Source organism: Triticum urartu, chromosome 7A, assembly GCF_056163025.1.
Source record: "Triticum urartu cultivar PI428250 chromosome 7A, HENAU_Tu73, whole genome shotgun sequence".
In the NCBI taxonomy this organism is placed as follows: domain Eukaryota; kingdom Viridiplantae; phylum Streptophyta; class Magnoliopsida; order Poales; family Poaceae; genus Triticum; species Triticum urartu.
Window position 1 is genome coordinate 489175939 of NC_141879.1, and position 70246 is coordinate 489246184.

Sequence of the window (70246 nt, forward strand, 5' to 3'; positions counted from 1 at the left end):
AACTCTGACAGATTTGCAGACAAGATGATCATACCCTCGAAATCACTACTATCTTTGCTATGCTAGTTTGCTCGCTCTTTGCTATGCCAATGCTACGATGTCTACCTTTTGCTTGTCAGCCTCCCAATTGCCATGTTGAACCTCTAACCCACCATGTCCTAGCAAACCGTTGATTGGCTATGTTACCGCTTTGCTCAGCCCCTCTTATAGCGTTGCTAGTTGCAGGTGAAGATTGGAGTCGTTCCTTGTTGGAACATTTATTTACTTGTTGGGATATCATTATATTGCTATGTTATCTTAATGCATCTATATACTTGGTAAAGGGTGGAAGGCTCGGCCTCTCGCCTAGTGTTTTGTTCCACTCTTGCCGCCCTAGTTTCCGTCATATCGGTGTTATGTTCCCGGATTTTTGCGTCCCTTACGCGGTTGGGTTATAATGGGAACCCCTTGATAGTTCGCCTTGATTAAAGCTTTTCCAGCAATGCCCAACCTTGGTTTTACCATTTGCCACCTAGCCTCTTTTTCCCTTGGGTTTCCGGAGCCCGAGGGTCATCTTATTTCAGCCCCCCACGGGCCAGTGCTCCTCTGAGTGTTGGTCCGAACCAGGCAGCCTGCGGGGCCACCTCGGGGAAACTCGAGGGTTGGTTTTACTCGTAGCTTGACCTATCTGAGTGTGCCCTGAGAAAGAGATATGTGCAGCTCCTATCGGGATTTGTCGGCACATTCGGGCGGTGTTGCTGGTCTTATTTTAACCTGTCGAAATGTCTTGTTGTACCGGGATACCGAGTCTGATCGGAACGTCTCGGGTGGAGGTCTATTCCTTCATTGACCGTGAGAGCTTGTCATGGGCTAAGTTGGGACTCCCCTGCAGGGATTGAACTTTCGAAAGCCGTGCCCGCGGTTATGGGCAGATGGGAATTTGTTAATGTCCGGTTGTAGATAACTTGAACCTTAACTTAATTAAAATGAATCAACCGTGTGTGTTACCGTGATGGCCCCTTCTCGGCGGAGTCCGGGAAGTGGACACGGTGTTGGAGTAATGCTTGCGCAGGTTGTTCCTCTAGATTCTTGCTCGTGCTTTGCCTTCCTCTTCTCGCTCTCTTTTGCGTATAAGTTAGCCACCATATATGCTAGTCGCTTGCTGCAGCTCCACACATATTTGCCTTACCCCTTCCTATAAGCTTAAATAGTCTTGATCGCGAGGGTGTGAGATTGCTGAGTCCCTGTGGCTCACAGATTACTATAACTCCAGATGCAGGTCCAGGTGTTTCCGCTTCAGGTGACGAGTACGAGCTCAAGTGGGAGTTCGACGAGGATTCTCAGCGTTACTATGTGTCTTTTCCTGATGATCAGTAGTGGTGCCCAGTTGGGGTTCGATCGGGACCGTGTCGCATGTTGGGTTATTTTCCATTTTGGCGCCGTAGTCGGGCCATGAGTGTTTGTATGATGCATGTTATTTATGTACTTTGATGTGACGTGGCGAGTGTAAGCCAACTATGTATCTCCCCTTTTACTATATATATTACATGGGATGTTGTGATGATTGCCTAACTTGCGACATTGCTTTCAATGCGGTTATGTCTCTAAGTCGTGCCTCAACACGTGGGAGCTATAGCCGCATCGAGGGCGTTACAGGCGTGGCCTGAGACGACGGCGCCATGGGGATTGGTCCCCTGGACGCATCCTGCGATGCTGGAAGAAGCAACAGCAGGGTTTGTGGAGAGGCGAGGTGGAGGAGGAGCTGGCGGCGCTAGGAGAACCAGAGGGAGAGGGTCGAGGGAATCGGTTGGAGCACGGGGATCGAGCGGATGGGGCGCTGCGAGGGAGATGGGTCTCGGGCTCCTAGCGGCGCTGGTGGGAGCGAGAGGGAGGAGGGGATCGGGTTAGGTTAGCAGTGGGACTGGTGGGCCGGCGCGAGAGGCCCAGGTGGGCTGGCTGATGGGCTTAGAGGTAAATGGCCGGCCTGGCTCCCTCTTCTCACTCCTCTTCTCACCCTTTTCAAAACAGAAAAATAAAGAGAAAGAAAAAGGGGAGAAAATAAAGGTTAGAGAAAGAGTTTGGGCACGGGGATAATTTTCACGGACTCGTAAAAATGTGCACTGTCCATGAAAATTAGGGGAGACATGATTGAAAGATGTCATTCAAACACATCTGAATTTAATTCAAATGGGTTTGAACTAGGGCTTGGTTATAGAAGTGTCCAAAAATGTTGAGGTTTTAGGAGGAGCCTCGATAAAAGAGATGAGAGATATTGGCAAGGTTTGAAGGTCAAACTCGAAGAGGAATAGACATGGGGAATTATTGCACGTGTGTTCATGGGTGATTCCGAAAATGGAATATTTAATATAGCTCCCTATGCATATTGGGAGATATGTTATAAAGAGAATTTCACCATGTGAATATCCCTCGATTTAAATGGATCGAAGACCCATAGGTTTATTTAGTTGAGTTAAGAAAAAGAAATGACATGATGGCATGATGACATGATGCAATGCACACAATGCAAAGATGAATGCAATGAACCAAACAAATCACACGACGGAACCCGGAAACCCTGGAAGGCATCTGAAGCTCCGGCCTTGGGGCGTCACAAATAGACAAGGTTTTGGCCCAAGTTTTAAGCTTTTCTTGAGAACCTCCATTTTTTCGCATTAATCCTCTTAGTAACATCTACATAGCGAATGCTCTTAGTCCAAATAGACTTCAGTGAAGGCACAAATTGTCATGATCTATCCACCAATTTTCAAACCTTAAAATGTTGCTCTTGGGCATAGATGTTTTAATGTGAATAACACGAGGCACATGGTGAGAAGTTATCACAGCTAAAGGAAAGGGTAAAGTAACGGGGTAAGATAATGTCCAGGATGTGACGTGAAGAACCAGTCCAATCACTCTGAAAGAGGGCTAGCTTGCATATTAGTCCACATGAATTTTCTACCTTTAAGTGGGATATCAACGAGACCAAGTTGACTGATTGCTGCATTAAAATGCAACAAGTCATTCGAACTACCATAATATCTAGAAATGTAGATGTTAAACTAGAAAGGCTTTCTTGAATGGAAAAACTCTGACTTCCTACAATTTCCCCTTCCAAGTTTGCTTCTATTGTCAAAGCTTTCAATGAGGTCGAAATCTCCTAAAAGCAGCCAATCTGGATCATCAGGGATATGAAGATACCATCCAGCCAACCAAGGAATCATGTTTTTTTATCATCCTGTCATGGAGCATAGATATTTATGTGAGTCTAGCAATTCCCACATTTGTTTGACTGAAGCACTACATAAGTTGCAGATTCATTCTGAAAAGGAGCTCTCCTTTGAAGTGAAACAACGAGAATTCCATCAGATCTAACTACAAATGGTAGAAAACGCGAAGGCATCAAATCTTGGAGGACAAAATTTCCTAATGAAGAGTATGTTAATATGCTCTTTTTTAGTTCCCTCGAAACACACCACGGTGCAACCACTCTCTTCAATGTTGTTCTGAATATGCAACCATTTATCTGGGGAGTTTAAGTCTCTGATATTTCAGTTAAGAACCTTTCTAGGATTGTGTAGTCATTGAAGAAAGTCTGGATATGATCGGGCATAAGCAAGTAAACATCCAAACAATGTACAACAAACACAGAGGTCGTAACCAAACTTGACATAGAATTGGTATATGATATCAGAAAAGAGCAGTACACATAGATTCTGAAAGAGAAAAGCGCCTAACAAAAATCGACCCAAAGGAACATCAGGATGCAACCTAGACATGCGTTCACAAATGCTTCCGATTCATATATATGCTAAATGTGCCTGGTTTATCATACATGATATGCTTTGTTAGCACATTTATTATGTTGCCAAACTGAATTTAGCTTAATAAAAATTGCCTAATAACCTAAGAAACACAACATCATTTTTTTTCCTTTTTATAAGCATCATTGGAATTCAAAGATGCAAAGCACGTCGGAGTGGAGCCTGACTCTCAACGAGTAAAATAAGAACGTAGCTGAACACAACAAATAATATCGCGATGCCAAACAAGAATGTAGCTAGTCACTTGACATTGCAAAGTTACCATGATGTTTCACCCATGGGATTAGTTTATAGCCACTAATTAACCGAAGCATGGCAGTATCAATTAACTATGCCAAGCCCGCACATGACCTGTTCCATTATGCATGCATGCGATGTTAATCCACGATCGGAAATCACATGGTGAAGTTTATGCGAAGGAGCCCAGAAAAGCAGAGGGAATTACCACGCGAGTCCACGCCGCCACCTCCGCACGCAGTGAAGGTGAGGTCGAGAGGAGGACTTAGTTTGATTGAACACCAGTCTGATACCAATCAGATCGGCAGCAGCGGCAGCGGCAGCGGCTGCATCTGCATCTCCGCCCCGGCTCCGGAGCCCCACCCCACCCCGCCGCGCCGGCCATGTCTCCCTCCGGGGAGGTGGTCGCCTCCGTCTCCTCCGCGCTCGCCGTCCTGCTCGTCCTCCTCGCCTGCGTCGAGCTCGGTGACGCGGCCGCCGCCGTCGGCGTCTACCGCCTCATCCAGTACGACCTCGCCGGCGCCCCGCTCGGCTCCCGCGCCGCCGCGCTCAACCACCACGCCGCCGCCTTCCCGCTCCCCGCGGGGGCCGACCTCTCCCGCTCCGCGCTCGTCGCGCCGCTGCTCGACCTCCCGCTCTCCTTCCTCCGAGGTACTCCCGCCCTCCCTCTTACGCCCCATCCTCCTAGTACCAGCACGCTGTAGTAGATGAGACGAGCTCTTCGCCGGCTCTAGCTAGAATTGAGCTCGATCTGTGTGCCACTTCGCGTTGCCGATCGAGATGTGTAGTGTTTGCGATATACTTTCCGATCTCGTAAGATTCCGGTGTCGGGGTGTATCTGTTACTTTCGTGTTTCTAAATGGCACATGCTGCTCGTTTAGTTACAGCAACCGGGTCGCAGCCAGGATAAGCTCTATTTATGGGCTTTAGTATGCCTTCAGTTATATCATCTGACTTGTTTGGTACTTACTCCTACCAAAATGTATGCACTCACTCATGTGGCATTACGAACTGTCAAGTCATGGCATCTAAACTACAACAATCATGACTCAACGATGATGTTCCATCATGCATGAGCCATCCGAAAAAGATCATGTTTCTTCAATGAACCACAGTATTAATTATTTATTTTGCACATGAAATTTGATTGAAATAATAGTGTTGACAAACTTCTGTTTCATTACGTACTACTCAGAGTACCTGGCAGAGAAAAAACATCTTGGAGGGTTGCTCATTCTGCTCCCGAGAAACATCAGCGCTAAGAATGTTGAGGGAAACAACGATGACAAGGGGGAACCAAAGAATGTGCTGGCTGAGCTAGAAAAGTTGCTCATGCATGAAGAAGTGCCGGTAAGTTATAAATCTCTTAGGCAATTATTTCTATCTTTGCTTGTGATTTATATGTTCCATTACTTATACAGTATCTAGTTAGTTATATCACATAGCTCCACAGATATAACATTTAGAAGTACAAATTATAACACTGTAAATATGCATTGAGCTTCTGCAATCTATTTTGTAAATTTGTATTTGGCAATGTAGCTCAACAAAACTAATACAATTATAGTTGCATTTGAAATGCTGATTGGTGCTTTTAGCTGTTAACCAAACTTCTCTTTGTTTTGAAGGATGCACGCTTTAAATTGCTATTGGTAGAGCACCAACAGTTTCTGTGACCCTCTTTACAGTATAACATTGTTTTTATAAATAGTGATCTTTCCTTCAGATTTGCTAATGTTTTTTTTTGCAGTCTAAATGTCCTGCTTCCTCTTTGTTCAGTGATCAACTTTTTAAATATGATATAATATTTTGGCTAACTCATGTGCATTACTCAATGCAGTTTCCAGTGTACTTCGCTTTCCATGACGACAATTTGGATAACCTATTGGCAGATATTCGTAAAATTGCCTCTTCAGGCCAGCCAGCCTCTGCATCAACAGGAGGGTAATACTTGAAGACGAAACTCAGCATACTCTCGAGTGTCCAGCATTTTGCACTATAATTAGTGTAGCACTTGACTATAAATTGTCAGCCTCCTGCATGGTCTTGATTATCTTTTGGACTTGTAGATACAAGCTTGTAGTGCCTTCTGCGGAACCTAAAAAGGTGTCATCTCCAACCATTTCAAATATCCAGGTAGCTGCTCTGACATGAATTTACTGTCTACTTTCGCATTCATCAGGTTGATCTTATTTACTTTATAATTCACTGCAACATCTTATAGATCTGTTTTCTTTCGAAACAAACAATTAAATAGACCATGATGAATGGCTGGCTATATGCCAGAAGTGATTGCTACACCTGATATCTGACTCTTATAAATATAATAGTGTTTCCCATCTTTCATGAGATGTCAACAGGACTAAGTTTAATATCTTTGAGTTGCAGGGATGGTTACCTGGATCGAAAGGAGAGGGCGATGCTGAACAGCTTCCAACCATTGCCATAGTTGCAAACTATGACACTTTTGGTGCTGCACCTGTATGTAACCCAGAAAAAATGTTTCAAGAATCTTTGATATTATTTTCAATATTTTCATAATACATATGTTTTTAGGCGCTTTCCGTGGGAAGTGACAGCAATGGAAGTGGAGCTGTGGCTCTTCTAGAAATTGCAAGGATCTTTTCACGCCTCTATTCAAGTCCTAAGACCAGAGGCAAGTTTAATCTTCTCTTTGGATTAACATCTGGCGGACCCTACAATTACAATGGAACTAGCAAGGTTAGTGATCATCTTGCGCCATTATGAAAGCCTTCTGGTGCATATTCATGGTCAACTCACAGCTGTATGGTTTTCAAATTTTGTTACAGTGGCTTAGAAGTTTCGATCAGCGTGTACGCGAGAGTATTGACTATGCAATTTGCTTGAATAGCGTTGGTTCCTGGAGCAATGATCTCTGGATGCATGTATCAAAGCCTCCAGAGAACCCTTACATCAAGCAAATCTTTGAAGTACAGAGCCATTTCAAGTTTTTGGTCCATAACCTCAATTGTCTGCAATGATAGGTCATTCACAACTCGAAGTTTCTTTGCTTCAGGATTTTTCAGATGTCTCCAAGGAAATGGGCATTTCAGTCGGCATCAAGCACAAGAAGATTAATGTGTCAAATTCTAGAGTATGTTCTTGCCTTTTGAAGCATTGTAAACCTTCATTAGGTTTGGATCCCATCAGGATTTCAGATAATCCATCTTACATGTACTTACTGTCAGTACAAGCATGATAGCATTTGAAATATTTATTGGTGAATCAATTCTTCTGGCATGGTAGCCTGACATAGTATTTCGAGTGCAGGATCAAGAATTAGCTTAGTATTAGCATCAGGGCTGGTTTAGAAACGAGTTCAGAACTATCCCTCCGTTTCTAAATATAAGACCTTTTAGAGATTTCAATACGGACTAACATACGGATGTATATAGACATATTTTAGAGTGTAGATTCACTCATTTTTCTCTGTATGTAGTCTGCATTGAAATCTCTAAAAAGCCTTATATTTAGGAACGGAGGGAGTATATGCTATTTGTAGAAGTTAATATGCTTTTTTAGTATTTACATTTTGGAATCTAGAAGCCTTTTACTGCTTTAGCATTGCTGATTAACTATTCTATTTCGTTAAACTTTCAAGCTTGCCAAGTGACATGCTTGCAATCTTGCAGGTAGCATGGGAACATGAGCAATTCTCGAGGTTTAGGGTGACTGCGCTAACTCTTTCGGAATTGTCTACACCTCCTGAATTTTTGGAAAGCACTGGTGGTCTGTATGACACTAGGTGAAGTCACTTCTAATACACCCTAATCCTTTTTTCACTGTCTTAGTTTTTAATATTTTACTTGTATATTCCTTCTTTCAGAGAATCAGCAGATGTTGAGTCAGTAATGAGAACTGTCAAATTAGTTTCTGAGAGTCTTGCGGTAAGCTAAATCATTTGCTCTGAATTTTTTCATTTTACTTTGCACTTTGGTTAGAAATTTAGATTTAAATATCCACAGCAGTAGCATGTATGTAGGATAATATACCTGTTCAACTGGTTTTAACTTAGCATGAAGTTTCTCCTGAAATATGTCAACACAAAGTTGATCGAGTTATTTTAGTGCTTCAGTTACACTCAAATGTCTAGCTGCATAGAAATACCAGTTTAGGAGATTCTGCCGTTCATCCATGTTACAATGGTTTTGTGTTATAAGCATGTTTGAGTGATGCAAAAAATCATTAGAAATGCAAATTACTGCTATGATGAGTGTTTGGAAGAACTAAAGTTACTGATTACCTCTTGCTTTCTTCTGAACCAGGATTCTTATAGTTAGACAAAGGTTTAGGAGATTCTGCCATTCATCCATGTTACAATGGTTTCATGTTATAAGCATGTGTGATGCTAAAAATCATTAGAAATGTAAATTGCTGCTATGATAATTGTTTGGAAGAACTAAAGTCACTGGTTACCTCTTGCTCTTTTCTGAACCAGGATTCTTATAGTTAGACGAAGGTTTAGGAGATTCAGCTGTTCATCCATACTACAATTGTTTCATGTGATACTGTTATTTAGGTAGCATGTCTGTTTGAATGTGATGCAAGAATTTATTAGGTAAGCAAAATGCCGCTATGATGATTGATTGGAAGAACTAAAGTTACTGGCTGCCGCTTGCTCTTTTCTAAATCAGGATTCTTATAATTAGACGAAGGTTTAGGAGGTTCTGCCGTCCATCCATGTTTCAGTGGTTTCTTGTTATTTAGGTGGCATGTTTGAATGTTAAAATGATTAGATGTGCAAAATGCTGCTATAATAAGTGATTGGAAGAACTAAAGTTACCGTCCGCCTCTTGCTCTTCTGAACCAAGATTCTTATAGTTAGATGAAGTCTGATATTATACTAATAATGCCTCTTCACAGAGACAAATCTACGGGTTGAGAGGAAGGAACATTGATGTTTTTGCTGATAACAGCAGTTTAGCCATCAGTCCTCACTACATCCGGTCCTGGTTGGATCTTTTTTCACGGACACCACGGGTTGCGCCTTTTCTTCAGAAGAATGACCCCTTCATCGTAGCACTTAAAAAGGTTGCGTACCTGCTATCAGTGATCTCATCTAGTTCACCTTGTTCATAGTTTCCTCGCAAGCCATGACACTATCTATATATTGGTGCAGGAACTGTCCGAGCATACTACGGATGTGCATGTTCAAAATGACGTCCTTGATGGCATGTTCACTTTCTATGATGCAACAAAATCAACTTTAAACGTATACCAGGTAAGTGTGTAAGCTTCATGCCACACTTTCTCCATGTTTGGATATCGCCATTTAATTTCAGAATGACATAAAAGTGTACTGAGCATATATAGAGCCTCTAGCTTGGTAGTGCCTTGTGATGTGTCATCCACAGATGAATTCCTATCCACCTTTTATGTTGCTTTTCTTAGATATCACCATTACCACATTGAAAGAACCTCAACTGGCCTTTGATTGTCCATTTCACAGGTTGCAAGTGTTACTTTCGACCTGTTATTCCTTCTGGTGCTCGGTTCCTATCTAATTGTTCTCTTCAGTTTCCTAGTAATCACAACACGGGTATGGACCGATTCATTTCTGTAAACATAACTAGAAGCTTTCTTTCCCTGCAACTGAGATGATACGTTTTCTCTTGAACAGGGCCTTGATGATCTCATTAACATATTCCGGCGGCCTCCATCACGTAAAGTCAAGGGAGCATAGGCTAGATCATCATGTTTTGTGTATTAGTAACGAGAAGTGCATGCCTAGTTAGAAGAGCGCTAGACACCAGGATTTACGAAAAGCTAAGCTTTCCACAGCAGATAGACCTGTAATTTTCAGAATTACCCTTTGTTCTCTAGCCAATGTGAGCGGCATCAGATTCTCCAGGGCGAAAACATTTTCTTCTGCACACAAGGAGTTTTGACTGTAATTTGTTGTCTGTTATTTATTTTTTTCATTTCTGGCTACTGTGAAGTAGAAGGCCTATCTGCATAATCATCGTGGCAGTGTGTTACTGTGTTATGTATGGATAGAGAGCACCACTCTGTACTCCCAAATCTGTACTTGGGTACAGTGAGATACATCTTCTGAATACACTCAAAGCAGAACTGCATCCTGCTTCATACCTTGTTTTAATGTACTTGTAATGGATTGGGATGCATGATTCCCTTAGGCCTTGTTTGGATGTGGGGGTAGCTATTTACAGGGAAAAGACGACCTGGGCGGAATATTCTTGACAAAACAAAAACCGCGCTGAAAATTCAGGTGACCCATTCGGAGAGACAGGGCACTCGATGCATCCTTCCGATGTTCTGGTGCAGCCACCCCTGGTGGAGAGGTGAACAAGCACCCAGATCGAGCTGCGGGTCTGCAGTTGTACAGACACCAGGCCCCGGTTCCACCATATCTGCTTCTCGTCGAGATCACATGGCAGATCTGGAGCTCGTTTCAGCACCAGGCCTCGATTCCACTGTATCTGGGAGACTGGGACTCCATCACAGATCAGAGGAACGTGTGCGCTACTTCTATATGCAGCAAGGCTTGCCGACGGACTCCCGCTCTCACCTGGACGACCATGGGACTCGTGTTTAACTTCCAAAGTCGTATCCGACCACTTGGACGTAAGGAGGATTCCAGCTTACCTGCGGACGTTGGGATATATATGGCCGTTCAGAATACATATGCATGCATGATCCTATTTTTATTTTTTCAGATTTATTATATGCATGCATGATGCTTTTCAAACTTCTGTTAATGGTACATCCAAAACTGTAGCATACGCTTCAAACTTCTGTTGATCATCACCTGCCCCTGTGTGGAATGGTGATAGCACACGCTTGCATGCCTTGTTCAGTGTTGAGGGTATTGTGCACAATAGTTGGGGATGAGCTCTGATGGTGGGCGCAGCCATGGAAAGCGCAAGCGTCTTGTTCTCTCTTGCTGCTTGACACCATGTGAGTAGTGGCGTATCAGCTTGTTGCCAAAGGCCAAGATAAGGTGTTCTGAAAGCTGATACCAGCCAGTCTTCATTGGGTGGGGCGACTCTCCCCTGGATACTTGCAGATTACATGTACGTATGAAATGTCGTCAACAAAAACCACATTGTCGGCGTTTTGGAAACGGGGGTCCCTAGACTTGCCTGCCTGCGGCCTGTGGCGTGGCTCAAAAGAGGGCCCAGCACGGCCCATCTTCATCAACACAGACTCAAGACCCTCGCGAGGGGCCAAGCCTCGCGAGGCGGACGACACGGAGCTTCCTCAGGCACGGCCTCATCAGGCTGGCTCGCGAGGAGACGGAGAGATCAAGGCGGGGTAGCTCACGAGGTGCCCGTGACGCAAGCCATGACGACCAAGGGCGCCAGGCTGGCACTAGCCCGCGCAGTGTCCTCCTTTCCTCTTTAGTGCAAAGGGAGCAAGCGTAGGCGGGAGCATCAAGCAAAGGCTCTCGTTTCGGTGCAACGAGATCAAGACCAGTCCAATGGCAGGGAGGAAGTCATTGTGGAGCCCAAGCCAGCGTCACCACCAGAGTCTTTGACAGGCGAGGACCAACTTTAGTCAGGATAAGTGTACCAAATGTTCCCCTTCAAAATGGCCAATTGTTGGCGCCCTTCCCGCTCAATATTTGGGAAGAGGCCCAGGGCCATTGCCTATAAATAGGACTAGCCACCCCCAGGGTAGGGGGGATCTAGAATCGGCCAACCCTGAAACAAGCTGAGACCGAAATCGGAGAGAAAATCGAGAAGAGAGAGAGAAGGGTGACTGAACTCCTCCTAGCAGTTCATCCCCCCGGCCAAAAACAAACCCTCGCGAGGCTGTTCTTCCTTGTATTGTTCATCATCATCAGCCCAAGAGGCAATCCATCACACCACACACCGGAGTAGGGTATTACACCACAACGGTGGCCCGAACCAGTATAAACCCTGTGTCTCTTATGTTGTTCTTTCCATAGCTTAGATCTTAGCAAGGCGGAGGGGTGCAGGTAGGTAGAAGGCAAAATCTCTGCGCGCACCCCAGTGTTCGAACCTTAAGGATCTGCCGGAACCCGAAATCCGACATTTGGCGCGCCAGGTAGGGGTGCGCCGGAATTCGTCTTCCACCACCCCGTTCTCCTCCGACCATCGCGTCCATGTCTGACACTCGTCGGGCCCGCGCCGAGCGCCGGGCCGCTCTCGCTTCCCGCGTCACCCAGACGGCTCCTGTCGGCGGGCGTCCTCGCCGTTTCCCGTCACCTGCCGTCAACGCCGCCACCGGCCCGGCGGGGGACGAGCAGTAAGCGTCGTCTCAGCACCCGTCCGTGCGGCAAGACGGCCGCACCGCTACTCCCTCGCTCACCCCAGCTGGTTCTTCGTCCCGCGCGCTCCGCGCACGCATGAAGGCTCGAGCTGCGCTCATCACGGCAAACGAGCTCCTGCGCTACCGTCCCGTCGACGACGTCTACGAAGAATGGCTCGACCGCGTCGCCGAGCTCGTCCGCGCCGCAGGGGGCTCTCCCGCGCCGTCCGTTCCGCTGCACCGCACCCCGCCCCGCGCGGGCGACGAAGCTCCGGCGACGCCCCGGCCGCCTCCTCCTCAAGAAGGCGCCATGGTTCCAAGGCGCGTGTCCCCTGGGCGGAACCCGCTCCGTCAGGTGCCAGCGCGACAAGAGCAGAGCTGCCAAGAAGTCCCTCGCCCGCAAGAAGCTGCCCGGGCACTCCCTGCTCCAGCACGTCGCGACCATGCTCCTGCTCCCGCACGTCAAGACCCCGCGCTGCTCCCAACTGCAGCGCGTGGGGACATGCAAGACCAAGCTCTCCGTCACCCAAGGCCTCTCGTGGCCACAGCAGGCTGCCGTGCCTTCACCACCGAGCTACGCAGTGTCGCGTGGCCCGACAAGTTCAAGCCAGACCTGCCTCCTCGTTACGACGGCACGGCCGACCCTGCGGAGTTCCTCCAGCTCTATGAGCTGGGCATCGAAGCTGCCAACGGAGACGAGAAGGTCATGGTGAACTGGTTTCCCATGGCGCTCAAGGACGGGGCCCGCACCTGGCTCCTGAACCTGGCTCCAGGCATGATCTCCTCCTGGGACGAGATGCGCACCCGCTTCATCGCCAACTTCCAAGGTACTCGCGACCGGCCACCCGCCGTGAGCGACATGCGCCGCATCAAGCAACAACCCGAAGAGACCCTGCAGAAGTACATCCAGCGCTTCAACAACGTACGCCTCAAGATTCCCAAGGTGACCGAGGAGGCCATCATCTCAGCCTTCTCCGACGGCGTGCGCGATGTCAAGATGAAGGAGGAGCTGGCGATGCATGAAGACCTGTGCACTTCCTTGGAGCTGTTCAACTTGGCAACCAAGTGCGCCAGGGCTGAGGAAGGGCGTCTCTCCCTCCTCGAGCTGCCTGCCGCAGACCCAGAAGAGAAGAAGTCCAAGGCCAAGGATGTGAAGCGCAAGGGGGCTGCCGTGCTCGCGGCAGAACCAGACACCAAGCGGGGCAGAGATCAGCCCGAACCTTCCAAGGGCAGTCGGTACTGTGTGTACCACGACCTCCACACCCACAACACCAAGGAATGTCAAGAGCTCCGAGCCGTGCGAGAAGGAAGGATCGGCCGTCGCCCCGACCGCGGTGACCGGGGCTACGGTCGAGGAGGAGGAAGGAACACAGGACGCTGGGAAGACCGTTGCCCGCGCCAAGGGTGGCGCGATCGACCTCGCGAGGATTGCTGGCAAGACCCGCCTCGCGAGGAAGACTGGAGGGATCAGCCTCGCGAGGATCGCCCGCAAGGCAACGCAGGCCTCCCTCCGCTGCCGCCGCAGCCAAGGAGAAACGAGGACCGCCATCGGGACGAGGGGGTTGGGGGCTTCCAGGAGCCGCGCGCGATCGCCTGCATCCTGGGCGGGCCTCAAACCCCAGCCTCTCAACGCATCTTCAAGCAGTTCGCTCGCGAAGTGAATGCATTCCTTCCCAAGCTCGAAGCCATGCACCCTCTCAGGTGGTCGGCGTGCGCCATCACGTTCAGCTCAGCAGATCAGCTCAAGTGTACGGCTACAGCCGGAGTCCTCCCGATGCTTTTTTCCCCAATCATCAGCAACGTGGTGGTCACCAGGACCCTCATCGATGGCGGGGCAGGGCTCAACGTCCTGTCTGTGAAAACATTCAACAATCTCCAAGTGCCCTACAGGCAGCTTCAGCCAACCAAGCCTTTCTCCGGAGTCACCGACGGCTCCACGGTCCCGATTGGGCAGGTCCGCCTCCCTGTCACCTTCGGGGCACGCGACAACTACCGCACCGAGCTCATTGACTTCGACGTCGCTCACATTCGCCTGTCGTACAACGCCATCCTTGGGTACCCAGCGCTGGCCAAGTTCATGGCCGTAACTCACCACGGCTACAACGTCCTCAAGATGCCAGGAAGTGGCGGAGTCATCACGGTGCCCTGTGAAGAGAAGGACATGGTGTGTTCCCTGGAACGATCCTTTCAGGCCGCGTCACTGGAAGACTCGGATCGCGGAAGCAGGAGGCTTCCCGAGACCGCCCCCAAGAAGAAGAAGACATCGTCAGGCGCGGCCCCTCAGAAGGCAGGCCCCTCAGGGCCCGCGCCTGCCCAGGGGGAACCTCCTTCCATCACATAGGAAAGCGCGCCCGGCGCCCTCCTCAGGCAGGGCTCGGGGGCTCTCCCCTGGAGGGCCACCGACCTGGCTAAGGTCACGAGAAGGCGCTTGGGCACCACATGAAGGCGTGTTTCGAATCACGTTTCTCTCAAGAAGGAGTAAGGCAAGGAGAGCTAGACCCTCATGAGTTCGTCAGCAAGGCCATTCAGGAGCTACAGGAGTCAAGAGTCATGAAAGGCGGCTGCCGCCTACCAGCTGTGGCTTCCCATCCAGGCGAGGATGGAGGGCTACGCGTCTGCATCGACATACCAGGGCTCAATCGAGTCGCCTCTCTGGAGCACCTCTGGCCCTCGCGAGTGGGGCGCTGCAAAGGTCCACCCCACAGCTACGTTCGCATGCCTTACGGCTTGCCGAACGCGGCTGCCACGTACCAGCGCCTCATGAGGGGCATCATGGAGGCACAAGAGACTAGGCGTTCCGCAGCCCTGGCGGAGATGGAGATGGTCTGCGAGGAGCCACCAGCACCTCCGGAGCCTCCCGAGGCCCCTAGGCCTGGGGGCTCGTGAGGATCGGCTTCCGCAGCCCACCGAGTCTGCTACACCAACACTCCTTCGTCCTCAATATCATCAGGTGACATCTTTCAAGTTTTACTTCCAGCTGGGAGCGCCCCCCAGGGCTGCATTATTCCCAGGCCGCGTGGGTCCGTCCCTGCGGCATGTATCCCTTTTATTTCATGTTGTTAGCTTACCTTGTTGGGGGCGCCCCTCGGGCTGCATCATCCCCAAGTCGCTCGGGCCAGGCCCAGCGGCAGGTATCCCTTTTGCGTTTATTTCCGGCTATGCGTTCGACCCACCATACTTGATTATTTGATGCCTGTCCACGGCACCTCTTCTTCTCCATGCCGACCACTTGCATGTTAAAGGGGGGGTACATGAGCATCGCGACTCAGGGCTCTTACTGGCTCTCCAGCCCTCACCCTCTGGCCTTATCCACGGCATCGCGACCTGGCATACCAGCGACGGCTGAGACCAGCTCAAGGGCCGGGACCCGAGGACGTAGAGTGTCGGCATCTAACCAAGTTTGCAGGGACACATCACAAGATAAGGCCCAGTGGCAGGCGCAACCCGCCTAGAGGTAGGGCCCCGTGAGTCCCGCGCTGGCTCACGGGTGCCCAGATACAACTCGCCAGGCCCTATCGTGCCAGCCACGTGTCAGGGCGGGGCTGTACACGCCCCGGGGGCTCCTCCCGGAGGGAAGCCCCCTCCCACGTACCAGTGGAAGCACCATGCTCCGCGCTGGCTGACGACACTGCCGAGGAGCGGCTATGCCCGTACACATACGGAAGCGCTATGCTCCGCGCTGGTGATAAACAACTGAGGGCGGCCCCCGGGCCGCACCAACCTCAGGGAGCCCAGAGCTCAGTGTCTAGCCTCATCGTAACGCCTCCCCTCGGGAGTGCCGCGCGAGGGGGCTGGGCACGGGGGCTGCGCCTGGGTCACGCCCAGACGCACGCCACCCAGCCAGGCCCCCCGGGCCTGGTTCGTCGCGCGTCTCTCCCCGAGCGGAGCCAAGGTACGAAGGTCGTTTGAGCGTCAAGGGGGACTCCTGAGCATCGCGACTCAGGAGCCTAACTGGTCACGTAGCCCCTCACTCCTTAGTTCCGAAAGGCTAACGGCGGTTGAGGTATGCGCGCGGCCGGACTCTGCAGACGTAGAACGATAGATCCACCCACATCACACCTCCCTACTTGTTGTTCGTGCACCAAGGGGGACTCCTGAGCATCGCGACTCAGGGGCCTAACTTGTCACGTAGCCCCTCACTCCTTGGTCCCGTCCTGGTTTTCGGTCGGGGCTAACGGCGGCTGAGGTATGCGCGGGGCCGGGCTCTGCCGGCATAGAACATAAGCAAGTAGGAAGGAAAAGCGTAAATTTCAAGGAATTCAAAACCAAATATTACAGTCCACACTGTTATCTCAATGCCAAACGCAAGTTTAAACGCCTCCCCAAGGCATGATACATGTGGAGGAATTAAAAGTAGGACAGGAGCCACAACGGAGTCACTTGTCGGCGGTGGAGCAGCGCGGAGTGGGTTCGCCTCATGGAGCAGCGGGGTCGGCAGCGCCTTGCTTCGGCTTGGTGCTGAAGGCCCGGAACTTCCCCAGCAGAGCCTCCGCGCGACCCTTCACGGCCTCGGCAGCGGCAGCGGCACGCTCGCCGCTTATTGGCTCCAGCAGGCTGTCGAGGTCGGCGCCGGGATCGCGAAGGTAGATGTGGGTGAGGACCCGCGTCAGCGCTGCAGAAGACAGGACACGCGCCTCGGCCTCAGCCGTGGGGCCAAGGCCAAGGGCGACATCTTCAAGAGCGCGAACCAGAAAGGGAAGCAGCTTGGCGGGGCCGTCCTGGGCACCAGCCAGCGGGCTCTCCAGGCCGCTGTCGTAAAGCGTCCTCAGCGAGGAGCGAGCCTTCGCCTCCATCTCCGCGAAGGCCACGTGGTCCTCGGCAAGAACCTGGGCCTTGTCGTCCAGCTCGGCCTTGCTCGCCCCCAACTCCTGCTCCAGCGCGTCTAGGCGATCACGACGCCTCCTGAGCTTGACCTCCCTCTCCTTGACGGCCGCCTCGCGAGCCTTCACGCCTTCTTCCTGCTCTTGGCGAAGGCGGGCCTCTTTCGCGAGCTGGTCCCGCAGGCCTTGCAGCTCGTCCTCCAGCGCCTTGCAGCGACCACGGACGTCGACCACCTCCCCCAGGGCTGCGTCACGAGCAGGCTTCGCCTCAAGGACGGCCTGCCTCTCCTCATTGCAAGCCGTCGAGGCCTGGACCAGCGCCGCCCGAATCGAAGCGTTGGAGCGAACCCATCTTGAAGCCAGCTCCAAGCACCCGGCCACCAAGCAAGGGTCGGCGCCAAGAAGATCCTGCCGCAGTCGGTCCAGCTCAGCAGCAGCACGATCTAGAACGGCATGAGGAGTCGGGGAGACAGCAGCCGGTGGAGCAGGAGGAGAAGGCGGCAGCGCGACCACAGCATCCTGAAGCGGAGCCTGCTGCGCCCCAACGGCTGTAGTGGCGGAAGCAGGCAAAGGCACCTCGGGAGTCACTTGTGCCATGGGGGCTGAGCTCGCCCCAGCCGGCTCAGCCAGGCCTCGCGAGGACGACCGGGCAGGAGAAGCCCGTGCGTCGCGGTCACCCTCCTTCGCGGGCAGAGGCGCTGCCATGGATGGAACCTCAGGAGCTCCCTTCGGCTTCTTTGCTGCGGGCACCAGCCTATCCAAGAGATGCGGACGTCAAGCCTCAGAAGCAGAACAAGAAATAAAGACAAGAATCAAGCGCTTACGGGTCGTCGCCAGTGAGCTCAAGCGGCCTCCGGCCAAATTTGAAGCCTGAAAGCCGGCTGGAAGGGTCAACCTCGGGAAGCTTGGAAGCGGAAGGCGCGTCTGCGGTCCGCCTCGGGGCCGGGGCAGACCCGCGGGAGATCAGCCCGGTCCTGTCCTTCTTCGGGATCGGGGGCAAGCTCCCGCCGTCCTGCTCGTCATCATCCTCGTCGTCATCGCTCGGAGAGAGGCGGAGAAAGCGGGACCTGCGCCGGGGGAGGGGAGCCCTCGACTCTCCGTCAGTCGCCTCGGAGTCAGGCCCTTTTTCCCGCTCCCCTCCTTCCTCCTCTTCGCTGGAGTCGTCGGAGGACACATCCACCGATTCCCTGGGAGTTTCCATGGGCACGGGCCCGTCCCCGTTGAAGACGGGCATGGACTCCACTACCTGCTCCCAGTCGTCGCGGAGGAACAAGGGCGTAGGAGCGCCCTCCAACCTCGCCACATCGCCCCCCGACCAGAGATTGGAGGACCGCAGCCAGATCTTCGTTGGCCAAGGCTGCGGGGCTCGGATGGGGCCTCCACATTGGAAGTGAGTACTGCCGAAGCGGAGCCAGCTGGTGCTCCAGGAATTCCCTCAGCAGCGACGCGCCGGTCAGCTTCGCCGCCGCCATGTTGGCCGGCCTCAGATCCGTGTCCATCTTCTCCAACACCAGCTTCGCGTGGGGGTCCGCGAGCTCCGCTCGACCCCAATCGCTGGAGCTCGTGGGTTGCTCCGTGGGCAAGATCAGCCGAGGGTGGATGCACCCAGCATCTGCCAAGACCCACTTGCTCCTGAAGCCCTCAATCCTTTTCCCGGGGTTCGAAATGGCAATGGCGCCACCGTACGCGATGAAGCTCGCGCACGCAGAAGCAGGACCACGAGAGGTCCGGAGGTAGAAGTAGTGGTGCAGCAAGGCCACTGAGGGCTGCACCCCTACGTGAGCCTCGCAGTAATAGGCGAAGATTGCCAGGAGAAGGACGGAGTTGGGGTGGAGATGCAGAGCCTGTAGCTTATAATGGCGGAGGACAGAGAAGAAGAACTCGGAGAAGGGAGGCACCAGGCCAGCAGCAATGGCGCTTACAAAGAACGGATAGAAGGTGCTCCCTTGGCCCTCAGGGGTGGCGGAGCCGGCCTTGAACACCTTCGCCCCGTCGATGCCCTGCGCTGCCGCCATCCGGCGCAACCGGGCAAGGCTCGCCTTCGACACGTTCGGCGAGTCCAGGGCAGACGAGTACCAAGCTCCGGCCGGGGACTGACGAGGCGCCATGGCTTCCTAGGTCACGCGGTCGGAGTAGATCTGGAAATTTTGGAGGAAGGAAGGAGAGGCGCAAGAAAGGGGATCTGAGCAGCAACCGGAGAAAGCAGAAAGCAAAGCCCAGGCAGATGCTGCTCCTTTATCAACTCGCGCGGTTGCTGAGGCGCCCACGTCCAATCAACCGCCACGCGGCATCCAAGGCCGCAGGCTGTTAGGGCCCGCGGCGCTTCGCCCTTGCCCTTTCGCCTCCCTGCACGGCCAAGTCCGGGCGCGCCTTGGGCCCGGGGGCTACTGTCGGCGTTCTAGAAACGGGGGTCCCCAGACTTGCCTGCCTGCGGCCTGCGGCATGACTCAAAAGGGGGCCCAGCACGGCCCATCTTCATCAACACAGACTCAAGACCCTCGCGAGGGGCCAAGCCTCGCGGGGCAGACGACACGGAGCTTCCTCAGGCACGGCCTCATCAGGCTGGCTCGCGAGAAGGCAGAGAGATCAAGGCGGGGTACCTCACGAGGTGCCCGTGACGCAAGCCATGACGACCAAGGGCGCCAGGCGGGCGCCAGCCCGCGCAGTGTCCTCCTTTCCTCTTTAGTGCAAAGGGAGCAAGCGCAGGCGGGAGCATCAAGCAAAGGCGCCCGTTTCGATGCAACGAGACCAAGACCAGTCCAATGGCAGGGAGGAAGTCATTGTAGAGCCCAAGCCAGCGTCACCACCAGAGTCTTTGGCAGGCGAGGACCAACTTTAGTCAGGATAAGTGTACCAGATGTTCCCCTTCAAAATGGCCAATTGTTAGCGCCCTTCCCGCTCAATATTTGGGAAGAGGCCCAGGGCCATTGCCTATAAATAGGACTAGCCACCCCCAGGGTAGGGGGGATCTAGAATCGGCCAACCCTGAAACAAGCTGAGACCGAAATCGGAGAGAGAATTGAGAAGAGAGAGAAAGAGAAGGGTGATTGAACTCCTCCTAGCAGTTCATCCCCCCGGCCAAGAACAAACCCTCGCGAGGCTGTTCTTCCTTGTATTGTTCATCATCATCAGCCCAAGAGGCAATCCACCACACCACACACCGGAGTAGGGTATTACACCACATTGGTGGCCCGAACCAGTATAAATCCTGTGTCTCTTATGTTGTTCTTTCCATAGCTTAGATCTTAGGAAGACGGAGGGGTACAGATAGGTAGAAGGCAAAATCTCCACGCGCACTCCAGTGTTCGAACCTCAAGGGTCTGCCAGAACCCGAAATCCGACACACATTGCACAATAGATTATTGTGAATGAAAAGGCCAAGTTAGATTATTGTGAATGAAAAGGCCAAGTTCCATGTCAAAATGATACGGAACGTGGCTTAAATGTCAGGGTGCAATGCTGAGGCTATGTTGAACAGTCCCTAGGACCACGATTCCAGCACACCTAACACAAGAAGCCATCAACTGACAGCAGTTCGTTTACAACATGCCATTGCACAAGCGGCAGCATCAGGAACATCTCTACTGTTTCTAATGCTAACATGAAATCGTAAGCAACCACACCGTCGTAGATCTCCAGCCAGTCCCCATGCTATCACGGCATCGTATGCAACCACGCCAGCAGAGATCTCTGGCAAGTCCTCATGCTAACACATGGCATCATATGCAACCGCACTGTCAGAGAAGATCTCTTGTCAGTCCTCGTCCATGACATCAAGAGCAGGTATTCGTCTGAAGCGTCCGCCGTGCCTTAGGTCCCCTGATATTGGCGATCTTGACTCTATTCTTTTCCTCTTAGGCGTAGAATGTTCGCCGGCTACTGATTCAAAGAGTTCTCCCATATTTGACATGTTGGGCCTCTTCTTATCCGGCTCCTCTTTCAGGAAACTGAACACATGCACCCATAGAAAATGTTAGCATGCTGCAAGTCTACATTCAGACACTGAGCACTGTTTCACTTACTAAAGAGTTACAACCCAGAAAGGAAAATGTCAGTTCCAAGGAAAGAACCAAAGTGTACCTCTCCCGGATGATCTTAAACGCTGCCATTGTCGCATAAGGTAATCCAGTCTTTGGATCACGGTATCTACAAGTAAAGCCAAGCCTAAAATAAGATTATCACTTCAAATAACAACCATGGAGACATAACCCACTCTCAGCTTGTAACAGAATGCATCAGTTCAGGTGATACTAATGTAGGAGTATGTTCATTTCAAATCACCGAATCAAGTACTCCCTCCAATCCATATTACCTGTCGCTCAAATGGATGTATCTAGACGTATTTCAGGGCTAGGAACACCCATTTGAGCGACAAGTAATATGGATCGGAGGGAGTACTACCTTTGCTATTCCATCACGACAGAACACACTGAAGAGTACAACAATTGCTAGAACTAGGGTGTGCACAAAAATAATTCAGGCAATGCAATTTGTATGGGATTGTTGGATTGGACATAATCTGACACTCTCTAACCAACAGACACATATATATCACAATAAAACAAACCACCACCAACCAACACTGCACTGTAAAAACACGCAGCGATTAAAAACCAGAAACATGTGTGCATAATTTTATCAAGTGAAATATGTAATTGTATAAACATGGATGGAAGGAAGCTCCAACTTCACATACAAGGGAAAAGGAACATGAATTAAGGAATGAGCAAACTAGTGTACAGAAAACATACTTGGCAGGAAGTCCTGTTACAACGCAAACAGATTTCTCCGGATCTACAATAACAAAAATTAATACAAGACTACATTGAATTCAAACTGCCAGATAAATAAAAATGTACAGCACCAAAGAGAAACCAACACTTACAAGGAGTTGAAGTCGTACAAAGTTCAGACCCAAATGATGCCCCATTAATGAATTCCAGACGTGATTCCCCTAATTCAGCATGATCATAACTAGTAATCAGCACGCGTAGGATACAGGTTCTTATAATTCAAAAAGGCAGCACAAAAGGAGCAGCTTCTAAGTTCAGTATTCACATGTAAGCAGATATGCATATAGTAGTTACCATCTCTCGAGTGAAATCGAAGTGTAGGACCCTCATAGACAGCTTTCTGAACAACAGCTTTTTTCTTCACCTCCTCCTCTCTTGCCAGTACACGTTCAAGATTTCTCATGTTCATAATCTCTAAAATAGACAAAGGTAAACTAGTCAATCAACACTGGCAGATTCCATCTTTATCTTTGGGAAAGGCACAACGAAGAGGGAAACAGACCAGTTTCAGCTGCTTCCAAGAGCATCTCTTCTTGTGTCATACGTTTTTCTTCTCCCTCTTTTCTCTTCTTAATTGGCTGGTACAGTATAAAAGAGGGAAAACAATCAATCAGCCTGAAAATGCCATTTGTTTGGTACTACAAGATTCTGTTGTCCCTGAATATACTAATAACCATGAATGCAATACGTGGAGGGCTGCTGTACAGTTTACAGACCTTAGCAGTAGCTTTCTTTTCAGCACGTATTGCTTCTCGCTCAGCTTGTCTCACAATGACAGATGTTCTGGTTGATTTCCTGATCGTTTTCTCAGACTCCCATTCATCAGGAACATCTGATTGTTTGGATGAAGTTGTCTTATCAGGATTCTTGTCATCTATGCCTTCATCATCCTCTAGTTTGATGACCTTATTCTTCTTCTTCTTCTTCTTGGCTTTCATTTTTTTCATGGTCTTCCCAGGGAAAACTAGCCGCTTCTTAATAGGTAATCTGGTCCATAATCAGGGCACGATTTAGATATATATATAACTGACTGTTACGCAGTGCATGAATGTGCTCTGATATGCTTATGAGCTACCATGAAACATGTGTTACCTCTCACTCACTTCCTTCTCTGGGTCGTCGTCAGGTTGAGGTTCCTGGAAAGGAGTTGGATTAGCACAGGCAGTGAGAAAATTATTATGAGCAACAGAGCAAGAGAAGACCAACTTTACAAAAGCTACAATGAATAAGTAAACCAATTGAACAGATTGGGATGAGCAGAAGGAGGGATCTCACATCTTCATCGAAATCACTGTCGAATACATCACCAGCATCCTGCTCTTCCTGATAGTTATCATCCTCCTCGTCCTGCCAGAAAGGACGGAGCAAGTTGAAGAACAGTAAACAGCTTATGAATATGAGCAGAAGAGATGATTCCGTAGCAACCGACGGACCTCCTTCAGGGCTTCTTGGCCCCAGAAAGCCTCGTCAAGCTCGACCTCCTCCTCTACGAGCTTGGTTATCCTGCGCAATCAGGGGGGGCAGACAGCGTAAGGAGAAGGGAAGATAGGTATAGGGCGAGGGGGAGGGAGAGCGAGGAGCAGGGAGACCACCTCTTTCCTCGGGTGGCACGCGCCGCGCGGTCGAGCAGGATGGGCGGCTCCTCCTCGCTTGCGGCGTGGTCGGCCATGGCGACTTCACCGGCGGCGAGATGGCGAATGGGTTCGGTCTCGCGGTGCCGAGTGGGGGATTTGGGAGAAACAACGAGTTGGGACGACCGGACGAGTGACGGCCCAAATCTATGTTAACACTACCGGCCCAAAACAGCCCAAATATATATTTTGAGCTGTAAAGCCCAAATCTTTAGTCTTTCCTTTCTTTTTCTGAGATGATCTTTAGTCTTTTTCCCTTGATCATAAAAGTTTTACTTCGTGTCTCTAGACGCTACATGTCGGCCGTCTGATAACGGAAAAAGATCAACTGCCTCTATCACTTTTAGATGGATCTGCGAATGGCCATCCAATCTATCCACATGAGCAGTGACATCTCTTTGCAACCAGAGTGATGTTGCAATAGGCCCTCTGCAATAGGATGCTTGTTGCAATCACCTCTAAACATTATTTTCCTCCTGAAAATATTTGCAGCAAAAGTAATGTTGCGGAAATCTTTGCAACAGAGGGTATGTTGTAGAAATGTTGTTGGTCGTTTTCTAACGTAATTTTTCCAAAAAAAGCTTGTGTTGTAGAAAACCTTTTGCAATAGATGACATGTTGCAGAAACGTTGCCACGACGGCCAGCGAGCTCGCCGGAGAAGCATGCTGATGCGCCCTTCCTTTTCCTCTCCTACTTCTTCTCATCCCCTCCCCTCTCATCTTCATCTCTCTTTCCACCCCGCTCTCTCACTCATTGCATCCCCGTGTAGGCGGTAGCTCTTTCATCTCTCTCTCTCTCTCTCTCTCTCCCTCTCTCTCTCTCTCTCTCTCTCTCTCTCTCTGCACGCCGTGTAGAATGCGGCCTGCACGTGGCCGCCGAGCATGTTTGTTGCTGACATCGTCGGTGTGCTTGTTGGTGGCGAGCGCCGGTGGCGGCGATCGAAGCAACACAGGGAGGCGGCGGCTCGACGGGGAGGTCGGGAGGAGCAAGGGAGATATCTGCTCTTGAGGGATCCATATTCAAATCCTGCAACATATCAGTTGTTGCAGTTGGGGAGATTGCAACAACTGCTCAGTTGCAAAACCTAGACTATGTAATAGGTTGCTCCCGAGCCATCTGTTCAAAATAAAATCTGACGGCCAAGGAGACGAGGGATGCACGCGTCATCGTTATTGGTCGGGTGATGTGAGCGTTTCCCCTAAGAAAACATCTTCTTCTTTCCCCATGCTCCATTTTATCAACTGTGGAAAAAACACTTTCTTGAAAAGACTATGCGAAAGCATTGTAATTAAACTAGTTGTGCATGAAATTTTAACTTTTGATTTTCCGCAATTTCGCTTGTGAAATTTTAAATCAAGGTCATATGTAATATCTTTTTCTAGCAATGGTCATATGAAACATCAACGCCAGAAGAATCAATATACGGTTCGATGGTAAGAAATAAAGTTAGGGTTCGTGCTTCTCGTCGGCGCCGACGTAGGTCCGCCTTGTCTCCGGTGGCACTAGGGCCATGGAGGTGCGGTGGATCCTGACAAAGGCCGGCAGGAGGGCTCCATTTTTAGTCATTTTTCTCAATATTGTTAGGGTTTGTGTCCTATTCAGGAAGGCGAGACGACGGCGGCTCCCTGAAGATGGAATAAAGGTCTCCCCACCTAGCCCCCATTCCGGTAGTGCGTTCTTTGGTGGATTTGCTCGGATCTCGTCGTTGTTCGTCTACATTTGTGTCTTCGGTTTGGATCTCTTCGATGTACGTTATTCTTCATCGGCGGCGGTTGCTGTTCTAGGGTGCTGGTCCTATGGGGCCTTAGCACAACGACTTCCCGACTGTCTACAACAAGTTGTGTCTGACTCTGACGATGGAGGGGCGATGACGGCGGCGTGCCTTCGGCTCGCTTCAGTGCTTGTAGTCGTTGCTAGGTGATCTACGGATCTGAATGTAATTTTTATTTCTGGTGTTTATTGTACTGCCATGATTGAAGATGGATAGATCGAAGTTTTTCTTGCAAAAAGAAATGGTTCGATGGTTAGGAGTGTTGTACGCCTAGCACATCAGGATCAAAACTCTTAGTTTGACACCCTATGTATCTGTAAGGTGGAATACTTTGTCAACAAGAAATGGTTTTCTCTTCGACAATAAGACATTTGCGGTAACTTTGTCGGTTTTAGAGTTTCGGGACTTTGATCTTGTGTGAGTGTGTGTGTCAGTCTTTGTTTTTTGGTCGAAATGTTAGTGTGCGCATAATAGAGTAGAGGAAAAAAAGAAATGCATAGGAAGGAGACGCGGTCACTGCCCTAGGACACAATCGATGACGGCGAAGCAAAAAAGACGACGAAAGTGCTCCCTCGTCTATGTTGTCTTCTTTGCAAAATTAGTTATCGCTTAAACAGATATACTTTCTACTAAAGGTCTTATAGTATTTTTTTACAGAAGTAGTATCTAACAATAATACTAGGTCTTAAATCTCAACTGCTTTCTCCGATTCATATTAATTATTGCTGATTTAATATAATTGTGACAAAACTCTATGATTATTGCTTGGAAAAGAATCCATATTCATAAACTGAAACTACTCGCGTAAATTATTATTACCTTTAACCCTGATAAGTGTCACACATGTGACACGAATACATGACAACTTCGAACGATTTTCATGGCAAATTGAGTCACGCGAGGATGACAACTTATCAAGCATGACAACTTTCTTTCCAGATGGTAGGTTTCATTTTTTGGGGCTTTTTTTTCTATCTCGGATGGTAATTTTAGTTGGAAAAAAAACGTGAAGACGTATGTATCGTGTGCCATTTATCATTCGGAAAATTTTAACATTGGCAGATGAACCCGATAATCTGCGTGACAGAATTAGTGGCGGGAAGAAAGCTAGCGAACAGACGGGAAGGATAAGCAAGCAGTCCATGGCCACAGGCGTCCGAAGCCATCAGCACATCAGCCATGCAACAACCGCAGCTGCAGCCCCGCGTCCGCGCGCGCGCTTTCCTCCACGCCGCCGTCAAGCTCAACCCGAGGGGGAACCCGTTCCTCCTGCGCCGCCCCGCCGCGTCCGCCGGCGGCGCCGTCGCGGGCGTCCAGCTGACGGTGTCGGACTCGGAGCTGTCGTCCCGGGGCTTCGCCGTTCGGCGCACCGCGGAGGGCCTGGACGTGGCGGCGCTGAACGAGGTGTTCGCGCGCGTGGGGTTCCCTCGGCGGCAGGAGGAGCGGCTCCGGCGCGCGCTGGAGCACAGCGAGGTGGCGTGGCTGGCGTCGGAGGCGACGGGGCGCCCCGTGGCGTTCGCGCGCGCGGCCGGGGACGGGGTGTTCAACGCGGTGGTGTGGGACGTGGTGGTGGAGCCGTCGTGCCAGGGCCTCGGGCTCGGCCGCGCCGTCATGGAGCGCCTCGTGGCGGAGCTCCGGCGCAAGGGCGTCGGCAACATCGTGCTCTACGCCGAGCCCAGGGTGGTCGGGTTCTACCGCCCGCTGGGGTTCGCCATGGACCCCGACGGCATCCGGGGCATGGCGTACTACCGCAGCAAGCAAAACCAGAAGCAACAGTGATATTCTATACATTACTGCCATCACCATTCATGCATGATCCATGCATCTCCGCTGTGCATTTCTTTCTTTCTTTTTCGCTTGTTATGCCAGGTGATTGGATGGAGACAGATCAGAAATGTTGAAATTGATCGATACACTTAACACTGCTGCAGTGCTGAGTACATGAGTATATATGAGATGGATCATGGAACTGACCATCTGAATTTCTCTCTTGTTTGCTTGGCACTGGAAATCGGAAATGTTCAAATTGATCAATATCAATACACTTACATAGTTACATTCCACAGTGATCGACGAACAATTGATTGACGAACACCTTACACCAGAGAAACACAGGAGTATATGAGATGGCGCAATTCACTCATGAGCAAGATCAAATCAAAGTGAAGTAGAGAAAGCACAACCAAGACCAGAAAGGATTCGAAAGCATCGAGCGACCTCGGTCGGTGATGGCACGTAGGTAGCCGTAGCCTAGCGGTGTCTGCGGATCGCGCAGGCGGAGAGGAGGACGAGGAGGATGAAGACGAGGACGGCGAGGAAGGAGGCGACGACGGCGCCGCTGGTGCGCTGGCAGAAGCCGTGGAACTGCATGCAGATGGGCGCCCAGTTGGCGCGCCGGCTCCCCTCGTGCGCCACGTACACGATGGCCGCCGCCGCAGACGCAGCGGCCGTCACCAGCACCACCATCACCGTGTCGCAGACGAGCAGCAGCAGCCTGACGCCGGTCGCCTTTGGCCGGATGATGCCCACGATGGAGAAGGGGAGGGACAGCACCAGGTACCCCGCGGCGACGGCGTTGGCGACCATGAAGAAGGTGAAGGCCGGGAAGTCGTCGAACCTGGCGCGGAACTGGAAGTACTCGGTGAAGACGGAGAGCGTCTCGTCGGAGGTGCCCGTGGAGATGGCGGCCGCGAGCGTGGGCCCGAAGGCCGCCACCCTGAGCAGCAGGTCCACGAAGGCCATGCAGCGCCGGAAGCCCTCGGCGCCGCTGCGCAGGATGAACGGCACGCCGCCGCCGGACTTGCGCTGCTGCTGCTGCTGCACCGGCGCGGGTGCGGCTCCTGGCGGTGGCGCGGCCGTGACCGGTGCCTTGCCGGTGGTGTCGTCCATGTGGATGACGGTGGCCTCGTTGGTGCTGGCCATGCTGGCTGGGACGGCTAGCTGCTCTGCTCAGCTGCCAGGTACTTCCTGCTTGTTTGGAAGATTGAGATGAAGATGAAGATCGCTTGCTGAGTAGAGACCATGGCGCAGTGCAGCATATATGCACACAGGCAGCATGCAGATCAGGTGCAGAGGTAATGGAATAGTTGGAGGAATGATTGATTCAAGAGCTTGATGGTGAAGAAGTTGAGAGGGATGTAGCTTAGTGTGGTTGGGTTTGCAGGAGTGGTTGCTTAGTTTGCTGGAATTTGCTTTGCTTTTCTAACTGCTCTGCATTTCATCGATGCCGGAATAGGAGTACAGGACACGACCGGGAGCAGTTCAACTGAAAAAACGAAGCGTACAGATATCCTCACACCTATTTTAGCAAAAAAGAAGAAGAAGAAGAAGAAGAAGAGGCAAAAGTTCAAACAAGGTGGCGGGCATGGCAAGGATGTACTCTCTACGATTTCCGTCTTCCTAAATCTTCTCAATCGGCTGAGACTTGGTTACGTCTCAGTCCACGTTATATTTATGGGATCATATATTGAGATTCGTGCAAAAAGAATATTCAGATCTTCCTTTTCCTTTCTTACATGGTATGTCGTTTGAATGAGACCTAGTCACACCCTTATTTTTAGTCAGCATATAGAATTTATCTCAAGTCTAATTATAAAGTTTGACTAACTTTATAAGAAAAAAGGTCGACATTCACAATATGAAACCAATAACTTTAGATGCATCATGAAATTAATGTTCATACTACATAACTTCAGTATTGTAAATGTTAATATTGTTTAATTTCAAACAAATCTTACACGGAGTAAAAATAAACACAAACGGAGGGTGTACCACGACCGAGTAAACTAACGTGTTCGGATCCCCTCCACTCAAAAAACCCAACCATAATATTGCACAGAAGTGCTTATTTTCTCGAGTCGAGACGACGCAAGAGCCTTGCGCTTCAGTTCATTCAAAAGAAAACAAGTTCCAAGCCTGGGAGATGGCCTAGTAGGAGCCCAGATGCCGGAGCCTGGCTTCCGCTCTATCCTGGCGAGCAGGGAAGGGCTCTAAGGCATAGCATGCTCTAAGGTACTCTCGTTGCGCTGCTTCCACGCCATCCAAGATGTAAGCAGAGCACAAAAGCGTTCAGATCTACAGACATTACTGCTTCCAAAACATCCATCCCAATATAGCTGACAATTTGCTCAACACCCAACAAGCAGAGTAAGCAAAAGGAGATGAAAGAAAACATACCCTGTTCAGTGTTCACATCTTCTCCAGAAAGGGAGGTACTATACATCAGTAATAATTTCGACGAACCAGTGCAGTGCACCGAGCAACTCTTAACTAGTGCCACAACATACCCAAAGGAAGCACAAACGACATTTCATACTGTACACACGGACCCGGTTTTTGTACAAACATTTCATATCGACTTGTATGAGCAAAAACAATCTACCGAGAACTCAACTGCGAATCTGTTGACCAAAACATAAGGTTCTCGCTTTGGAAGCTGAGACGAACTTGGAACATCATGTATGGTGTCGAGCTACTGTTCTATGATCTGCACGATGGAAGGGACAGGCCTCCGCAGAAAGCCGCAATGATCAGGTAAAGTAGCAGCACAATGACCGCCGTCAACACCGCTCTGCAACAAACGCACAACAAGAAACATCTTAGAAGCTGCCAAACAGGTTAAACTGACATGTACTCCCTCGTTTCTAAATATAAGACCTTTTAGAGATTTCAATACGGGCTACATACGGATGTATATAGACGTATTTTAGAGTGTAGATTTTCACTCATTTTGCTCTGTATGTAGTCCGCATTGGAATGTCTAAAAAGCCTTATATTTAGGAACAGAGGCAGTAAAAGTCAACAGAAATAAAACTCTGGTGTTATAGACAGCCATTGGTTGGTTACTTGGCTGCACTTGCCAATAGTAGCCACTAATTACAAGATTTCCTAGTCGGAACATGGGTTTCTGCGATTTCAGTCATGACACACCACACTAACTTAAGCCATTAAACTAGAGAGTTAGAGGATGTTTGGATGAGGGGTATTTTTTTTACAAAGTTCTAGAATTTACTTCAAATTATAAAAGCTCCTCTAAAGTTACCCCTTACCCAAACAGTGTAATTTACTCTATCTGTATAACTTAGCCATATTTTCTGTAAGCAAAGCACATACTCCCTCCGTCCGGAAATACTTGTCGCAGAGATGGATGTATCTAGACGTATTTAAGTTCTAGATACATCTATTTTTATCCATTTCTTCGACAAGTATTTCCGGACGAAGGGAGTATCTTGCATTTCTCATAAAACTTGCTTATGTTCAGAAATGACAGTTTCCAGCCAGACTGAATCTGGGGACACGGAAAACTACAACTGGCTGGAATCTGGTTATGCAGATAACAGATCTGGAGGTGCTTTGTGGTATCAACAGGGAGTTGCATACTGTAAAAATAACTTTTTAGAAAAACTTTCAATGGCCATGCTACTGATCCATAATTGGCTGCTAGTGTACTCAAAAGTTAACAAGAAGAACAAGAAAAAAATACTGAAGATGGAGATGTGTGGCACTTACAGAAGCTTGACATTCTTCATCCAGAGAGCTCTCCGAAGCCTCTTGGATTGCTTGCGGAAGTGAAAACCGCTGTCCTGCATTGTGGAGGTCTTGTCTACAAGAAGCGAGATGCGGTCGCCTCTGTCCAGAATCTTCTCTATGTTGTCAACCATGACGGTGTGTATCTGCACGTTTCGCAAGCATAAGCACTGTATACTCAGCACAGCTAACTAAGAACATACAACAGAAATGTCCCAAATGCAAGCATCTTGTGGTACTCGCCTCGCTGACTTCGCCGCGGAGGCGGTTGAGCGTGTCGGCGCTGGGGTTGCTGGAGAAGAACTCCATTTGCTGGTGCAGCACCCTGGCGAACTCGTCGTTCATGGCATAGGCCAGCGCGGAATGGGCGACCCTGCCGTAGTTCTTCATGAACCTCATCTGGATGTCCTCGAGATAAATGAAGGGAACTCTCCCTGCATCATCATGAACAGACGGCATGGCAAAGTGTTAGCAACAAGCAGAATGATTGCACATAGACTACTACTAGATGCCGGCAAGGCATGACGATGATCTACAATTGGTTGCTTCAGTACACAAAACTGAAAGAACTGTCCATGATGAACCGAAAAATGCAATTCTATCCCAACATCTGAGATCAGGTCATGTTTGTGGCGGCACATCCCGCTGAGAGGAGAAGCCGAATCTAACAAGAGCTTCCTGAATTCAGCATAACTGACTAACTAGAGGCTGAGTGGAGGAGGGGGTTAGTGGTACTGACGTCCGAAGGTGTCGTTGGCCATGCAGAGGAAGGTGAGGCCGTCGGCGGGGGAGCGGAGGACGTGGAAGATGTAGCGGTCCTGCGCGAAGCAGAGGCGCGCCTCGGCCTCGGAGGGGAGCTTCTCGAGGATGCGGCGGGCGACGGCGCCGGCGTTGCCCGAGACGGCGGCGAACTCGGCCAGCACCACCGTGCCCCGCGCCACGAGCGCGTACACGATCGCCATCCTCCTCCTCCTCGGTCCCGAGGGGCGGGGGCGGGGGTGGGAATCGAAATTGGAACTGGAGTCGGGAAGCGGAGGCGGCCTGAGCTGATCTGATCTGGCCTTGGGTTGGGTCCAGGAAGACGGAGGGAGGGAGGCAGGCGTGTAGTATAACTGATTGGGAATTTGGGAGGAGAGGTGCGATGGATGTGGGGGTTTCGAGCGGCGCCGTGCCGTACTGCCGTCGACTACCGTTTTCTATTTAGTGTATTTTCTCCGCCCAATTTTCTTTCTTTTTTCCTCCCTTCCTCCCACGACTTGCTTTGTACTTTCATGCCGATGCCGTGCTGTTTGCTTGTTAGGGCATCTCGACCCGTAAATTTTCTCCCACATTCGTTTATGGATAGAGAACCGGTCCATGAACACGGATGCGGAAGGATGACATCAACACTATTCATATACATCTGTCATATTTTTTTAAAATTCGTATGATCAAATAGCCGCATGCAAAAAGTACAGACATTCAAATAGCTGCATACAACACTAGTTTAAATTTCAAAAAGTTTAGAAAATACATCCCAACATTGTTGTCTCCTTTAGCCGCCGATTGATACTCAATCAGAGCGTTCTTCAGCTGCTCGTGAGTTGTCGATTCTGGTTCGAAAGTTGGATAGGATCACTCACGTTCTCAAATTCCGGAGTTGCCGCAGCATCGTCACCCTCATCCTCGACGATCATGTTGTGCATGATCACACAACATGTCATCACCTCCCACAAAGTTTCCGGATCCCATTGTTTAGTAGGTCCACGAACAACTGCAAAACGGGCCTGCAGACCTCAAAATGCCCTCTTGGCATCCTTTCTAGCTGATTATTGTCTTTCGGCAAAGTGAGCCTTTTTCCTGTCCAATTGAGTTTGAGATGGTGCTGGCAAAGGTAGCTCATGGAGGATAGATACCATTAATCAAATAGTAGCCCATGTTGTGCTCATGTCCATTGACAGTATAGTGGCAAGGAGGAACTTTTCCTCCAGTCAGTCTCGCAAACAACGACGATCGTTGCAGCACATTGATGTCATTGTAAGACCTGGACATGCCAAAGAAAGCGTGTCGAATCCAAAGATCTTATGATGCAATTGCTTCAAGAATGATGGTGGGCTTCTTAACATGACCCTAATATTGCCCTTGCAAAGCCTTCCGGCAGTTCTTCATTTCTAATGCATGCAGTCAAGAGATCCAAGCATACATGGCCATCCTCTTACTTCTAAGATTGCGAAGAGCCTCTCGGTGTCTACCACAGTTGGTTCTCTCAGATACTGAGGTCTGAACACCTCAACCACGGCAGTTGCAAACCTGACCATGGCATCTCTGCATGTGCTCTCAAACATTCGTAGGTACTCGTCCCACGAATCAGCGGATGTGTCATATGCAAGCATTCGGAGTGCAGCCGTGCACTTCTGGTAACCAGAAGCCGATCATTCCCACGATGTCCTTCTTCAGGATGAAGTAGTCATTGTAGGACCAGACGTCATGGTACAAACGATTGAAGATAGTCTTGCGCATCCAAAAACGCGTGCGAAAAAGGCCAGTGAATAGTGCATCAGGGGCAAAGTAGCCGGCCATGTCAAATGGTCTCACGCCCTGTTGCAGTTGAGCACTCGATGACCCTTGATCGAGCCCTTCAAATTGAGAACATGATCCTCCGCATGCTCTGCGTCTTCAAGGAGCGCTTGCATCATTGCCGTCTCATCAGAGTACTCCTCGTCCGATGAGCCGTCGGACGACTCAACATACTGCTCGTATATGTACATCAAATATGAATCCATTGCTAGAAAGAAGAAGGGACAAATGTTTTTAGCTCATGTGATTCATCGAACAGTTGCTAGGCATGGTGGTCGGAGGACAGGGTTTGAACATAGATAGAGGAGAAGCGCGGGTGGAGCCCTGCCGGAGCGCTGAAGGTGACAGAGACGTAGAGTTTCGACAAGGGTGTCGTGGTTTTGTCACGACAGATATCCTAGTGTGAGGACTTAGTCGTGAGGCTAACGCATCTATGCGGTAGCTTGAAGGGGTTGATCGGAATCGAGAGACACAACACGCAAGACAAGGACTTAGACAGCTTCGGGCCCCGGGAAATATCATCCGGTAACAACCCTACATGCTGTTTGTGGCTATGTATCATTATCATCACGAGAGAGTCATCGGTAAACCGGCTCTTTGTGTCTAGCCCTAGAGATTGTTTCTTCTTGCTTGTTGCTTGTCCCCCTTTGGGGAGCCCTGTCCCTTCTTATATATGTTGAAGGGGCGGTTTACATGACTAGTCCTAGTTGGATTAGAATTACTCTATTGCAAGTGGAGTCCTAGTCTTGCTTCCTTTGTAAGGGAATACTCCTCATCTTTCCTCTTAAACCGGCCCACCATAACATGAACCGGCCTTCTGGGCCTTGGGCCTAGTCCTTTATCTGACCCGTCGTCGGGGTCATTCATGAGTCGTCAGGCTCGTAAATCGTCAGACCAGTGAACCGCCAGACCCATGAATCGCCAGTCCTCTGGCGGGTTATGATGAAGCGCCAAGTCCGGCCGGGTTATACTTCCAGTCGGGTTACGCCGCGGGGTATATCCCCGACATTAGCCCCCAGTTTAATTTGGATTTATCCATGTTAAACTGATCTGCAACATAAACACAAGAACAAATTTGGCGGGTTGTGCTCCGGTTTAAATATTCTTATAAACCGACACTTGATCATCCTTAAGTCCTTGTCATTTCTTCCTTCTAAAAAATCCGAGTCAATAGACCAGCTTCATAATCAATTTGCTTGCAAAAGATATTTTGTAAATAAAGAATCAATTTGGATCGGCCTTCAATGCTTTGATTTGACAAAAATATTGGTCTATTCAACTGATATCAGCCGGTTTGAAAATGTAGAACTTGCCGGTTTATCATTGCCAAAATTGCCGGTTTATCAATATTGATGGCACCGGGTCATAATTGTTGTTGACACCGGGTCATGTAATTGATCTTCCTGATTTGCTCAAAACTGATAATTTGAAGACGTTCCTCCTTTATATGCATAATACCTGTAGCCCCAAGTCTTAAGAGGAGAACATAGTGATAACTTAAGACTTGCTCCAATAAGTGTTGCAACCTTGAAGAAATTCGGTTTGTTCATCTCAATCATATAAACTGAATACTCCATATATGTAGCCCCCAAGTGTCGGGTTGTCATGCTTGCAGCAACCTGGGACTTGTAATTGTCTTATGTTCATAAAAACTTCACCCAGTGTAGCCCCCAAGGGCCGGGTCATTATGCAATAATGATCAGGGACTTTGTATATATTTCATTGAAAATATATCATATGATGTAACCCCACCATGGGGCTTGAACCCACGTCCACAAGATTAAGAGCCTTGTCCTCTACCAACTGAGCAATAAACCCTTCAATATAATGGATTAAGGCTTGTGTGCCTTGAATTTTTATAGGAGCAATTAGTAGCCCCCAAGGGCCGGCTCATTACAATGTGATGATTCGGGTCTTCAATAAGGTAAGCAAAAATGACTTTGCATTAGCCCCCCCCCCCCGGTGCCATGGTGCATGCTGGCAGTGACATGGGACTTGTATATTTGCTATAATCTCAATTTGAATAATGTAGCCTCCAAGTGCCGGGTTGTAAGCCTGCAGCAACTCGAGACTATTCCTTCAATTGTAGAATAAATCATATCCATTGATAATATGATAGCCATTGTGCTAAAGAGACTTTGAAAACCTTAATCATAATACTGGTTATTGATAACCATAATAAAATCCAGCCATGTTGGCTATTTGAAGATTTGAATAATATAACCTGGTTTGAAAACTGATTCCTGCCATATAAACCGGTATATCCATGCCCATATGATACATGCTATGATGATGTAATGATGATGCAATGTATGACGCAATATATGATGATGTATGTGTATGACCAAGAGGGTTTAAGCTGTAGTTCGGATACGACCAGACCCCCAAGTAGTCATAATTGTGGCATTGCGTCGATCAAGAGGTGTAGCTATGGTTCAAATACGACCAAGCCCCCAAGTGATTTCCCTGGTGGCCCTATTGCCTATCAAAAAGGCATAGCTATGGTTTGAATATGACCAAGCCCCCAAGTGATTTCCCTGGTGGCCCTATTGCCTATCAAAAAGGTGTAGCTATGGTTCGAATATGACCAAGCCCCCAAGTGATTTCCCTGGTGGCCCTATTGCCTATCAAAAAGGTGTAGCTATGGTTCGAATACGACCAAGTCCCCAAGTGATTTCCCTGATGGCCTTATGCCTATCAAGAGGTGTAACTATGGTTCGAACACATAGCCCCCAAGTGATTTCCCTAGTGGCCTTATCAAGAGGTGTAACTATGGTTCAAACACATAGCCCCCAAGTGATACTGTGAGCTGTGCTCAAGGGGTACCTATGTTTGAGCTGTGATGTATAACAGACTCTCTTTGGCTCCTTATGATAATATTGGCTTGATAGCCGGATTACCGAAGTAACCAGATCTGTCCTCTTATGATAATATTGGCTTGATAGCCGTATTAATAGGGTAGTCACAGCTGTGATCAACAAGCAGGAAGCCCCCAAATGATCAATAATATGATAAACCAATAAGGCAGGATGCCCATGTTTGAACCGTGCATCATGGCAGCAAGTTCTCTTTGGCAATCTTTAATTTTTTGCAAGAGATAACTTCTTCTTGAACCGGATGTTAAACCGGATATTGAGAGCTTCAAAGCTTTGTGGGAGACATCTTTCCCTTGAACCGGATTTTAAACCAGAATCTTCGTTTTCAGCCGAAAACTTTCTGACGGCCTTTAAACTCGAACTTGCGAGAGATTAATTCCAGAAATTTTTAAACTGGATTTGAGAGCTTCAAAGCTTTGTGGGAGAACAGATTTCCCTTGAACCGGATTTTAAACCGGCATTCTTCATTTTGAACCAGAAATTTTCTGACGGCCTTTAAATTTTCCTCAATATGGTAGTAGCCTCCGGGACCGGGTTATCTTTCCCTCCAATGTCCTGGGGTTCTTGACTTCACTGAAAACCGGCAACATTTGCTGAGTCATATCATTGTAGCTCCCGAGTCTCAAGGTGACTGGAGGAGTTGGCTTGAGATTCTCCATATTTGACCGTGATATAAACCTGCATAAGTTGTATATCATTGGTGTTGATAGCACGATGTGAATCCACAGAAGGTTGAGGTGACTGCGTTGGGTTATAAATGATCCCGTATGAGCCGTGTCAGCAACTCGGCCAATGATTCCTTCCAAATGGCTATTTGAAGTTAACCAAACTGTAGTGGCGGCGATTTGCGTGCCTGCCCATTGATCCATCCAATGCAGACGGCGGTTGATAATAATTTGCCTCAAATTTGAAAGAAAACCGGGCTACCCAAGCTGTGACTTGCTTTATACTCAATAAACAGCTCATGCAGACAGGTGCGACTCGGTGTGTTGATGTAGACTAGGCCGCGATACATAGAAAAAATAACACCTGGTATTTTTTGCCGGATGAACGCGGATGCTGGTGCTAATAATGCTGGACATACTCAGACAAAAAATACTCCCGTATAAATACACTTCTTACTTTGCCGGTTTTGATGTGGCACTGGCACCCATACGGCCTCCTTTGTCCTTTTTTGTAATGAACATAGCAGCAGTCTTCACGTGGAGGGTTGAATGGTGTACATGATTCCATTAAATTCAATTCCAGGATCAAATCTTTGCATATATCTCTATTAACTTGTCAACCCTGTTGTTTTTTAGCTCAACTTCAAGGAAGTGGACCACCGCTACTACTGTTGTTTGTTAAATGCGCAAGCAGGTGCTCTGTTGTATTCCTTTTTCCCTCCTCAACGCTTTTCTGAATATTGCCTCTGTATGTCTTCATCCGTGGCATTAACACCAACTACACCGGCAGTTTTCTCTTCATTGGCATCTTCATAGGCAGGCAGTTGGTGTGGAGACCCGACGTCGGGCGGGGCGGAGCAGAGCCAGCAAGCTGTTGCAAGGTAGCAAACCGGCTGGGCGCGCGAGAGCCGGCGCTAAGCGGGCCAAGCGCGCGGAGGTAGGAGCCAGCGAGGAATAGTGAAAGCCCGGGCTCGCGCACGTGAGGTCTGTCGCAGGTCGAACAACCGGCGACTCGGAAATGTCGGCGAGTCGCAGCGGACGCGATCGGCTGCCACGGAGGCGCAGGGGTGCGGGTTGTAGGTCGAGATGACAACTCAAACACGGGGCGGCTTACGGACGGAGGCGTAACCGGCTTTCGAGAGCAGAGGCGAGTGCCGGCGGATTGGAGTTGTGACGACTTGAAGCTCTGGTGGTGGCCGAGTCCACCTCTGCTTTCCGTGTTGTGGCCGGCTTGACTTACTCTCGTCCATGTCTCATTGCCTTCCTTTTCCCTTTTTCCTTTCTTTTCTGACGTTTTGATCACACAGCTTCAGCCAGGTTCACGTTCCTGTGTGTAGCATCTTTTCGGCAGCTAGTAGTATATCTTGGTTGGATAGCAGATGGAATCCATGAGCAAACAGTAAATTGTACAAGCTCCAAATAGCTGCGTATCCGAGAGCATGCCTGCCTAATCCATGTGGGCGCTAACTGTCATGGTTTTGTCACGGCAGATGTCCTAGTGTGATGACTTAGTCGTGAGGCCAACGCATCTATGCGGTAGCTTGAAGGGTTGATCAGAATCGAGAGACACAACACGCAAGACAAGGACTTAGACAGCTCCGGGCCCCGGGAAATATCATCCGGTAACAACCCTACATGCTATTTGTGGCTAGGTCTCATTATCATCACGAGAGAGTCGTCGGTAAACCGGCTCTTTGTGTCTAGCCCTAGAGTTTCTTCTTGCTTGTTGCTTGTCCTCCTTTGGGGAGCCCTGGCCCTCCTTATATATGTTGAAGGGGCGGTTTACATAACTAGTCCTAGTTGGATTAGGATTACTCTATTACTCCCTTCATTCCAAAATAGATGACTCAACTTTATACTAACTTTAGTATAAAATTAGTGTAAACTTGGGTCATCTATTTTGGAACGGAGGGAGTACAAGTGGAGTCCTAGTCTTGCTTCCTTTGTAAGGGAATACTCCTCATCTTTCCTCTTAAACCGGCCCACCATAACATGAACCGGCCTTCTGGGCCATGGGCCCACTCCTTTATATGACCCGTCGTCGGGGTCATTCGTGAGTCGCCAGGCTTGTAAATCGTCAAACTAGTGAACCGCCAAACCCATGAATCGCCAGTCCTTTGGCGGGTTATGATGAAGCGCCAAGTCCGGCCGGGTTACGCCGCGGGGTATATCCCCGACAAGGGTTGTGGCGTGGTGGTTGTTGATACGTCTCCAACGTATCTATAATTTTTGATTGCTCCATGCTATATTATCCACTGTTTTGGACATTATTGGGCTTTATTATCCACTTTTATATTATTTTTGGGACTAACCTATTAACCGGAGGCCCAGCCCAGAATTGCTGTTTTTTGCCTGTTTTAGGGTTTAGAAGAAAAGGAATATCAAACGGAGTCCAAATGGAATGAAACCTTCGGGAACGTGATTTTTAGGAAGATTATGATCCAGGAGACTTGGACCCTACGTCAAGAAAGAAAACAGGAGGGCACGAGGTAGGGGGCACGCCCACCCCCACCAGGCGCGCCCTCCACCCTCGTGGGCCCCCTGTTGCTCCACCGACGTACTCCTTCCTCCTATATATACCTACATACCCCCAAACGATCAGATACGGAGCCAAAACCCTAATTCCACCGCCGTAACTTTCTGTATCCATGAGATCCCATCTTGGAGCCTGTTCCGGAGCTCCGCCGGAGGGGGCATCGATCACGGAGGGCTTCTACATCAACACCATAGCCCCTCCGATGAAGTGTGAGTAGTTTACCTCAGACCTACGGGTCCATAGTTAGTAGCTAGATGGCTTCTTCGCTCCTTTTGGATCTCAATACAATATTCTCCCCCTCTCTTGTGGAGATCTATTCGATGTAATCTTCTTTTTGCGGTGTGTTTGTTGAGACCGATGAATTGTGGGTTTATGATCAAGTCTATCTATGAATAATATTTGAATCTTCTCCAAATTATTTTATATATGATTGGTTATCTTTGCGAGTCTCTTTGAATTATCAGTTTGGTTTGGCCTACTAGATTGATCTTTCTTGCAATGGGAGAAGTGCTTAGCTTTGGGTTCAATCTTGCGGTGTCCTTTCCCGGTGACAGTAAGGGCAGCAAGGCACGTATTGTATTGTTGCCATCGAGGATAACAAGATGGGGTTTTCTTCATATTGCATGAGTCTATCCCTCTACATCATGTCATCTTGCTTAAGGCGTTACTCTGTTCTTAACTTAATACTCTAGATGCATGTTGGATAGCGGTCGATGAGTGGAGTAATAGTAGTAGATGCAGGCAGGAGTCGGTATACTTGTCTCGGACGTGATGCCTATATACATGATCATACCTAGATATTCTCATAACTATGCTCAATTCTGTCAATTGCTCAACAGTAATTTGTTCACCCACCGTAGAATACTTATGCTCTCGAGAGAAGCCACTAGTGAAACCTATGGCCCCCGGGTCTATCTTTATCATATTAATCTCCTACTACTTAGTTATTTCCTTTGCTATTTACTTTGCCTTTATTTTACTTTGCATCTTTATCATAAAAATACCAAAAATATTATATTATCATATCTCACTCTCGTAAGTGGCCCTATAGGGATTGACAACCCCTATTTGCGTTGGTTGCGAGGATTTATTTGTTTTGTGCAGGTATAAGGGAATCGCGCGTAGCCTCCTACTGGATTGATACCTTGGTTCTCAAAAACTGAGAGAAATACTTACGCTACTTTGCTGCATCATCCCTTCCTCTTCGGGGAAAACCAACGCAGTTCTCAAGAGGTAGCAAGAAGAATTTCTGGCGCCGTTGCCGGGGAGGTCTACGCAAAAGTCAACATACCTAGTACCCATCGCATACCCTTATCTCCCGCATTACATTATTTGCCATTTGCCTCTTGTTTTCCTCTCCCCCCACTTCACCCTTGCCGTTTTATTCGCCCTCTCTCTCTCTCCATCCTCCCTCTCTATTCGCCTCTTTTTGCCCGCTTGCTTTTTGTTTGTTTGTGTGTTAGTTTGCTTGCTTGTCACGATGGCTCAAGATAATACTAAATTGTGTGACTTAACCAATACCAGCAACAATGATTTTATTAGCACTCCGATTGCTTCTCTTACCGATGTTGAATCTTGTGAAATTAATGCTGCTTTGCTGAATCTTGTCATGAAAGATCCGTTCTCCGGCCTTCCTAGTGAAGATGCCGCTACCCATCTAAATAGGTTCGTTGATTTGTGTGACATACAAAATAAGAAAGATGTGGATAATGATATTGTTAAATTGAAGCTATTTCCTTTTTCGCTTAGAGATCGTGCTAAAGCTTGGTTTTCGTCTTTGCCTAAAAATAGTATTGATTCATGGAACAAGTGCAAAGATGATTTTGTCTCTAAGTATTTTCCTCCCGCTAAGATCATCTCTCTTAGAAACGATATTATGAATTTTAAGCAACTTGATCATGAACATGTTGCACAAGCTTGGGAGAGAATGAAACTAATGATACGTAATTGCCCTACTCATGGTTTAAATTTGTGGATGATTATACAAAAAATTTATCCCGGATTGAATTTTGCTTCTAGAAATCTTTTAGATTCGGCCGCGGGAGGCACTTTTATGGAAATCACTTTAGGAGAAGCTACTCAACTCCTAGATAATATTTTGGTTAATTATTCTCAATGGCACACTGAAAGATCTACTAATAAAAAGGTGCATGCGATAGAAGAAATTAATGTTTTGAGTGGAAAGATGGATGAACTTATGAAATTATTTGCTAATAAGAGTGTTTCTTCTGATCCTAATGATATGCCCTTGTCTACTTTGATTGAGAATAATAATGAATCTATGGATGTGAATTTTGTTGGTAGGAACAATTTTGGTAACAACGCGTATAGAGGAAATTTCAATCCTAGGCCTTACCCTAGTAATCCCTCTAATAATTATGGTAATTCCTACAACAATTCTTATGGAAATTATAATAAGATGCCCTCTGATTTTGAATCTAATATTAAAGAATTTATTACTTCGCAAAGGAATTTTAACGCTATGATTGAAGAAAAATTGCTTAAGATTGATGATTTGGCTAGGAACGTTGATAGAATTTATCTTGATGTTGATTCTTTGAAACTTAGATCTATTCCACCTAAGCATGATATCAATGAGTCTCTCAAAGCCATGAGAATTTCCATTGATGAGTGCAAAGAAAGAACCGCTAGGATGCGTGCTAAGAAAGATGCCTTTATAAGAGCGTGTTCTTCTAGTTGCTATGAAAATAAAGATGAAGATCTAAACGTTATTGATGTGTCCCCTATTAAATCTTTGTTTTGCAATATGAATCTTGATAATGATGGGACTGAATATGATCCAACTTTACCTACAGGGCGTTCCAAGAATTCGGAATATGTTGATCTTGATGCTAAATTTGATAAAAGTGGGATTGAAGAAATTAAAACCCTAGATGTTGCTAAACCCACTATTATGGATTTCAAGGAATTTAACTATGAAAATTGCTCTTTAATTGATTGTATTTCCTTGTTGCAATCCGTGCTAAATTCTCCTCATGCTTATAGTCAAAATAAAGCGTTTACTAAACATATCGTTGATGCCTTGATGCAATCTTGTGAAGAAAAACTTGAATTGGAAGTTTCTATCCCTAGAAAACTTTATGATGAGTGGGAACCAACTATTAAAATTAAAATTAAAGATCATGAATTCTATGCTTTATGTGATTTGGGTACTAGTGTTTCCACGATTCCAAAGACTTTGTGTGATTTGTTAGGTTTCCGTGATTTTGATGATTGCTCTCTAAACTTCCACCTTGCGGATTTCACTATTAAGAAACCTATGGGAAGAATTAATGATGTTCTTATTGTTGCAAATAGGAATTATGTGCCCGTAGATTTATTGTTCTTGACATAGATTGCAATCCTTCATGTCCTATTATTCTTGGTAGACCTTTCCTTAGAACGATTGGTACAATTATTGATATGAAGGAAGGAAATATTAGATTCCAATTTCCATTAAGGAAAGGCATGGAACACTTTACTAGAAAGAAAATTAAATTACCTTATTAATCTATTATGAGAGACACTTATGGATTGCCTACCAAAGATGGCAATACCTAGATCTATTCTTGCTTGTTATGCCTAGTTAGGGGCGTTAAACGATAGCGCTTGTTGGGAGGCAACCCAATTTTATTTTTATTCCTTGATTTTTGCTCCTGTTTAATAATAAATAATTTATCTAGCCTATGTTTTGGTTGTGTTTTTTGTGTTTAATTAGTGTTTGTGCCAAGTAGAACCGTTGGGAAGACTTGGGGAAAGTCTTGTTGAACTTGCTGTAAAAAACAGAAATTTTAGCGCTCACGAGAACTGCTGTCATTTTTATTTGGAGAGTGATATTTAGTTAATTCTTTTTGAAGATGATTAATAGATAAATTCCTCACGTCCAGAAATTTATTTTAGAATTTTTGGGGTTCCAGATCTTGCTCTAGCTACCGATTACTACAGACTGTTCTGTTTTTGACAGATTCTGTTTTTCGTGTGTTGTTTGCTTATTTTGATGAATCTATGGCTAGAAAAATAGTTTATAAACCATAGAGAAGTTGGAATACAGTAGATTTAACACCAATATAAATAAAGAATGAGTTCATTACAGTACCTTGAAGTGATCTTTTGTTTTCTTTCGCTAACGGAGCTCACGAGATTTTCTACTTTAAGTTTTGTGTTGTAAAGTTTTCAAATTTTGGGTAAAGATTTGATGGACTATGGAACAAGGAGTGGCAAGAGCCTAAGCTTGGGGATGCCCATGGCACCCCCAAGATAATCTAAGGACACCTAAAAGCCAAAGCTTGGGGATGCCCCGGAAGGCATCCCCTCTTTCGTCTACTTCTATCGGTAACTTTACTTTGAGCTATTTTTTTATTTACCACATGATATGTGTTTTGCTTGGAGCGTCTTGTATGATTTGAGTCTTTTCTTGTTAGTTTACCACAATCATCCTTGCTGTACACACATTTTGAGAGAGCCATACATGATTTGGAATTTGTTAGAATACTCTATGTGCTTCGCTTATATCTTTTGAGTTATATAATTTTGCTCTAGTACTTCACCATTTATATTCCAATGATGGGCTTCCTCAAATTGCCCTAGGTCTCCATGAGCAAGCAAGTTGGATGCACACCCACTTAGTTTCTTTTTGAGCTTTCATATACTTATAGCTCTAGTGAATCCGTTTCATGGCAATCCCTACTCACTCACATTGATATCTATTGATGGGCATCTCGATAGCCCGTTGATACGCCTAGTTGATGTGAGACTATCTTCTCCCATTTTGTATTCTCCACAATCACCATTCTATTCCACCTATAGTGATATATCCATGGCTCACACTCATGTATTGCGTGAAAATTGAAAAAGTTTTGATAATGTCAAAAGTATGAAACAATTGCTTGGCTTGTCATCGGGGTTGTGCATGATTTAAATATTTTGTGTGGTGAAGATAGAGCATAGCCAGACTATATGATTTTGTAGGGATAACTTTCTTTAGCCATGTTATTTTGAGAAGACATAATTTCTTTGTTAGTATGCTTGAAGTATTATTATTTTTATGTCAATATGAACTTTTGTCTTGAATCTTTCGGATCTGAATATTCATACCACAATTAAGAAGAATTACATTAAAATTATGCCAAGTAGCACCCCGCATCCAAAATTCTATTTTTATCATTTACCTACTCGAGGACGAGCTGGAATTAAGCTTGGGGATGCTTGATACGTCTCCAACATATCTATAATTTTTGATTGCTCCATGCTATATTATCTACTGTTTTGGACATTATTGGGCTTTATTATCCACTTTTATATTATTTTTGGGACTAACCTATTAACCGGAGGGCCAGCCCAGAATTGCTGTTTTTTTGCCTGTTTTAGGGTTTCGAAGAAAAGGAATATCAAACGAAGTCCAAACGGAATGAAACCTTTGGGAACGTGATTTTTAGGAAGATTATGATCCAGGAGACTTGGACCCTACGTCAAGAAAGAAAACAGGAGGGCACGAGGTAGGGGGGCACGCCCACCCCCACCAGGCGCGCCCTCCACCCTCATGGGCCCCCTGTTGCTCCACCGATGCACTCCTTCCTCCTATATATACCTACGTACCCCCAAACGATCAGATACGGAGCCAAAACCCTAATTCCACCGCCGTAACTTTCTGTATCCACGAGATCCCATCTTGGGGCCTGTTCCGGAGCTCCGCTGGAGGGGACATCGATCACGGAGGGCTTCTACATCAACACCATAGCCCCTCCGATGAAGTGTGAGTAGTTTACCTCAGACCTACGGGTCCATAGTTAGTAGCTAGATGGCTTCTTCTCTCTTTTTGGATCTCAATACAATGTTCTCCCCCTCTCTTGTGGAGATCTATTCGATGTAATCTTCTTTTTGCGGTGTGTTTGTTGAGATCGATGAATTGTGGGTTTATGATCAAGTCTATCTATGAATAATATTTGAATCTTCTCTGAATTATTTTATGTATGATTGGTTATTGAAAGTGCGTTATATCGACTAGAGGGGGGTGAATAGGCGATTTTTATAAAAGTCTTCAAAACGTGGAAGTTACGAAGACAAACGCTAGAAATAAACCTATTACCATGCAGCGGAAGGTAGACTACACTAGGCAAACCATAGTCAAGCATTCAATGAAGTGAGAGCACAATGACTAATAGCAGCAATGTAGTAAGGATCAGGTAGGAAGATATTATGAAGCCAAACAGAACACGCAGTCACTCAGTGAAGACAAAAGATAGTGCAAACATACAATGACTTCACAAGGAGTAACAGTAAGTAAAGGGAAGGGAAGGATGAAACCAGTGACTCGTTGAAGACAATGATTTGTTGGACCAGTTCCAGTTGCTGTGACAACTGTACGTCTGGTTAGGGCGGCTAGGTATTTAAACCTGAGGACACACAGTCCCGGACACCTAGTCCTGAACACGCAGCTCAGGACACCCAGTCCTCACCGTATTCCCCTTGAGCTAAGGTCACACAGACCTTGCCCAATCACTCTGGTAAGTCTTCAAGGTAGACTCCCAAACCTTCACAGACTTCGTTCATCGGCGATCCACAATGTCTCTTGGATGCTCAGAACACGACGCCTAACCGGCTGGAGGATTCACAGTCCTCAAGTGTAATAAGTCTTTAGATCACACAGACAAGAAGACTTAAGTGATGCCTAATTCTCTTTGGCTCTGGGTGGTTAGGGCTTTATCCTCGCAAGGAATTCTCTCTCAAAAGCTTCGAGGTGGGTTGCTCTCAAACGACAAAAGCCGTATACTAACTCTGAGCAGCCAACCATTTTTGATTGTAGGGGGTGGGCTATTTATAGCCACTAGGCAACCCGACCTGATTTATCCGAAATGACCCTGGGTCACTAAGGAACTGACACGTGTTCCAACGGTCAGATTTCAAACTCACACGGCAACTTTACTTGGGCTACAAGCAAAGCTGACTTGTCCGACTCTGGACAAGATTCGCTCTCATAGTCTTCACTTGAAGACATAGGTTTTGTTTAAGCATCACTTCAGTCATTCTGAATGGTTCTCTTGGACCCCACTTAACAATACGGTGGTTCCTATGACTCAACAAAGGAGAAAAAGAACTAGGAAAGATCTAAGTCTTCGAGCTCCATAGGCTTCATGCGATGTCTTCTCTTGTCATAGTCTTCAATGTGAATATCTTCATAGACCACCTTTGACATCAATGTCTTCATACATTTTTAGGGGTCATCTCTGGTAGGAAAACCGAATCAATGAGGGACTTCTACCTGTGTTATCCTGCAATTCTCACAAACACATTAGTCCCTCAACTAGGTTTGTCGTCAATACTCCAAAACCAACTAGGGTTGGCACTAGATGCACTTACAATCTCCCCCTTTTTGGTGATTGATGACAAACTAGTTGAAGTTTTCAACGGGGAATATAATATGTGAAATTGCAAAGGATAAGGAATTGTCTTCATAAGTTGCAAGGGCTCCCCCTGAAGATGTGCATATAAGTAGTTTGCTTTTGGAATGCAAATGCACATGGCAGGTTATGCTTGTGGAGATCCTCTTCAACTTATGATGACAATCCACTATGCATGTGAAGGTATGTGAAGATAATGACATACATAATGGAAAATGGACGTCTGCAAAATGATCTAAGTGCGGAGTTTATCGTCGCACATGAGGAGTTTATCATCGCATCACAAAATGGCAAATAGGTAGCAGACGACCATCGAGTTTAAGTGTTACAACTCAAAGAACCAAATGTATCAAAACGAGAGTTGTAAACACGAAGCAAAATATAAAGCACCTGCCCATATGGACCCGCTTGAAGACTATCAAACTCGTATGCTTCTCCCCCTTTTGTCAATAAGGACCAAAAAGGTTCGAAGACATAGAGCATCTACTCGTTCCCATGAAGAGTAGGTGAAGTAGCAGGGTCGTCGGTGGTGTTCGGCGGTGCATAAGAGCTTGGAGCAGTGTCGAAGCGTGCTGAAGGAGGTGGCGGTGAAGTAGCATCGTCGTCATCCTCGATTACTCTGGCATTTACAGTTGCAGCAGAGGAAGAGAACTCAGAGTCTTCAAGAGATGGAGTTCGTCGCAGCACTGCCCTTCGAGGAGGTGTAGAGTCAAACTTGAAGCGCTCAGAGAAGCCATCCTCTTGAAGATCATCTTCAGAACACATCAGCGTTAGCCCTTTCCATGTGCGTCGAGAGGTTTCATGAGCAACAAAGGCATTCTTGTTGGCAAGATTGCGAATGCGATTAACATCCACCAAGAGGCTTTGCATTTGACGCTTCAGCCAGTCATGATGCCTATCCTGTTTCTGATGAAGAGCCACCAGAAGCTCTCGGTCATTGAGAACACGAGTGCGCTTCTTGGGTCGTTGGGCAATGGTGCTATCAGTGGCTTCAGTGAGAGCAGGATGCGGTGCACATGTAGTGCCAGCCAGAGGATACACACGAGTTACTGCTTCAACGCCTTCAATGTTCTGAGAAAAACTTTGATGCTCTGCATTCTGAAGACTTAGAGGTTCCTTGGCAGGCTCAGGATAGATGGCTTCAATAGACATATCCACATCAGGCAGAAAAATCCGATGATTGCGAGCAGATGGCTGATATGAGATAGCGGAGTGAAGTTTGATCAACCGCATTACCCATGGGGTGTAGAACTTCAAGCCAAATAGATCAGAGCCTGATGCAGCAAGTTGGCGAATGAAGAAGTCCTGTGCATTGAATCATTTTCCATGAAGAATATAGAAGACCAAAGTCTTCATTGCACCTTCCAGCTTGGCATGTGGAGAGTGCCCTTTGATGAGCCAGAGAGTTCGCCTTATGATGTGATAAATAGTCCTTGGCAGATACTCTAGGTCTTCAACAAAGAACTCTTTGGGATATGCAGCATCTTGGGGTAATGGCTTCATCATACTGAGCATCTGACTCATGTTAGGTTCAGGCTTCTGAAAGATGCTCTCCACAGCTTCACTGTGAAGTTGATAGCCAGATTCGTAGAGATCGCCGGGAGTGGGTAGACCAGTGAGCTCAATGATGTCAAAGGCTTTGGCTTCGTGATGAATGTTTCCTATCATCCACTCCAGGACCCAAGTCTTTGGATCTCTATTATACCCGCGGATGTGAAGTGTGGCATAGAATTGGAGCAGCAACTCTTCATTCCAATGCTCTTGGTCAGTGACGAATGGCAGCAATCCAACCTCTTTGAAGCAATCCAGAGCTTCTTCCAGACAGGGCAGACCAGCTATTGCTTCAATGTCAAGACGCTTGTGTGGGAAGATGCGACCTTGATTGTAAAGAATGCAGGAGTAATAGCTTCGCTGCGGATAGCTCCAGAACTGATCAGATGATATTCTTTCCCTTGAGTAGGGGTTCCTGGAGCTATTGAAGAATGTGTTGTCTGCTCTGAAGCCATTGATATTGAAGGATCCAGGTGCTAATGCAGGACCTGGGAACCTGGGCAATCTTGGGACTGGCTTTTGTACCTGAGGCCTGTGCTCAACATGATAGTCGAACTGGGGACCGGCAGCAGACGCAGGAACAAAAGCAGTGGGATCAGTGGCTTCGCTGACTTCAGGTGCTTTTGTTGGTGAGGGCTCCACATTAGCTTCAGCCATGACAGCGTCAGTGGCTTCAGTGGTGTTGGTGGTGGCAGCCTCAAGATTTTCAACCTCCACTTGACAAGCTGGAGGGTCGGTCACAGTCACGTTCTCCGCGAGAACCGCTTCTTGGTGGGACTGGGGAGTAGCAGCTTGTGGGGCTTCTTCTTCATCGGCTGATGCAGCTAGAATGTCTTCAGCAGTTTTAGCTTCAGACGGAGAGACTGGAGGCCTTGGACCTTTGCAAAGCCTGCGCAACGCGGGCAATGCCTGTGGAGTTGGTGTTGGCTGTGCCTCAAAGTCTTCTTCCTCTTGTGGGCGATCAGCCCATGAAGCATCCTGAGAAATTGGCGTCACAGGACGACCAATGCTGATGAGTTCACTGTGCGTTAGCACAGGCGATGATACCTGTTGGTGCTCGAGCTGAGGAAGGACTGCATCATCTTCAACATGGTCATGGTGACCAATGTCTTCAGCAGCGATGGGATCAGCTACTGGAAAGTCTTCAGCTTCATGAGCCTCTGTGAAAGCAGGCTCATGGACAGTCAGTTGACGTTCTTGTGGTTCAGCGTCAGGGTGAACCATGGAAATGGGTTCAACAATCAAGGGCTCTATGTGAGCAGCCCGTTCCTTCTTGGTCTTCCTCTTATTCTTGGAGGGGGCAGTAGGAGAGGCTGCAGGATGTTTCCTCTTCCTGGCTTCAGCCTCAGCAGTCCTTGTCTTCTTCAGCTCTGAAGCGGTTGACCGGGCTTTTGGCTTCGAGCCAGTCATGCTAGTTGGGAAGACAATGGGATCTGCTTCCTGCCTTGGTGCGTCGGGTTCAGCCGTAGCGGGCTTCTTCTTCTTCTTTGCAGCCATCCTGGGGTCGATGCCAGGACGCCCAAGGGCCTTGCGCTTCTCAGCCTCATTGTAGGCTTGCACACACCTGTCAGCCAGAACCTTCATGCGCTCACGAGAACCCTGAGCTTCTGCACGTTTCTTGAGAAAGGCTTCCTTGAGCTCGTGCAGCATAATCTTGAAGTTCTTCACTTCTTGCACGCTGAGCTTGGCCATATGCTTCTTGAACTGAGATTTCTCAAAGTCAATCTTCTGCTTCAGTTCAACAATGCGCTGGGCGATAGCTAACTCTGAAGCAATGGCGCCATGGAAGGCGACACTGAGGCCAATGGGAAGTTGCAGATCTTCGAAGCTGATGTTTGGCATGTCAAACCACTCATCAATGAAGTTGTGGATGATTGTTACATCAAAAAGAGGTAGATCATTGAAGATTTCTGCTTCTTCTTTGCTCTTGATGAGTTGCTCAAGAGCGTCATCTGCAAGATCTTCATCACTGGACAGATCAATGGCATCATTACGCAGAACAGCAGCAGCTGTCAGTTCTTGGCCGGTATGTGGCAGAGGCAACTTGATCTTCTGGGGCTTGGAGATGCGTGACAAATCTTCAGACTGCACACTGTCTTCAGGAGGTGCAGTTGCCAGTGGCTTCGCCCGTGAGATTTTTGGTGCAGAGGCCGGCTTTGAAGCTTTTGGCTGCTTCAGCTTCTTTGGCTTCGGCGCTGCAGGTGCTTCATCTGATTCAGCGTCATCTGCAGGCTCATTCACGGCTGTCCCTTGAACCATGATGTGATTGATGAGGCCTTCAAGATTGTAGAAGGGCCCAAGAAGATTGGTTTCAGCTTCGCGAGTTCCATCGGCACGGGGAGCAGAGGGACCAGGGTTGAAATCTAAACCCAAAGTCTTCTTGTTCTGCTTCGCTGAGTTCTGAGCAAACTGGAAGTTGCGCTTAAACAGATTGTCATCACGACACCATAGCAGGGACGATGGGTCAGCATCCGCAGGCTGTGGTCCACGGACCATGCAGGGATAGAAGCCTTGTTCAATGGCTTCATCTCTGGTCCTGGGTTGAAGATTTTTGTAGAGGATGTCTCCCCATGGCCGCTTGATGGCATTTTTTTCAGCATATTCCTTAGTCACAAATCTGTACTTGAACCACTGTTCTGCCCAATAGCGTCGAATCCATTGGATTCGCGTCTTGCGCTGATTGTAATCCTCTTCAGGATCTGTCTTGTACAGCTCTGAGAGGTCATCGGGCAGATCTCTTGATGTTTCTCCTCGACGCTTTCTGCCACCCTTCCTTGCTGATTTTTCTGAAGCCATGAACCTTAATCTGAAAGGCTTCAATACGTTCAGAGGCTTCAAAGGTTTTCGCTTGCTGGACAAACATGAACTGGCTTCGGGAGAATTTATGTGATGCTGTAAGAATTCTGCAAATGAATGCAGACTATGAGAACCAAGGGATTCTCCCACGGACATGTACCTGTGACAGCATTAAGGTGCGAGGGAAGGGGAAGAGGTCATATGCATTCTCAGAAGATTTTGAAGATAAATCAGTTTAGAAGACATTGACCTCATCATGCGAAGACATTCACTCATAGATAAGGAGTTGGTTCCAGATTTGTACGAATCCACGGATCAGTACAAGTGAGGAATCTAACTACTTTGTGAAGCATAAGTGAATATACTAGGCATGTTATGAGATGCAGTATGAAAGAGATCCAACTTGTGTGAATAGAAACTGCTTGTGGTAGAAAGTGATAAAGCTATGGGATCAAAGAGGCCGTAAAAAGGAGGTTTTATTTACCACACGAAGAACTGCTAGACGGAGTGGAAGAGGAGGCCGAGCGGTTCGATCGTCCGTGCCCTAACTTGGCGACGGAGGACACCTACGGCGACGGCGGAGTAGACGATGTCCGTGGTCGGCGTGAAGACGGCGTCGGAGAGGTTGCGGCAGCGAAGCGCTTCATCGCCGGCGTCGTCGAGGGCTAGCGGTGGCGCTAGGGTTCGTGCGAGAGTGGAAGAAGAGATAATAACTGTGGTGAGGCGTGTATTTATAGGTACAGGGGCGACACTGCGTTATTACACAGGTGCCCCTGGCGATTCACATCTGAGGGGTACATGGCCGTCATGCAGCATATCGGGGGTTGTTCCACGTCCCACGCACGCCTGGATTGTCGGGTGGTCGTTCCCACTTCTCCGGGTTTCAGGTGGAGGAATGAGCATTGAAAACGGACTTAATGGTTGTCTCTGTATCTTCTGCTGACAAGGACGCAGAGAAGACATTCGACAGTTTCAATAGAATGCATATGATTTGGAGAGATAGGGTTTGAGATAGAAAGCATAGAGAGGTTAGGGTCTGATCACATTCACTTAGTTTAAAAGATTCAACAAGAAGACATAGCTATAAGTGAATGCTGTAGAGGACAGAACACTAGTATATATATATAATCAACATAGTGAAGATAATCATGAAGATATGTTGAGATTGAAGCCAATACCAAATGTGAAGACATAGCAAATGTAACGCCATGAGTGAAACACTTCAAACAGAACACTTGGTGGTGGCGTTACCCACCGTATAGGAAGTATTAGACCCAGACACGGCGCACAATTATCATGGCGCTCCGAAGTCAAATTCCAAATTAATGTATTCACACTTAGAATGTATGTCTTCATTGATTGAAGATATACTTTACTTCGTGTGTTGCACATCTAAGTCATCAATATGCATAAGTGTTAGGATGTGTGCCTGATCACAGGACATTTGAGGATTCTAGGATATTTAGCTCACACCGTAACTTGCAAAATCTCTTCTCATCCAAGGGCTTGGTGAAGATATCTTCCAATTGCTCTTCAGTGTTGACGTGTATGATATCAATATCTTCCTTCACAACATGATCTCTGAGAAAGTGATGACGAATTTCAATGTGCTTTGTCTTCGAGTGCTGAACTGGGTTGTTGGCAATCTTGATGGCGCTTTCGTTGTCGCAATAGAGTGGCACTTGCTTCAGATGAATGCCATAGTCCTTGAGTGTTTGCTTCATCCAGAGAAGCTGAGCGCAGCAAGATCCAGCAGCAATGTATTCAAATTCAGCAGTGGAGAGAGATACACAGTTCTGCTTCTTTGAAGACCAACATACAAGTGATCGTCCCAAAAAGTGACATGTGCCTGATGTAGACTTGCGATCCACTTTGTCACCAGCATAATCAGCATCCGAGAATCCAACCAGATCAAACTCTGAGCCCTTTGGATACCATAATCCTAGAGTTGGGGTGTGAGCCAAATATCGAAGGATTCGCTTCACAGCTAGGTGATGCGACTCCTTTGGTGCCGCTTGAAATTGAGCACACATGCAAACACTAAGCATAATATCTGGCCTAGATGCACATAGATAAAGCAAAGAACCAATCATGGATCGGTATACCTTTTGATCGAACTCTTTACCATTGTCGTCAGGACCCAGATGATGCTTGGCTGGCATTGGAGTCGTGAAGCCTTTGCAGTCTTGCATACCAAACTTCTTCAGGCAATCTTTGAGATACTTCTCTTGAGATATGAAGATGCCGTTGCGTTGCTATCGTATTTGAAGACCGAGGAAGAACTTCAGCTCTCCCATCATGGACATCTGATATTGCTCTTGCATCATATATCCAAACTCTTCACTGTACTTCTGATTGGTGCAGCCGAAGATAATGTCATCCACATATATTTGGCACACAAACAGTTCACCATCATATGTCTTCGTGAAGAGAGTGGGGTCGAGGGAACCAGGTATGAAGCCTTTGCTCTTCAGGAAGTATTTGAGTGTGTCATACCAGGCCCGAGGGGCTTGTTTGAGGCCATACAGTGCCTTGTTGAGCTTGTATACCATGTCAGGATGTTTTGGATCTTCAAAGCCAGGCGGTTGTGCAACATACACTTCTTCTTCAATCTTGCCATTGAGAAAGGCGCTCTTCACATCCATTTGATATAGAAGTATGTTGTGATGATTGGCATAGGCCAACAGTATGCATATGGCTTCAAGTCTAGCCACAGGAGCAAATGTTTCATCAAAGTCAATGCCTTCCACTTGAGTATATCCTTGAGCAACGAGACGAGCTTTGTTTCTGACAACTTGACCATCTCATCTTGCTTGTTGCGGTATATCCATTTGGTGCCTATTATGTTTTGCTTCCGAGGATCAGGACGCTTAACCAGTTCCCATACATTATTCAGCTCAAACTGTTGAAGCTCTTCTTGCATAGCTTGAATCCATTCAGGTTCCATGAAGGCTTCTTCCACTTTCTTGGGTTCTATTATTGAGACGAATGTGAAGTGCCCACAGAAATTTGCCAGCTGAGTTGCCCTTGATCGAGTGAGCGGACCGGGTGCATTGATGCTGTCAATTATTCTCTCAATCTGCACTTCATTTGCAACACGAGGATGTACAGGGCGAAGGTTTTGCTCTTGCTGATCATTGTCATTGTTAGTGGGATTGTCTTCAGGCTGAGCATTGTCTTCAGGTTGGTCAGGTGCGGGAGATGATAAGTTCCTCTTCAGATTGAGCTTCAGAAGGTATGATTTCTCCAGTTCCCATTAGCTTGATTGATTCGCTGGATGGAACTTCATCTAGCACATTTGGGAGGTGCTCTCTTTGTGAACCGTTAGTCTCATCAAACCGCACATCCACTGTTTCAACCACTTTATAATGAAAGAGATTGAAGACTCTGTAGGAGTGTGAATCCTTTCCATATCCAAGCATAAAATCCTCATGTGCTTTTGGTGCAAATTTTGAAGTGTGATGTGGATCCTTGATCCAGCACCTGGCACCAAATACTCCGAAGTAACTGACATTTGGCTTCTTGCCAGTAAGGAGCTCATAAGATGTCTTATTCAGAAGCTTGTGAAGATAAACTCGATTGATTGTATGGCATGCAGTATCAATGGCTTCAGGCCAGATTTTTCTTGGAGTCTTGTATTCATCTAGCATCGTTCTAGCCATCTCAATGAGTGTTCTGTTCTTGCGTTCGACGACGCCATTCTGCTGTGGCGTGTACGGGGCTGAGAATTCATGTGTGATGCCCAAGGTATCAAGATATGTATCAAGGCCAGTGTTCTTGAATTCAGTGCCATTGTCACTTTTGATGTGCTTTATCTTGGCGCCATAGTTGTTCATTGCTCGATTGGCGAAGCGTTTGAAGACATCCTGCACTTCAGTCTTGTAGAGGATTATGTGCACCCAAGTATATCTAGAATAATCATCAACAATAACAAAGCCATAGAGGCAAGCAGTAGTAGTAAGAGTTGAGTAATGAGTGGGACCGAAAAGATCCATGTGGATCAGTTCGAAGGGTCGAGTGGTTGTCATGATTGTCTTCGAGGGATGTTTGGCCCTCGTCATCTTCCCTGCTTCACAGGCACCGCACAAGTGATCTTTCTTGAACTTGACGCCCTCGATGCCTATGACATGCTTCTTCTTTGCAAGGGTGTGGAGGTTCCTCATGCCAGCATGCCCAAGCCTCCAATGCCAGAGCCAGCATTTTGAATCTTTTGCTAGAAGACATACGGCAAGCTGTGGTCCTGCCGAAAAATCTACCACGTACAAATCATCTTTCCGATACCCTTCAAACACTAGAGACTTGTCAGATTCCATTAGAATAAGGCAACGATATTTTCCAAATATTACGATCATGTTCAAATCGCAAAGCATTGAGACAGACATTAAGTTGAAGCCAAGGGATTCAACAAGCATGACTTTATCCATGTGTTGATCCTTTGAGATTGCAACTCTACCTAGACCCAATACCTTACTTTTACCAGTGTCAGCAAATGTGATGTGACTCTTGTCGGATGGACGTAAGGTTGAGTCCATAAGAAGGCTTCTTTTGCCAGTCATGTGGTTGGTACACCCACTATCAATAATCCATTCTGAAGACGCTGGTGTCGTACCCTACAGTGCAGTTAGGGGGATAGGCTTCACGAAGAGAATTGTGAAGCAAAAACATTTGACGAACCAGTGGGTTATGAAAGCTTAGATCCAGATTAGGACTAATAGGGAGAGTAGCAAGCGATTCAGAAACAAAGTGCATAGTAAGGCCATTCGGGCATTTGATCTTGCGCCCTACAAGATGTTTAAGGTCCCCAGCAATAGCGTCAGACGATTTTGGTTTTCTGCTGGAGACCTTTCCCTGCAAAAGAAAGTTAAGCTTTCTTAGCCACCCACATCTTCAAGGGTGGCTTAGAAGCAATAAGTCTAAGTGCAGCGTCTGAGAACTTTGGCTTTGGAGCCCTAACAAAAAGTCTTGCAGGCGGACAATAGTACTCATAAGAATAAGCAGAATAGTTCTTGGTCTTATGAACATGGCGGTTCGATGAACCGTGCTCATATTCATAGGCCTGAGTATGGTTTCCCTGCAAAACATTTGCGTTAGTGCGACTCAGGTGAGTCCTCTGTCTGTATGAAGCCTTTGGGCCGTATGAAGCCTGGGGTCTGGGGTTAGTCTTCTTCATCTGTGGTGTCATGACGACATTCACAGGAAGATTTTCCAAACACCTTTTTGGCACCCAGATCTTCTTCATAGGCGGTCCATTCCTGCAGGTAGTACCAATGTACCTGGCAAACACTTCACCATTCTGATTCTTAAACAGTTTATAGTTTGCATCAAAGGATTCATCAATGATAATGGGGTTAGCACAAGTGAAGCCAGATAGATTGGATGGATCTGCTGAAGGTTCCTTTGCAGCAACCCATGTGGTTTTGGGGTACTGCTCAGGATTCCAGTAAGAGCCATCAGCATTCATTTTCCTTACGAACCCAACACCCTCTTTTCTCGGGTTTCGGTTCAGAATCTGCCTTTTGAGGACATCACATAGTGTCTGATGCCCTTTAAGGCTTTTGTACATCCCTGTTTCAAGCAATGTCTTCAACCTGGCATTCTCATCAGCAATAGCAGTGGTATCCTCAGCAGAGGGGTTAGTTACCACATCAACAGTTGAAGATATTGCAACAGTAGCAGCAGTAGAACATTCAGCAACAGAAGTAGCATTGTCACGCTCAATGTATTTAAGACATGGTGGTTCAAATCCTTCCTGAGCGGAACTGATCTGTTCGGCACGAAGTGACTCGTTTTCCTTTTGAAGATCTTCATGAGCCGCTCTCAATTTCTCAAGATCTTGCTTCCTTTGAAGATAATCATAGGAAAGATTTTCATGAGTTGTTGAGAGCGTTTCATGACGACTTTCAAGTTCCTCATACTTAACGTGAAGATTTTTTATGTCTTCAATTAAGGACTCAGATCGAGTCATTTCAGCGCCCAACAGATCATCGCTTTTGTCTAACAGTTTTTGAATATGTTCCATGACTTTCTGTTGTTCAGTTGCAATTTTAGCAAGTGTTTTATAGCTGGGTCTTGAACCACAATCAGAGTCATCGTCACTAGATGTTTGATAGTGAGTAGTGCGTGTGTTTACCTTGGCACCGCGTGCCATGAAGCAGTAGGTAGGAGCAGAGTAGTCCTTGTCATTTGCATCGGTGTCGGTGGTGAAGTCATTGTCTTTAGTGTTGAAGATGGACTTGGCAACGTATGCTGTAGCCAGACTTGCGACGCCAGAATCGGACTCCTCCTCAGACTCCACCTCCGCCTCCTCAGAAGCGGACTCCTCCTCTGAATCCATTTCCTTGCCAACAAACGCACGTGCCTTGCCAGATGAGCTCTTCTTGTGTGATGAAGACTTTGAGGAAGACTTGGAAGAAGACTTTGAGTATTTCTTCTTCTTCTTGTCGTCAGAGTCATATTCCTTGCTCTTCTTCTTCTTTCTGTTCTCATTGTCCCACTGCGGACACTCAGAGATGAAGTGGCCAGTTTTCTTGCACTTGTGGCATGTTTTCTTCTTGTAGTCATGAGCAGAAGCTTCATCATTCCTTGAGCTTGATCGTGAAGACTTTCTGAAGCCTTTCTTCTTGGTGAATTTTTGGAACTTCTTCACAAGCATAGCAAGTTCCTTTCCAATGTCTTCAGGATCATCAGAACTGCTGTCAGATTCTTCTTCAGATGAGGAGACAACTTTTGCCTTCAAGGCACGAGTTCACCCATAGTTTGGACCCTAGATATCTCTTTTCTCAGAAAGCTGAAACTCATGTGTGTTGAGCCTCTCAAGTATGTCGGACAGATTGAGTGTCTTGAAATCAGGTCGTTCTTGAATCATCAGGGCTAGGGTGTTAAACGAACTGTCAAGTGATCTCAGTGGTGTCTTGACGACTTCATGCTTGGTGATCTCAGTAGCGCCGAGGGCTTGAAGCTCATTTGTGATGTCAGTGAGTCGATCAAACGTGAGCTGGACATTCTCATTGTCATTTCGCTTGAAGCGGTTGAAGAGGTTGCGAAGGACACTGATTCTCTGATCTCTCTGGGTTGAGACGCCTTCGTTGACCTTGGAGAGCCAGTCCCAGACCAGCTTAGATGTTTCCAAAGCACTCACACGGCCATACTGTCCTTTGGTCAGATGACCACAGATGATATTCTTGGCAGTAGAGTCCAGTTGAACGAACTTCTTGACATCAGCAACAGTGACACCTTCTCCAGCCTTGGGAACGCCGTTCTTGACGACATACCATAGGTCGACGTCAATGGCTTCAAGATGCATGCGCATCTTATTCTTCCAGTAGGGATATTCAGTTCCATCGAAGACGGGGCACGCAGCGGAGACTTTAATTATCCCTGTAGTCGACATAGCTAAAACTCCAGGTGGTTAAACCGAATCACACAGAACAAGGGAGCACCTTGCTCTGATACCAATTGAAAGTGCGTTATATCGACTAGAGGGGGGTGAATAGGCGATTTTTATAAAAGTCTTCAAAACGTGGAAGTTTCGAAGACAAACGCTAGAAATAAACCTATTACCATGCAGCGGAAGGTAGACTACACTAGGCAAACCATAGTCAAGCATTCAATGAAGTGAGAGCACAATGACTAATAGCAGCAATGTAGTAAGGATCAGGTAGGAAGATATTATGAAGCCAAACAGAACACGCAGTCACTCAGTGAAGACAAAAGATAGTGCAAACATACAATGACTTCACAAGGAGTAACAGTAAGTAAAGGGAAGGGAAGGATGAAACCAGTGACTCGTTGAAGACAATGATTTGTTGGACCAGTTCCAGTTGCTGTGACAACTGTACGTCTGGTTAGGGCGGCTAGGTATTTAAACCTGAGGACACACAGTCCCGGACACCCAGTCCTGAACACGCAGCTCAGGACACCCAGTCCTCACCGTATTCCCCTTGAGCTAAGGTCACACAGACCTCGCCCAATCACTCTGGTAAGTCTTCAAGGTAGACTCCCAAACCTTCACAGACTTCGTTCATCGGCGATCCACAATGTCTCTTGGATGCTCAGAACGCGACGCCTAACCGGCTGGAGGATTCACAGTCCTCAAGTGTAATAAGTCTTTAGATCACACAGACAAGAAGACTTAAGTGATGCCTAATTCTCTTTGGCTCTGGGTGGTTAGGGCTTTATCCTCGCAAGGAATTCTCTCTCAAAAGCTTCGAGGTGGGTTGCTCTCAAACGACAAAAGCCGTATACTAACTCTGAGCAGCCAACCATTTTTGATTGTAGGGGGTGGGCTATTTATAGCCACTAGGCAACCCGACCTGATTTATCCGAAATGACCCTGGGTCACTAAGGAACTGACACGTGTTCCAACGGTCAGATTTCAAACTCACACGGCAACTTTACTTGGGCTACAAGCAAAGCTGACTTGTCCGACTCTGGACAAGATTCGCTCTCATAGTCTTCACTTGAAGACATAGGTTTTGTTTAAGCATCACTTCAGTCATTCTGAATGGTTCTCTTGGACCCCACTTAACAATACGGTGGTTCCTATGACTCAACAAAGGAGAAAAAGAACTACGAAAGATCTAAGTCTTCGAGCTCCATAGGCTTCATGCGATGTCTTCTCTTGTCATACTCTTCAATGTGAATATCTTCATATACCAGCTTTGACATCAATGTCTTCATACATTTTTAGGGGTCATCTTTGGTAGGAAAACCGAATCAATGAGGGACTTCTACCTGTGTTATCCTGCAATTCTCACAAACACATTAGTCCCTCAACTAGGTTTGTCGTCAATACTCCAAAACCAACTAGGGGTGGCACTAGATGCACTTACAGTTATCTTTCCAAGTCTCTTCGAATTATCAGTTTGGTTTGGCCTACTAGATTGATCTTTCTTGCAATGGGAGAAGCGCTTAGCTTTGGGTTCAATCTTGCGGTGTCCTTTCCCGGTGACAGTAAGGGCAGCAAGGACGTATTGTATTGTTGCCATCGAGGATAACAAGATGGGGTTTTCTTCATATTGCATGAGTCTACCCCTCTACATCATGTCATCTTGCTTAAGGCGTTACTCTGTTCTTAACTTAATACTCTAGATGCATGCTGGATAGCGGTCGGTGAGTGGAGTAATAGTAGTAGATGCAGGCAGGAGTCGGTCTACTTGTCTCGAACATGATGCCTATATACATGATCATACCTAGATATTCTCATAACTATGCTCAGTTCTGTCAATTGCTCAACAATAATTTGTTCACCCACCGTAGAATACTTATGCTCTCGAGAGAAGCCACTAGTGAAACCTACGGCCCCCGGGTCTATCTTTATCATATTAATCTCCTACTACTTAGTTATTCCCTTTGCTATTTACTTTGCCTTTATTTTACTTTGCACTTTATCATAAAAATACCAAAAATATTATCTTATCATATCTATCAGATCTCACTCTCGTAAGTGGCCCTATAGGGATTGACAACCCCTATTTGTGTTGGTTGTGAGGATTTATTTGTTTTGTGTAGGTACAAGGGACTCGCGAGTAGCCTCCTACTGGATTGATACCTTGGTTCTCAAAAACTGAGGGAAATACTTACGCTACTTTGCTGCATCATCCGTTCCTCTTCGGGGAAAACCAATGTAGTGCTCAAGAGGTAGCAGCTGTCGGTGTCAAAACCGGCGAATCTCGGGTAGGGGCTCCCGAACTGTGCATCTAGGATCGATGGTAACAGGAGACGGGGGACACGGTGTTTACCCAGGTTCGGGCCCTCTCTATGGATGTAATACCCTAAGTCCTGCTTGATTGATCTTGATGAATATGAGTGTTACAAGAGTTGATCTACCACGAGATCGTAATGGCTAAACCCTAGAAGTCTAACATGTATGACTATGGTAATGCATATCCTATCCGGACTAACCCCTCCGGTTTATATAGACACCGGGGGGATCTAGGGTTTACATAGAGTCGGTTACATAAGAAGGAATCTTCATAATCGGTTGCCAAGCTTGCCTTCCACGCCAAGGAGAGTCCAATCCGGACACATGTACACTCTTTGGCCTTCATGTCTTCACAACCCATCAGTCCGGCCCATGGATAACAGGCCGGACGCCCGAGGACCCCTTAGTCCAGGACTCCCTCAGTAGCCCCTGAACCTGGCTTCAATGACAAGGAGTCCGGCGCACAAATTTTCTTCGCATTGCAAGGCGGGTTCCCTTCTATCCGAACTTCAAGATAGTCTTCGGATGCGATGATAGTATCCGGACCTGTCACACACACCATACATAACCGCAGAGAGAATATATATTTTTACACGAGTCTAATCTCCTGATGACCTCACATCTGTCCGGTCATAATTTCGAACCGTTTTTCGTCTGCCGCTCCATGTTTTGAGACGCGGTTGCCATTGGCACGTCTTCTCAAAGCAGAGATCGTGTCCCCTTATTACGGGATTCTCATCAATACGGGCGTGGGCGACCCAACCGTGCCGTTTGCACGGCCCTTGGGAATAGGCGAGTTTAAGGCGAGCGGGGAGACGCTTGATATTCATGGCCTTTATAAGGGGATAAGGATTCCCTTTCTTTACCCACACCCTTGCTCCTCCTTAGTCCTTCCGTCCCTGAGCTCCAGCGCCCAAGCTTTTAGCTTTTCCCTCGTCCGAGAAAGCACTCCAAAGATGTCCGGATCCGGAGCTGGGGGCAAGTGGATGGCCTCCTCCGTCAAGAAGAGGGATATCAAGGCGCTCCGGGAGGCCGGATATCTGGCCAAGGAGATCGCTCACCGACTCCCGGCCAAGGGACAGATCGTCCCTACTCCAGAGCCCCACGAGAGGGTTGTGTTCCTCACACATTTCGTCCGCGGGCTGGACTTCCCTCTTCACCCCTTCGTCCGTGGACTGATGTTTTACTACGGGCTAGACTTCCATGACCTAGCCCCCAACTTCATCCTCAACATCACGGCATTCATTCTCGTGTGCGAGGCCTTTCTCCGCATCCCGCCTCATTTCGTCCTATGGCTGAAGACCTTCAATGTGAAGCCAAAGGTGGTGAGCGGTCAACAAGCAGAGTGCGGAGGCGCCATGGTAGGCAAGATGCCCAACGTTACCTGGCCCGAAGGCTCATTTGCAGAGACGGTGAAAGGATGGCAGTCAGGGTGGTTCTATATCACCGAGCCGCGTGACGCCAACTGGGTAGCGGCCCCCGAATTCCGATCCGGAATCCCGATGTGGCTCACCTCCTGGCAAGAGAGGGGCCTAACCCGGGGTCCCTCGGACGAGCTGACTGGGCTCCAGACGTGCGTCTAGAGCATGATAGATAGGAAGATCAAGCTTGTCAACGTGGTCCAGGTCATGCTCATTCGTCGGGTCCTTCCGTGCCAACGCTGGACTTGCTATATGTGGGAGTATGATCCGGCCAAGCACTAGACGCTACTAGAGCTCTTCGGCACGACGCACGAAGAAATCTGGAAAGTGCTCTTCAAGGCCGGCGAGATGCCACCGCCCACGACCGAAGATCGCGGGCTTAGCTTAAAACGCCAGGCTAACCCGGTAAGCTCTTTTAATGTTTTCAAGGCGTACCCTTTACTAGCATATTTTGAGAAAAAGCCTAAGCTTTCCTACCCGTGTTTTCAGGCCTGGATCAAGATAGCGGAGGGGATTAACTGTCCGGCTCCGCTGCCCGAAGACCAAGAATTCCCATTATTGATGAAAATGCTTTTTCTAGCACCTTATGAGGTGCCAAAGAAGACGTCCAAGAAAGCGGCCAAAGGGGCCAAGAAGGGCCCTCGCCAAAAAGGCGCTCCGGACGTGATGTCCGAAGACGAGACTTCCTCTTTGTCCGCTGACGATGACGACGAAGAGTAAGAGGAAAGCGACTCCCCACCTGAAGTGGGGAGGAAGAAGAGAGCGGCCCCCGCCGATCCAGGGGCGAAAGCGCCTAAGAGGGTTAGAGGCTCCCTCGCGGATAACTCTGTGTGGGATGTTGATAGCACTCCGGAGAGACCTCGCAGGACCAAGCCTCGGGCCGCCTCGTAAGTACCAGAATCCAAAAATGTCTGGCCTTCCCGGTTCATAATATTGATATACCTTAAACCTTGTTATTGCAGTCCACCATGCGATGGCTCCCCGCGATCCTCGACAAAGGGATCGCTAGACTCAAAGGAGATGGCTAGCATGTCTCTGCCACCTGCTCATTCCGTCTCTCCCAAGGGTGATGACGAGGTGGTGTCGCAAAAGACCTTCCCCGACCGGGGGGGGGGGCTTCCGGAGATCATTAGGGTGGCGCTCCAGGATGATTCCTCAGTCGCCGGACACATGGGGGGAAAAGGCCCTATGGGGATTGGTGACGGGGGCCGAGTTCCCTTCGGACCTGAGCCGGATACCATTCCGGAGATCCACGCGGCTCCGGAGTCCAGCGAACGGCATTCCCCAAAAGGGGGGAATGTGCCTATTCCGCCGGTGACCTCTATCCAACCAGAGGCACATGATAATCTGCTGGAGGTGCTATGAGGCGCCTCTATTGTGGATGAACACCGCGCCCTTATGTGCACGGTAATAGAGAAGGTTCAGTTCGTAAAAAACGGACTGACCGAAGCCTGCACTAGCCTTCTATCAGGCTTTGAGGTAAGTAATGCGTTTGTAGAAAGAATATCACAATATAGATAGTAGCCCCTGATGCTCTGTTCGATGTTCGGAAAGAAAAGGCCGAACAGAGGATCGAGAAGAAATATCTCAGGAGTCTAACATAAGTTGTCTATGTGAATAAGCAGGTATCTCTGCAGGCTGCCACCGCTCATGTTGCGGAGGTCTCCGGACTGAATCGGAAACTGGAGCGGGCCGAGGAAGAGCTCGGCCTCGTGAAGAAGCAGCTGGAGGATAGCCAAGGTATGCAGTAACCCGTGGGTACATTTTAAGAAAAAATTAATAGTCCGTCCGGACTGAGGTGTCATAAACTTTATTAGGGGCCACGACCGAGGTGGCAACCCTCAAGAAGGTGTTAGCCGAGGCCGAGTACAAAGCGTCCAAGGAACGTGTCGCGCGCGAGAAGCACGAGGCCTAGGTTGGCGAGGCGCAGCAACAACTCCAGGGCACGATCGAGAGATTTGAGTCCTTGGAGCGCGATTGTAAGGCGCAAGAGTCCGAACTGGCGAAGGCCCGCCAGAGCGCATAGGATGCATGAGCCAAAGCCCAGAACGCCCTCCAGGAAATTCAGGCAGCCAAGGAGATTGCGGCGGGTAATTCTTTCGCCATGCAAAGCAAGTATGTAGAAGAAACGTTCCTTGTACTTATTCGAATTTGGGTTTTCTCAAGGGGTGTTTACAGACCTGTCGTGCAGTATATCAGATGTTGCCGAGCATTATAGAGCCGAAGAAGGGATGTCTATGGAGAAGCTATTCTAGTCCCAATATCTTGAACCCGAACATCCGTTGCCCTTCAGCGACCAGCAGAAACAGTTGGTCGAGCTGCACAGGTCGGCAGAGCTAGCCATGAAGGACCTGATAGTCCGGCTGTGGCCTGCCGAGCCTATACCTAGCAGCTACTTCGGACTTGCTAAGCGGCTTGTAAGTGCATGTCCGCGGCTCGAAGCCGTGAAGCGATCGGTCTGTATTGAAGGTGCGCGTATGGCATTTTCCCGCGTCAAGACGCATTGGGAAAGCTGGATGCCAAGAAGCTGATGACCGAGGGGCCGCCGGAGGGCAAGGAGCATCGTCGACCTGAGCTCTATTTTGATGGCGTCCTGGAGGGGTCCTGCCTTGTGGATGTCATATTCCCATGAGAACATTTGTATTATCATGTCCTGTAATATGGAACAATGATGTTATGTATTATAATGCTTGCGATTTACATTTTATCTCATGTGCGGCCGTTTATGAAATCTAAGGGTTGACCAGTCGTCGGCTTCTGCCCCCACATAGATAGTACGGGGGTGTTCGGGATAAATCTAAACACTCTTTACTCCACATTCTGGTCCTTAAAGGAGGTGTTTAGCGCAACGAACAAGGCAATCAGACTATGCGGCCTTTACCACCCTCACTTAGCCATAGGAGTTTGACAATTGAGAAAGTTGACGAAGCCCCTGTTATTCGGAAGGCCGAACTAGGGGCGTTATACACGCCTAATCGGAGCAACCGATTCTTCGCAAGAAGCGGAAAAAATCTCTAATGATTTGCAACCTCTCGAATAGCTGACCAGCTCTCGCCGCATCATGACAGTCAGTTTTCGGATTTCTCTACTGAGGTGCTCGTCCGGAAGAATCGGGACACAATCGCAGTAGTTCTCCCTTTACTACCCTAGCCGATATAGCGAAACGTAAGGTAGTAAGCACAGGAGTCGGGCAACCCAACTATTGACCAAAGACATGATTCGGAGCCGATGCATATAATGCTATAAGTTCGGGGTGCCGAACTGTACTGGAAAAGTGTTCGGACTTTTATTGCCGTAATGTGGGGTGTAATGAAGCCCCTGGCGCAGTAATACGTGCCATGGTGTACGTGTGCAATAAGTAATATATATACCAAGGTAAAGAAACAGGGAAATTAAGTAATAAGCTGACGCCACCATTTATTCACCATTGTGATGTAATTAGTACGTCAAAGCGTACTGTGTGCAAGTAATGCGATAAGCAAGTAAGGCTATTTAACATGCCCCAACCAAGGGCGAGCTGCGTGCGGGTACGTAAAACAAGTATGGCAATCATTTAATAGAGACCACCTGGGGATTCCCTTGTATGCCAGAGCTCCTTGCATCCTTGGTGTGTTCTGCAAACGGGCCGTCCGCATAGACCTCGAAAAGAGAGAAAAAACCGGTAATAAAAAGAAAAAATAAAGGCGTGCGAATCCCAGGGCCGGTCAAGCCGCACTGTGGATCGCGAACGAGTTATGCCTCCGTCAGTACCCATGGGGTTTTGAGTGCATAGTTATGTACGCGCGGTACGGATGCCATTTCCTCATCAGGGCTGGGACGGAGGCCGAATTTACTAATTCAGCTCTTGACGAACCGAGCTGCCCTGTTGCAGTGTAGTCCGGACCTTCTTAACGATGTCCAGGGGCTCGGCGGCCGGATTATGGTGCCGCTTGAGAAGGCCGCTCTGTACTTCTGCTGCTAGGGCTGTGGTATGCTCCTCTGTATAGAGGAAACGTTTCGTGTTTCCATTTACTGTAATGACGCCGCATGGACCGGGCATCTTGAGCTTGAGATAAGCATAGTGTGGCATCGCATTAAATCTAGCAAATGCGGTTCGTCCGAGCAGTGCGTGGTAGCCGCTACGGAAGGGGACGATATTGAAGAATAGCTCTTCGCTTCGGAAGTTATCTAGGGAACCGAAGACCACCTCCAGCGTGATCGAGCCCGTACAACGGGCCACTACGCCTGGTATGACTCCTTTAAAGGTAGTTGTCGCGGGCTTGATTCGTGAGGGGTTAATGCCCATTTTGCGTACTGTATCCTGATAGAGCAGGTTGAGGCTGCTACCACCGTCCATTAGGACTCGTGTCATGTGAAATCCGTCGATGATTGGGTCGAGTACCAATGCGGCCGAACCGCCGTGACGGATGCTAGTTGGATGATCACGGCGATCAAAGGTGATCGGGAATGACGACCATTGGTTGAATTTTGGGGCGACTGACTCTACCGCATAAACGTCCCTGAGTGCGCGCTTGCGCTCCCTTTTGGGGATGTGTGTAGCATATATCATATTCACCGTTTTGACTTGAGGCGGGGATTTCTTCTGCCCCCCAATGTTCGGCTGCCGGGGTTCCTCGTGATCGTCCTTGCTCTGTGATTCCCCTTCCTTGTTTCCGCTATTTACCTTGATGGCTTGCTTAAAGACCCGGCAATCTCTGTTAGTATGGTTGGTCGGTTTTCTGGGGTGCCATGTATCTGGCACGGACGATCGAGTATGCGGTCCAAGCTAGATGGTCCTCCGCCATTCCTTTTATAGGGCTTCTTTCGCTGGCCGAATTTGGAGCCGCTGAATCCGGCATGAACTGTGGTGTCATCGGTGTTATCGCCATTGCTTCGGCATTTGTGTCTGTTGCGCCGGAGCTTGCTGGTGCTGTTCTTGGCCTCGGAGGGGCCTGCTTCGTTGGCTGTGTTTGTACTGCGAGCCAGCCAACTATCCTCTCCCACGCAAAAGCGGGTCATAAGTGTCGTGAGGGCTGCCATGGACTTCGACTTTTCTTGGCCAAGGTGGTGGGCTAGCCATTCGTCATGGATGCTGTGTTTAAAGGCCGCTAGGGCTTCCGCATCCGGACAATCAACAATCTGGTTCTTTTTGGTTAGGAACCTAGTCCAAAATTTTCTGGCTGATTCTCCAGGTTGTTGAACTATGTGGCTTAGGTCATCGGCATCGGGTGGCCGGACATATGTACCTTGGAAGTTGTCGAGGAAGGCTTCTTCCAAGTCCTCCCAGCTGCTGATGGAATTTTCAGGCAGGCTGTTCATCCAGTGTCGAGCTAATCCTTTGAGCTTTAATGGGAGGTATTTTATAGCGTGGAGGTCATCTCCTCGGGCCATGTGGATGTGGAGAATAAAATCTTCGATCCACACTGCAGGATCGGTTGTTTCGTCATATGGTTCAATATTGACGGGCTTGAACCCCTCGGGGAATTCGTGATCCAGCACCTCATCTATGAAGCAGAGAGGGTGTGCGGAGCCTCTATAGCGGGCCGCGTCACGGCGCACCTCCGATGAAGTCCGTCTGCGGTTATCAGCCCGAGTGTAATTAGGTTTGTCACATCCGAGTAGGTGGCTGTCATCCCAAGTGGGGAAGCGTCCTCGTGATCCGTAAATTGATCTGGTGTGTCCTGCCCTACTGTCCCTATTTTTGTGAGGCAATGGGGCCGCTTGTTGTTTGGCCTGAGTTGCCGTTTTATCCCGGCCAGGGGGTGGTCGGTCTGCCGCACTATCCCGACCGCATGGTGGTCGTTCCGCATTACGCGAGGGGAGTATGGGATTTGGTGCCTCCTCATCGAACCGAGGTAGCAGTCTGCGCTTTGGGTAACTCTTGGCTGGGCGCTTGAGGCAGTTTTCTTCGTCTGCCAGGACATCAGTCCATCTATCAATGAGTAGGTCTTGATCGACTTGGAGCTGCTGCTGCTTTTTCTTTAGGCTTCTTGCAGTAGCTATTAGCTGGCGCTTGAAGCGCTCCTGCTCTAGGGGTGCCTCAGGCACGATGAAATCCTCGCTGCCGAGGCTCTCCTCATCCTCTGAGGGTGGACGATAACTATCGTCATCTGGGTCGCTCGGCATGTCCTGTTTATCAGGGCTGCTCATTGTCCTGTTCCTCCTGTTCGGATGCTGCTCCAACAGGATCTTTGTTGTTTTCGGCGTCGTCCGGAGTGCTATTTTCTCCGGTGCCAGTGTTGCCATCTTTTGAGCGACATGGCTTAGAGCGGCGTTTAGGGCGCCGGCACTTGGACTGTGTCTCAGAAGGTTTATTCACATCTGGGTCTTCTTTGTCATTGCCGCTAGATTCTTTAGGTGTATCAACCATGTACACATCATATGAAGAGGTGGCCCTCCAACGTCTCGTGAATTGCGGGTCTTGGCCTTGCTCCTTATCAGCATCGTCGTCTATACCGTTGATGTCTTCGGAGTCATAATCCAGCACGTCAGTTAAGTCCTCGACGGTAGCTATGAAGTGGGTGGCGGGTGGGAAGAAAAAATTCTCTGTCGTCAGCCCCTAGTTCGAGCCGGATATAGTTCGGCTGCGAGTCTCCCATGAATGATAGGTTCTTTAAAGAGTTTAGCACATCGCCCAAAGATGAGTGCTAAAAAACGTTTGCGGCGCTAAATTCGAAGATCGATAACCGATCTAGCTCGGTGTCCGCAAGCGTACATGGTCCGGAACTTATAGCCGGAGACGAGTCCGGAGTTCCGTTGGCGCAAATATTGTAGGGTGTCGAGTCTATGTGCGGCTCTAACGCCGCGGACTCTGTGGCCTCGAATGGCACGATATTCTCTGGTTCTAAGGCCATGGCAGCAACAGGAGCCATCTCCTGAATCTGGTCTGATGACAGATTTGAGTCATGTTCATCGGGGCGAGGGGGAGCGATCGCTACGGTCTCAAATCCATTGAAGATCAAGTCTCCACAGATATCCACGACATAGTTCAAGCTTCCAAATCTGACCTGAGGGCCAGGGGCGTAGCTATCAATCTGCTCTAGATGGCCAAGCGAGTTGGCCCGCAGTATGAAGCCGCCGAATACGAAAATCTGTCAGGGGAGGAAGGCTTCTCCTTGGACAGCGTCACTATAGACGACTAGAGGGGCCATCGAACCTCCCGTTGACGGCACATTGGAACTTTCAATGAAAGCACCAATGTTGGTGTCAAAACCGGCGGATCTCGGGTAGGGGGTCCCAAACTGTGCGTCTAGGATCGATGGTAACAGGAGACGGGGGACACGGTGTTTACCCAGGTTCGGGCCCTCTCTATGGAGGTAATACCCTACGTCCTGCTTGATTGATCTTGATGAATATGAGTGTTACAAGAGTTGATCTACCACGAGATCGTAATGGCTAAACCCTAGAAGTCTAACATGTATGAGTATGGTAATTAATGCATATCCTTTCCGGACTAACCCCTCTGGTTTATATAGACACCGGGGGGATCTAGGGTTTACATAGAGTCGGTTACATAAGAAGGAATCTTCATAATCAGTCGCCAAGCTTGCCTTCCACGCCAAGGAGAGTCCAATCCGGACACAGGTACAGTCTTCGGCCTTCATGTCTTCACAACCCATCAGTCTGGCCCATGGATAACAGGCTGGACGCCCGAGGACCCCTTAGTCCAGGACTTCCTCAGTGGCCAGGGTGGTGGAGTGGCGGTGAAGGCAAGAGAGAAAGAAAGGAGAGAAATGGGAAGGGTGGAGTCGCAGGGCCCGGGGAGGGTTTTGGATGGGCATCGGGTGTTGGATTCCAACGTTTCGCGTATCCGGACTCCCGTAAAGCTCTCCTACTTTTGTCTTTGATTCGCGGGAGAAATCACGTCTGAACCGTCCCACGGACCGATACAGGCCCTTGTTGGATAGCTTCTGTGGTCCAGATAGCGCGGT

The 70246-nt window shown here is 48.0% G+C and overlaps 5 protein-coding genes across 5 annotated transcripts; 2 read left to right on the forward strand and 3 right to left on the reverse strand.

The window, feature by feature from the left end:
- Positions 1 to 4276: 4276 nt before the first annotated feature.
- LOC125519899 (M28 Zn-peptidase nicastrin) lies at positions 4277 to 10158 on the forward strand. The gene is made up of 14 exons (XM_048684677.2): positions 4277 to 4688; positions 5233 to 5387; positions 5878 to 5981; positions 6107 to 6173; positions 6426 to 6518; positions 6594 to 6758; positions 6848 to 6988; positions 7075 to 7152; positions 7691 to 7803; positions 7885 to 7945; positions 8922 to 9089; positions 9178 to 9279; positions 9508 to 9597; positions 9679 to 10158. Exons 1-14 carry the CDS (start codon positions 4421 to 4423, stop codon positions 9739 to 9741), a joined length of 1668 nt encoding a protein of 555 aa, XP_048540634.1. The 5' UTR covers positions 4277 to 4420; the 3' UTR covers positions 9742 to 10158.
- A 10314-nt stretch (positions 10159 to 20472) lies between these two features.
- SWC2 (DNA binding protein SWC2) lies at positions 20473 to 23674 on the reverse strand. The gene is made up of 11 exons (XM_048687747.2): positions 23499 to 23674; positions 23340 to 23409; positions 23182 to 23253; positions 22999 to 23042; positions 22623 to 22893; positions 22409 to 22484; positions 22201 to 22320; positions 21999 to 22067; positions 21865 to 21907; positions 21194 to 21259; positions 20473 to 21060 (listed from the first exon to the last, which is right to left on the reverse strand). The coding sequence occupies exons 1-11, from the start codon at positions 23573 to 23575 to the stop codon at positions 20868 to 20870; spliced, it is 1101 nt and encodes a 366-aa protein (XP_048543704.2). The 5' UTR covers positions 23576 to 23674; the 3' UTR covers positions 20473 to 20867.
- A 2734-nt stretch (positions 23675 to 26408) lies between these two features.
- On the forward strand, positions 26409 to 27229 carry LOC125525307 (Acyl-CoA N-acyltransferases (NAT) superfamily protein). Its single transcript, XM_048690304.2, has one exon. The coding sequence runs from the start codon at positions 26489 to 26491 to the stop codon at positions 27086 to 27088; it is 600 nt and encodes a 199-aa protein (XP_048546261.1). The 5' UTR covers positions 26409 to 26488; the 3' UTR covers positions 27089 to 27229.
- Positions 27230 to 27314: 85 nt separating this feature from the next.
- LOC125518964 (casparian strip membrane protein 2-like) lies at positions 27315 to 28862 on the reverse strand. Its single transcript, XM_048683856.2, has one exon. The coding sequence runs from the start codon at positions 28229 to 28231 to the stop codon at positions 27560 to 27562; it is 672 nt and encodes a 223-aa protein (XP_048539813.1). The 5' UTR covers positions 28232 to 28862; the 3' UTR covers positions 27315 to 27559.
- Positions 28863 to 29470: 608 nt separating this feature from the next.
- VAMP714 (vesicle-associated membrane protein 714) lies at positions 29471 to 32004 on the reverse strand. The gene is made up of 4 exons (XM_048690303.2): positions 31575 to 32004; positions 31079 to 31269; positions 30818 to 30981; positions 29471 to 29879 (listed from the first exon to the last, which is right to left on the reverse strand). The coding sequence occupies exons 1-4, from the start codon at positions 31795 to 31797 to the stop codon at positions 29789 to 29791; spliced, it is 669 nt and encodes a 222-aa protein (XP_048546260.1). The 5' UTR covers positions 31798 to 32004; the 3' UTR covers positions 29471 to 29788.
- Between the last annotated feature and the right edge of the window lie 38242 nt (positions 32005 to 70246).

Coding starts and splice junctions, on each gene's coding strand:
- LOC125519899 (XM_048684677.2), top strand. CDS start 4,421: ATGTCTCCCTCCGGGGAGGTGGTCGCCTCCGTCTCCTCCGCGCTCGCC. Junction 9,090..9,177: donor TCATCGTAGCACTTAAAAAG/GTTGCGTACCTG, acceptor ATATTGGTGCAG/GAACTGTCCGAGCATACTAC. Junction 9,280..9,507: donor CAACTTTAAACGTATACCAG/GTAAGTGTGTAA, acceptor TCCATTTCACAG/GTTGCAAGTGTTACTTTCGA.
- LOC125518964 (XM_048683856.2), bottom strand. CDS start 28,231: ATGGCCAGCACCAACGAGGCCACCGTCATCCACATGGACGACACCACC.
- LOC125525307 (XM_048690304.2), top strand. CDS start 26,489: ATGCAACAACCGCAGCTGCAGCCCCGCGTCCGCGCGCGCGCTTTCCTC.
- SWC2 (XM_048687747.2), bottom strand. CDS start 23,575: ATGGCCGACCACGCCGCAAGCGAGGAGGAGCCGCCCATCCTGCTCGAC. Junction 22,321..22,408: donor CTTGGAAGCAGCTGAAACTG/GTCTGTTTCCCT, acceptor TGTCTATTTTAG/AGATTATGAACATGAGAAAT. Junction 21,908..21,998: donor TTGTACGACTTCAACTCCTT/GTAAGTGTTGGT, acceptor TTGTTATTGTAG/ATCCGGAGAAATCTGTTTGC.
- VAMP714 (XM_048690303.2), bottom strand. CDS start 31,797: ATGGCGATCGTGTACGCGCTCGTGGCGCGGGGCACGGTGGTGCTGGCC. Junction 31,270..31,574: donor GGCCAACGACACCTTCGGAC/GTCAGTACCACT, acceptor ATGATGATGCAG/GGAGAGTTCCCTTCATTTAT. Junction 29,880..30,817: donor ATGAAGAATGTCAAGCTTCT/GTAAGTGCCACA, acceptor CGTTTGTTGCAG/AGCGGTGTTGACGGCGGTCA.